At 47.7% G+C, this 69,399-nt stretch overlaps 1 protein-coding gene across 1 annotated transcript; it reads right to left on the bottom strand.

The window, feature by feature from the left end:
* Window positions 1–12,701: 12,701 nt before the first annotated feature.
* LOC142588624 (neprilysin-1-like) lies at window positions 12,702–50,000 on the bottom strand. Its single transcript, XM_075700457.1, has 5 exons — window positions 49,762–50,000; window positions 49,442–49,609; window positions 46,056–46,145; window positions 39,127–39,222; window positions 12,702–14,762 (listed from the first exon to the last, which is right to left on the bottom strand). Exons 1-5 carry the CDS (start codon window positions 49,903–49,905, stop codon window positions 12,702–12,704), a joined length of 2,559 nt encoding a protein of 852 aa, XP_075556572.1. The 5' UTR covers window positions 49,906–50,000.
* Window positions 50,001–69,399: the final 19,399 nt, after the last annotated feature.

A 69,399-nucleotide genomic window follows, 5' to 3' on the forward strand; every position in this document is an offset into this window, starting at 1 on the left:
GAGCGTCGCGTCGCGGAGTGACGCGGTCGCGTATTCCTCTCCGACGCCATTCCAGCATTGCTAAAGGAGTGTCGCATCATTCACCGCACTACCCCGGCATATCATCCTCAAACTAATGGGATGACAGAACGTTTCAACCGCACCCTTGGCGACATGTTGGCCATGTATATTTCATCTAACCACTCGAATTGGGATCGCATTCTGCCTTTCGTTACCTACGCTTACAATACCGCCACGCAAAGCATCACTGGGTTCTCCCCTTTTTTCTCCTTTACGGACACGAACCTTCATGTACTATAGACACGATCTTACCTTACCAGTCGGATGCTTCGGAGTGGACGACTGTTTCATGAGCGGCAACTTACGCCGAAGAATGTCGCCAGGTCGCTGGTTCGTTCACATGCCAGTACCAATGGCACCAAAAGTATCGCCAAGATTCATGTACTACGGCTACGTGCTTTGCTCTTGGCTTGCAGGTCTGGTTGTGGGTGCTCTCTACCCCTCCAGGCCTTTCCTTCAAGCTTCTCTCCAAGTACCACGGAACTTATTGGGTACTGAAACAAACATCCGCGGTCAACTACCTCATCGAGACAATGGAAGCGCCTTCCTACCAGCGTCGTCGCAGCCAGGAAATTGTCCACGTCTCCCGGCTCAAGCAGTGCCATGAACCCCCTGTGTTCTCCTGACCTTAGGTCGCCAGGATGGCTACTCTTTCGGTGGGGAGTGATTGTACTGAAGGCAATGGGCAGTGGGCATAGTGCTTTCTAATGCTATTGAGTCCACTTGTTTTTGATTATCAATTATTTGGGATAAGCCATGCGTTAATTCAAGTAATTGGGTTATGGTTTAAAGTCCCCGCCGGAAACCATGTTGGATAGGCGATAATATTCGTGCTTGCTCTAGATAGCTCGTGATATGCTTTATTATGATATGCTCTAATAATTTTCCTACTAGGGACGTTAGCAATATTGGTCTGTAATTACCGACATCACTTTTTCTTCCTGCTTTATGAACGGGGATTACTTCCGCTATTTTCCATTCTTTTGCAAGGCTACATTCCTTTGGCAAGGCGCGTCGCGTTCCGTGTCGGCGGACACCATCGCAAAGCACTTTAGAGTCGCGGGGATTTCAAACGCAATGGACGGCAGAGAGGACAGCCAGCTTTGGGAGCGCACTGAGGAGGAGAACTCGTCGGCAGTGGTGAGAGTGCCGATGAGCTGAACTCGTCCGAGGGTGATTAGCTTGAAAGCGGCGATAAATGGTGAAATAAAATGTTGATGTTGATTATCTGACACATTGGTGGCAGTGGCACTACAATGTGTTATGTTTAGCTATATGCCTGATTCGTGTATAACCCGCACCTGAGAAAATTTGATGAAAGAAAGTGCGGCTTGCACACCACTATATACAGTAGTATAATGTTGTCATTTTATCACTTCTCTCGAACCCTTGAAGTCGTGAAAATGATATATCCTCCATGTTTGAATAAATCCACAGTTATTCCATCTTCTCCAGCCGCTTCCCCCGGTTCGTGTCTTCCAAGGCCTAACTTCATCGCTAGTTATAGGAGGAGTCTATGTATCCTGTTCATTACTTGTTCGAATGGACGTAGCATGGCTGTTCTGGGTACTGCACAAGTCAGTATAGCATTCTTCCACTACTTCTAATAAATCTTCTAAGCTGCTGATGATATTACCCTGCTTATCCTTCAATGCACACATCTTGGATTGTAGTATGCCAAGATTTGTTCTCACAGATTTCATGCTGCGTCCATTTTTTACTACTTCTTCAGTCTTTCTCACGTTATAACTTCAGATATCCCTTGATTTCTGCTTGTTGATTAGTTTCGACAGTTCCGCGAATTCTATGTGACCTCTTCAGTTGGACATTTCCATTCTTTGTCGTTTCTTTTTAGTTCCTTTGTTACTTTGGGGAGCTTACCTACTGGTTGCCTTGGTGCCTTACCTCCCACTTCAATTGTTGCTTCAGAAGCCAGCCTACGTCTTCATGCAGTACCTCTATGTCACCACCACTTTTCTGTTCTAAGGCTGCATATTTGTTTGCCAGTACCAGCCTCAACTGGTCTTCTTTTACCCTTACTGCGTCTAGGTTGGCCTGTTCTTCTTGGGTACGGAACCAAAGTCCTTGTTCTGCGGTTATTCAAAGTTGTGCGACTTCTGGATATCAGGAGCTTCCCCGAAGACGTAGTCCTCCAGAATGGGGGACGGAGGACCTCCGCGCCCTCCTGACAAGGCGAGTCACACGGCTGTAGCCCTGTCCGTGAGAAACCGCGACATCACAGACAATGGGCTTCCCGATTCATGTAACAGCTCAACAGCGGCAGAGATGGAATCGGACAGTGATTGCACGCTAGTTAAATCGCGCCACTTGAAGCGCAAGCTTCGCCAGACGTCAGGCAGTGACTCTACTCATAAAAGCATATGTGACGAATGGATCTTCTCCCAACTACGGCAGGAACGAACTTGAATTCGTTGAACAGACAATCAGTGACCAAATACTTCGATCGAATAGCCGCAGGACATGTGAGAGAGATCCCCAATAATGCTCGGAAGAACATTCTGACGGTTAACGTGAGTGCCCAGGCAGTATTGGAGGCTTTAAAAGCCATTCAAGCGGTTGGCAGCATCCCAGTTCACTCATTCCTAGCCTACGGCGACCATACTGCACTGGTGTTGTATCAGATGTGGACATTGACATCAAGGATGAAGACCTGCGATCTCTTCTATCGTCGACTGTGTGAATCCTCGACATCCACCGATTCGGCCGCCCCCAGTGCATCAAGTTGGTCTTCGAGTCAAACTATTTGGCAGCATCGATCAAAGTAGGTTATGTGTGGCACCCGGTGCGTCCATATGGGCCACGACCGTTGCAGTGTCACAAGTCTTTCAAACTGGGCCACGTGAGTGCTGTGTGTAAGGACTATGTTGTGCCGAAGATGTGGTGGTGCTCATCAGGTGGACTCCTGTGAGACTGACGCCATGAAATGTGCAAATTGCTCCGGAGCTCATGAAGCGACATCCATGGACTGCCCCAAAATGGCAGAGGACAGACAAATTCTGAGAAAAATGGTGAGAGAGAACTCCACACAGAAAAAGGCTGCTCATTCCGTCCGCAAGCAAAGGCGCGGGTATGGTTACGCCGGCAAGTCCCGGGGGAAAGAGGCACTTCCCTTGAGTACTTGGAAGCAAAACGTGCCACAGAGAGAGAGCAAGGCCGGCCGGCACACAAAAGATGCGCCTCCCGCAGTACTTCCGCGCCCGTCAAGGAGTGAAGCGTCATCCAACGTGCGTCCAACCTTTACGGCTGTGGCTCTCGCTACCACAAAGGGCTTCAGGTGGAGATACTCCTTCAGCGCTACCCAAGAGCCGGGAAGGTAATGAAAGGCTTGGAAATCAAAAGGTGATAGACATGCTTATCATCATCATCAGCCTGGTTACGCCCACTGCAGGGCAAAGGCCTCTCCCATACTTCTCCAACAACCCCGGTCATGTACTAATTGTGGCCATGCCGTCCCTGCAAACTTCTTAATCTCATCCGCCCACCTAACTTTCTGCCGCCCCCTGCTACGCTTCCCTTCCCTTGGGATCCAGTCCGTAACCCTTAATGACCATCGGTTATCTTCCCTCCTCATTACATGTCCTGCCCATGCCCATTTCTTTTTCTTGATTTCAACTAAGATGTCATTAACTCGCGTTTGTTCCCTCACCCAATCTGCTCTTTTCTTATCCCTTAACGTTACACCTATCATTCTTCTTTCCATAGCTCGCTGTGTCGTCCTCAATTTGAGTAGAACCCTTTTCGTAAGCCTCCACGTTTCTGCCCCGTAGGTGAGTACTGGTAAGACACAGCTATTATATACTTTTCTCTTGAGGGATAACGGCAACCTGCTGTTCATGATTTGGGAATGCCTGCCAAACGCACTCCAGCCCATTCTTATTCTTCTGATTATTTCCGTCTCATGATCCGAATCCGCCGTCACTACCTGCCCTAAGTAGATGTATTCCCTTACGACTTCCAGTGCCTCGCTGCCTATTGTAAATTGCTGTTCTCTCCCGAGACTGTTAAGCATTACTTTAGTTTTCTGCATATTAATTTTTAGATCCACTCTTCTGCTTTGCCTCTCCAGGCCAGTGAGCATGCATTGCCATTGGTCCCCTGAGTTACTAAGCAAGGCAATATCATCAGCAAATCGAAAGTTACTAAGGTATTCTCCATTAACTTTTATCCCCAATTCTTCCCAATCCAGGTCTCTGAATACCTGCTGTAAACACGCTGTGAATAGCATTGGAGATATCGTATCTCCCTGCCTGACGCCTTTCTTTATTGAGATTTTGTTGCTTGCTTTATGGAGGACTACGGTGGCTGTGGAGCCGCTACGGATATCTTCCAGTATTTTTACATATGGCTCATCTACACCCTGATTCCGTAATGCCTCCATGACTGCTGAGGTTTCGACTGACTCAAACGCTTTCTCGTAATCAATGAAAGCTATATATAAGGGTTGGTTATATTCTGCACATTTCTCTATCACTTGATTGATAGTGTGAATATGGTCTATTGTTGAGTAGCTTTTACGGAATCCTGCCTGGTCCTTTGGTTGACAGAAGTCTAAGGTGTTCCTGATTCTATTTGCAATTACCTTAGTAAATACTTTGTAGGCAACGGACAGTAAGCTGATCGGTCTATAATTTTTCAAGTCTTTGGCGTCCCCTTTCTTATCGATTAGGATTATATTAGCGTTCTTCCAAGATTCCGGTACGCTCGAGGTCATGAGGCATTGCGTGTACAGGGTGGCCAGTTTCTCTAGAACAATCTGTCCGCCATCCTTCAACAAATCTGCTGTTACCTGATCCTCCCCAGCTGCCTTCCCCCTTTGCATATCTCCTAAAGCTTTCTGTACTTCTTCCGGCGTTACCATCGGGATTTCGAATTCCTCTAGACTATTTTCTCTTCCATTATCGTCGTGGGTGCCACTGGTACTGTATAAATCTCTATAGAACTCCTCAGCCACTTGAACTATCTCATCCATATTAGTAATGATATTGCCGGCTTTGTCTCTTAACGCATACATCTGATTCTTGCCAATTCCTAGCTTCTTCTTCACTGTTTTTAGGCTTCCTCCGCTCCTGAGAGCATGTTCAATTCTATCCATATTATACTTCCTTATGTCAGCTGTCTTACGCTTGTTGATTAACTTCGAAAGTTCTGCCAGTTCTATTCTAGCTGTAGGGTTAGATGCTTTCATACATTGGCGTTGCTTGATCAGATCTTTCGTCTCCTTCGATAGTTTGCTGGTATCCTGCCTAACGGAGTTACCACCGACTTCCATTGCACACTTCTTAATGATGCCCACAAGATTGTCGTTCATTGCTTCAACACTAAGGTCCTCTTCCTCAGTTAAAGCTGAATACCTGTTCTGTAGCTTGATCTGGAATTCCTCTATTTTCCCTCTTACCGCTAACTCATTGATCGGTGTCTTATGTACCAGTTTCTTCCGTTCCCTCCTTCCGTTCCGTTCCTAAACAGCTAGTAAACACTATGCGTATGTTGCTCTCCGTCTTGGCAAAGCCAACTGCATTATCTGCCGTGAAGGCGTTAGATGCTATGGAGCCGCTATTAGCGGCTCTAAAATAAGGGTGGCAATCATGGCTCTCACGATAAAACACTGGACATTGGAATGGAAGAAATACTTCTGAAATACCGCTCCCAGTGATCGTGATATGCCAGCCAAATCTCACGTCGGCATTTCGCCTTTCCGGTTATGTTAAGATCTGGTCACGTGAAGATGAACGCAAGAGGAAAGTGTTAATGTGTATACGCAGTGACATGACGTTTGTTCGGCACACGATCATTCCACATGACAGCAATGAATATGTTTGTGTGTGACACTAAAACATAAACTACATGTGTTTTTGATCATCGGCGCCTACATACCTCCTAGACAAATACTTGACCTCTCCTACATATCCACTGTGTTACAAGGTTCCCCAGGCCCTCATGTTGTTATTGGAGACTTCAATGCTCATCATCCTTACTGGGGAAGTGCCGCAATGAACTGTCGGGGTAGGAACTTGATGAACTTCATAGACACTGAAGGTCTGACTGTCATCAACCATGGGTCTCCAACTTACATCCGCGGCACTACCTACGGAAGTTGGCTAGACCTCACTATCATATCTCAGAGACTCCTGCCCTATGTGAGCTAGTGCTTGGACATAGAAGCACATGGGAGCGATCATATACCAACATATGGGCAGATGAAGTGGCTTCTGCAATCAACTGCATCTGCTGTACGCTGCACTGATTGGTCCACATCCTCTACATGTGACAAAGAGTATTGCGGAGACATCACTTCACCACCTAATATTGAAGACAGTGCAGAATACAACTAAGTTGACCAGTGCACCTACATTCAGAACGGCGACTGATATTGAATATGAACGGCTCCGCGCGATTCGTCGTAGAGCGGAAAGTAAGGTTAGCCGAACTCAATCATCATTAGACCTTGTCCAATGTCGACGAGCTCATCGAAAAATACGGCGTCACCTTCGAAAAATTGTAAAACAACGGTGGAGCCTGTACAGTCCGGAAGCAGTGTAAAACCAGCCGTTTGGTGGCCCTCCTAAAGCCAGGAAAATCGCCTTACGAAATGTCATCTTCCCGGCCAGTAGCTTTAGCTAGCTGTGTCGGTAAGGTGATGGAACGGATGGTGCTCACTAGATTAGAATGGTTCATGGAAAACAATGAGCTTTATCCTGAAATGACGACAGGATTTAGGCGTGGACGGTCTGCAATAGATTCCACGAGTCCAGGATGTCGTGTCCACGATCGAACACAAAAAGAGCCGACGCCGACTTGTAGAAAGTTTTCTTAGACATAAAAGGAGCCTATGACAATGTACTGCTCGAAGCCATTCTTGATGCCCTCAGTAATTTGCGCATCGGCGGCCGCCTCTTCATGCGGATTGAAAATTACCTACATGGTCGCACAGTCTTCATGTCCACGAATGATGGCGAAACGAGAAGACACGTTGTGGTCCGTGGAGTGCCTCAAGGAGCGCTCAGCCCGACTCTTTTCAGTGTTGCCCTTATTGGCCTTGTGGAAATATTTCCTGATACAGTACGCATCAGTACCTACGCAGACGACATATGCATATAGGTGTCCGCGGTCACGCGACCGAATATTCGTGCAAGATTGCAGCGAGCTGTTTCTTTACCGTGTCAGTACCTGCAGTTCCAAGGACTGCAACTGGCCCCAGATAAGTGCGCTGCGATAGCGTTCACACGGAAGATTATGTGTTGGTATCCAATTATGAATTATGGCAATGTCATCCCATATGTGACTCACCACAGATACCTCAGCGTTGTCATTGACCGCGGTGTTTGATGGTCGAAGCATGTGGCAATGTTAAAGAAAAAATTAACTGGGCTTGCTCAAGTTTTTCGCTTTCTCGCCGGAATGAAGGGGGGTCCATCTGTGAATTCGCTACTCCGGCTGTACCAGGCTCTCTACGTCGGCTACATTCGGTATAGCCTGCCAGTTTTATCAAATATGAGCCGCTGATGTTTGCATACGCTGGAAAGTACCCAGGCACAGATGCTAAAAACATGTCTCGGTGTTCCACGTTGCACCTCAACCTACGGAACTATTGAGGAGGCTCACGTCACCCCTTTACCTGTCTATCTACGATGCGAACATCGAGGATTCCTGAGAGTGTTATGCCGTCATGGACGCCACCCCTTATCGACACTTCCCGACATACGGCCGCAGTCCACTTTTTGAAGTGCTACTAAACGCCAAGAATTTGTCATACCATCATAATTTGCCCCAGCTGACCTTCCACGTATGTCCCCAGAGGTAATGTCCAAAATACGAGTACGTCTAACTATTCCCGCAATTTCTAGAAAATCGCGAATACCTACCGTTGGCCTCAGACATTTAACGCTTGAATATATGTAGAAAGAATATGACTCCACGGTGAATGCGTATACAGACGGATCAGTATCGTCTTATGCGCCTGGTGCGGCTTTCGTCGTGCCTGCGGATCAAGTCATTCGACGGTTTTGTCTGTGTAACAAGACGACTACAACATCTACGGAACTAGTGGCAATCAGAGAGGCCGTTCAATATATTTCATGGGAGCTTCCTCAAGTATGCACAGTTTTCAGTGACGCAAAATTGGTTCCGCAACTACTTAGAGTGGTGTTGAAATAAAGCGCTTACAGAGTGTTGGCTCTTCAAACTTCCAAGCTCTACACCTCAGCACAAGGAAACGGCCACCACATCACAGTTCAGTGGATTCCCAGTCGCCGTGGTATACACAGCAACGAACTGGCCGATGCCGAAGCGAAGAAAGCACTCGAAGAACCAGGGTTACTGCTTGAAATTGCTTTTTCAAGAGCGGACGCCAACTGCCTCCTATCCAGTGTCATCCGAAAATCGACAGAAAAGCACTGGGACAATCCGGATAATAGCCACAGACGACTCCAGAGATTGGACCCTACCATGAATTTTAGGCTACCACCGAAAAAAATTTAACGCAGCTGTGCCAGTCTTCTGCACAGACTAAGACTGGGGGTTGCGTTTACGCGCAGATACGTGCACCTCATGTGACGCACTGAGTCTCCTGACTGTGAGTTGTGCAATATTAATGAGACTATAGGTCATGTGCTTTGTGACTGCCCTAAGTACGTGGAAGAGCGTCAAAAGTTTAACAATGACATTACGCGTCTGAACAGCCCACCGTTGTCGGAGGACGTCATTTTAGGCCCTTGGCCAGACGCTCAATCAAGTTTAAAGGCCATCCAGGCGTTACTGAACTTACCAGGCCCGTACTTTTTAAAAAGTACGGGCCTGGAATGTAGGCTTTGAGGATGCCAAACTGCTTGCCACATGTCTTACATCCTCCTCCTTCCGTCATCGTCTCCCATCGTGTGCCTCATTCTTCCCTCTTTCTTTCCCTCTTCCCCTTCCCCCATCGCAGAGTAGCTGCCTAAAGGAATATGCCTCAGGCCAACCTCTCTACATTTGGTCTCATTAAATTTCTCTCTCTGTTCCTTCTGGACTAATTTTACTTTCTTTCTTCATACAGTGAACTCTCACGTGAGTGAACTTCAAGGGACCGAAGGAAATAGTTCACTTAACTGAAAGTTCATTAAACTGAATATTCACTAGGCCAACATAAGATATGGCATACAGAGTCAAAAGTTTGAAGTGCAATTCATGGAGCAAGAGACATGGCATCTATAGTTAGAAATGTGTGAAATGGAATTTGTATATATCAATAAAAAACACAGCACGTGGGTCGTTTGTGTGCACACGTGGAACCGACGAAACTGGAAAGAAAGAGACGACGACCATGCCACGAATAGCCGGTTGGAAAACAACACACACCACGTGTTTTGTGGTCTGAAAGATCGCCGCTTTGCTCTGGCGGCGTTGTAAGCGCCAGCGATGTTAATTTGTTCATGGCATCTGAGATTACATGCTTGCTTGCTGTGCGCAGGCCAACTCGGAGGCCATGCCTCGTTGCCATTCGTTTTCCGCGCCGCCGCTTGGTCCCAGGGGCGCTGCAGCGCCAGCGACGTTACATTGCCGCTGGAGCGGCGGTTTGATGAGGGCGGGCATCGGTTGCGCTTGCAGTGCAGTGCAGTGCAAGCTTTGGTCCTCTGTGCGAGTTCGTCAAACTGAAATATTGACTGCTCCGAAATTCGTTTAAGTGAAACATTTTTGCCTAGAATCTATAAGAAAACTGCCGGGGATTTTTAAAAAGTTCGTTATTCTGAAATATCGATAAACCAACGTTCGTACAACTGAGAGTTCACTGTATTGGGGTAAATCCTAGACCTCACTAACCTATGATCACTGCATTTTACCCTACCTAACACTTCTACATCGTTCACCATGTTGGTATCGCCAGAAAGTATCAACTTTATTTCATTTCTTGCTTCTCCATTAGGGATTTTTCAGGTCCACTTTTTGTTGCTACGCTTCTTGAAGGTGTTCATTATTCCCAGCTTATTCCTTTCTGCGAATTCTACCAACATCTCTCCTCTAGTGTATCTCGAATCATCACCGTTGTTGCCAATTGCTTGTTCACCAGCCTGCTTGTTCCCCACTTTTGGGTTGAAATCGCCCATTACTACAGCATACAGAGTTTGCACTTTTCATATCTACATCTTAATAAAACTGATTTACTCCGTCATCGTTACGACTGCAGGTTGTAGCGTAGGCTTTATTCTATACCTCCTATTTAGCTTTATTACTACTACTGCTACCCTTTCATTAATGAAGTAAAATTCGTCAATGTTTCCTTTTATACTTATGGATTAGAGGTCCTACCCCGTATTCGTTCTTATCTGGGAGTCCTCCATAGCGAAGCATTTGGCCGTTAGTCGGCACTGTACAAGGCTCACTTGTACAGTGCTTCAGACCTCACTAAGGCCAATGATATCCCACAGAATGCATGATAGCTCCTCAAAGAGTCCTGCTAAGCTAGCTTCACTCTGGAGGGCTCGTGTATTGAACGTTGCCAGGTTCAACTTCCAGTGGCGGCCTGTCTGTGTCCATAGGTCCCTAGCACCCTCTGCTGGGTTGCAGGTCTGACGACCGCCTTGATCAGGTGCGCCACAGCATCTGGGTACTGAGGGCCATGGTTTAACTGTAGGAGTCATGAGGGAGGCAGTGGCCGAATACTTCACCAGGGAGGCCAATTCCTGTTCTGGTGAGGGAGTGTCTTTTGTTGAAGCTTAGTCGGGCTTTCTAATTTCGTTGCACCCGGACTAGTAAAGACCCACTGGATCTCCGCATTTTTTTGCCGGCGTCAGGCGCCACTCCAAGCCTGGAGATGTAGTGTACTGGATTGGCTTTCACGACCTTCAGATGTGTTCTGCTTCTGCTCCACGCCCCCACCTCAGTCACATAGCTAAAAATGGAACATTTCTAATAGGACACTTAGAAAAACGAAGGTTTGAACTTCTGACCATAGCAATCAAGCAACCGAGATAACTCAGATAATCCTGTATGCGGCGAGGCCAGGTTATGGCGGAAACGACCAGCCCGTGGGATCTTACATGTTTAAAAACTCAGTTCAATTATCCGCACCAGTCAGACATGATGAACACACTTCGCGCAAAGTACAACGAATGGTTACCTGAACAAGGCATGTGTCACATCTAGGGCCGAGCCTGTCAAATGATCAATTACAGACGCTACATGTACACTTCGCGGATGTGGACAGCAATAGTGGACAACCAAAGTGATTACACGAACGAGTTAAATCTAGGACAGATCAATCGATCGGGAGTAAGGACAAAACTGATTAACTTAATTATGCTATGAAGAAGTAGAAAGCTATCGGAGGGCTCCTCACCGCAATAGGTAGGTGGATATTCTCAATCATTCCATTGTCTGTGGCCGCGTCGAGAGGCGCGAGTGAAATGTAACCGTAATGTTTACCGGGAAACACTGGCAGCGAACGCTATGCACGAAGGCGAGCTTTCTGCTATAACGCGATCTCTTGCGTGGGCCGACCTTTCATTGTTGCGCACGTTCCATATTTCAGTCTGAGAAGATTTAGCATAAAAGGCATGCGTAATCGGTGTTTTGTTTCATTACAATTGTTTGGCTATAGGCTGTTATTCTCAAAATTCCGAGGAATAACATTGTAAAGAATTCAAGACAAGGTATGAGCAACATTAGTGATAGAACTTCACTGTCGTATTCAGAAAACGCAACTTCAGGAGTGACGCCAAGCGTTTCCTCCGGCGCGTTCACGATTTAAGTAAGCATGGGCTTCAGCTTAAGTTGCGTTCTTCAATACGGGAGCTAATGCCGCCTGGAATATTTTTCGCTCGCGCGATGCCAGCGCCGGCTGTGACGCAGACAGCGTACTTTCTACGACACTAAAATACCAGAGAGTTTCATACAATAATTGATAGAGGGATCTGTGGAGCTAGTGTGTACGGGAGCTGCAATGAGAACGATTGTACCACCATGGGAATTATGGGAATCACATGGATTTGCCTAAACTTCGTCCTTTTTGCTTGAAATGGCCCTGCGACTTGATAACGCGTCATTCTCAACAATGTACTGCGTAATAAATTGCTAATAAACATCATGAAAATTGTCTGACAGCAGAATTCAAACACAGGAACTCTAGCACAGAAGCCTGATATTGAAACTATTAAGCCAGGGACGCCTTTATCGACAAGTGAATGAAACGCCCTTATGAAGTTATCGTGGACATGCCAGTACCTTGAGACGCTTGGCGCATTTTGATTTGACCGCCTGGACAAGCTCAATCCTTGCAATTAATAGCAATTCTGCGTGTTCGCGGCGTCTTCTGCATTTCGAAGAGTATATATTGCACTGAAATTTACTAAAGAATGGCGTAATCTACCAAGCCACAAGAGCGTCGGAATCCACAAGCACGAAGATAAGACAAATTCATGTACTTCCCATCATTCCCATGGTGGTACAATGACTGCAGGGCCGGAGTTCCCTCAAGTAATTATTGTATGGAATTGTATGTAAAATACCACAGCGCCATTCAATTTTAAGGCGCGCAGCTTCCGCGATGCTACGACGTCATTCATATTAAACTTGCATCGCTGTGCCGTTGTTCTCCGGCGTGGGTGGCGTTCGCTCGTTAAAAAAGTTACAACTGCCGCAATTGTTCATTAGTAAAAAAAAGTACATTTGTCTGGCGGATTCATGGGGGCGTTCGCGGGACAGCGGAACACTTCTGCGAAAATGGGCGAGTTCATGGCCGGAACGTTGCACTCATCGCGCATGGTCTGCGGCCGCTTTGCGCACACTGCGTAACAGTACGCCAGGAAGAAGATCTGTAAGTCTGTGAACGCTTCCAGGTGAAGTATCTTGAAGTCGATCAGATCTCGATAGCCACCCGCCACGGCCGCCGAGAAGGCCTCGTAAGCAATCTCCAGCCCGGGCACGACGGGCAGTGCGCGCATCGGGCGCCACAGCGAGCTGTCCGAGCCGGAGTGGACGTTGCAGTTAGCCTTGATATCGTGCACTGCTGCCGCCTCGGCTCCGAGCCACGTTCGGTGCTTGCCCAAGTCGTCCACCTTTACGCCGATATCGTCGAATGCCCTGGCCATCTGTCGAGCCGCGAAGGTGCCTAGGCCACCGTAGATCACCGCCAGCGTCACGTACTGGTAGTAGTACGTCGGTGGGCTCAGGTTCACTAACGCGAGCGTCATCAAGTTTGGCAGGTAGAGGTAACGCTCGCGACCGAACCGGGGAAACATGCGAACGCTGTACACGTCCGCGAAGTATTTGTGCTTGCGTAGCGCCCGGTAGATCTCGGATGTCTTCACTAGATTCGTCATGAAGGTTTCGCCGCGCATTTCGGGAAAGACGGCGTACAGACTATCGCGTTTCTTAGCGTCGAAGAAGTTGTCCCCTGGCAGTATGGTGCGGGTCATCTTGTCCAGCTTCGAGAAGGCTATCTGCTTGCTATCGTGGTCCATCCAGCTGAGCTTGTTTACTAGGCGCTTCGCCTGCACGTTGATTCGATACAGGAAACTGGCGATGTGCAGTCGGTTCTCCATCGTGCGGAAGCGCTCGGTTAGCGTCGTTGCCCAGCCTAGCAGTCCTAGACGAGATTCGACGTATTCCATGCAGCCGCGCTCCTGCATCTGTGTCAGGTTCTTGTAGATGCCGCCGAATCTTATCGAAGGTGCCCCGTAGACAGCCCAGAGGTGCGTCTGAATGAATATCCACGAGAGCCCGATGATCAGCTTGCCGTGGTCCATGCCCTTCAGCAGCTTGTCGATGCTCTTCAATATGTTGCTATCCTCGACGATCGCGGTGTCCTTGCCGGTCCATACGAACTGTCTGTCGTGCTTCCTCAGAAGAGCGAGCCACGAGCCCACCGGAACAGATGGCGTCTTGTAGTCTAGGGCGGCCACTTCCAACCATTCTTGCTGAGGAGCGTCGTATAGGAACTCGAGCTTCGCGTTGACAAAGGCCGTCTCGATGCCGAGGAGGTCAGCTGCTCCCACGCCAGATTGCGCATTGTTGATGTTGAGGACTTGGTAGTAAGCTTTCACGTAATCCTCGTACGTTTCGATCGTCCTGACACCGCGCAACTTCTCCTCCCACACGGCATCCAGGCGACCGCGGGAGACGAGCAGCGCGGTAGAATTCCTTACGGCAACGGTGCCGAGGTCAAAAAGGAAGTTCATTTCCCAGTTCAGCGCCAGGTTCACCATGATGTCGAGCGGGTGCGTTGCGCCGCTGGGCTTTCGCTCGGGCCAGGGCAGGCCCAAGGAGTGCCGGAGATCCGCGAATTCTTTCAGGTTATCCTGCGCCCGCTTACCGGCCATGGTGCAGCTCTCGAAGAACTGCGTCGCCTTGCTGCGATACGTCAGGTCGGCTTTAGCTTCCCCGATCGCCAGATCCAAGGCGGCAGCCACCATGCGCGACTCGGTCGTCTCTCGTCGCTTGGGGTCGCTCCATCCGCCGCACACGAACGCGTGGAAGTCTTGACACGGGTCGAACGACCAGTTGACGGCCGCGCGTAGCTCTCGGCCAAAGGCAGCGCAGCCGTCGCTCCTGCACGTGTCCACGCGCTCTCGGGGTTTTTCCAGGGTGGTTATGTAGATGAAAGCCGCGATCGCGGCTATCAAGAGGGCCAGCGCTGGGACGACCACCAGCATTTTCACCTTGCCGCGGCACATGGCCTTTTCTTGAGCTTTCTCATTCGTTTCGACGTGCTGCGAGAGAGGTTGACATATTTAAACCATGGCTATATGTATGTAAAACGTCAGACGCCAAGCGCCACAGTAATTTGAGAGTCTCTTTGGCTTGGCATTAGCGCGTGGTGGGACAAAGTCCTCAAACAACGTCACATCCATAGGCCGTTACGAAAAACAAACAATGAGCGTTGCATTTGAACGTCGTTAATGTTACCCACTCTATTCAGCGAGAACAAGGGATACAGGGTGGACTTTTGGCAAAATAAGCCTCCAAAGGCAGCGTTGCAAGAGGAAAGCCCTGTGCGACGCTGCACAGTCGAGCTCCAGTGAAGCAGTTCGCTCAAATATAAAAGGCCTCTGCACCCAGCGTGCGCTCCTCGTTCTTTACTCGAAACGCTTTTCCACCAAAGATGTATTTCCGGCTCTTGTAGAACTTCTTCGAAACTGTTCTAAAGCTTTCTCACAAGCTGTAAGCCCAACCCCAACAGCTTTTGCGCATGCTCCGTTGAATGTGAGACAGTGTGCAAGAAAAGCCCCCGCGGTAACAAGTGCGCACTTAGAGACACTTCAAAACTTAGATTCAAGATAAGAGGGTATCCCATATACGTATGCGAAGCGTCAACGAGAAAAACAAAACCGCTCATTGAGAGTAAGAATTCCCACAAGTGACGTAATGGCTCCGACGTCAGCATGCGTATTACCGTGCTCCCAATTCACTTCAAGCTTTGAATTTTAACCCAGTCCCATATTTTGTCATGCGAAAGCATGAAATTGCCCATTGAGACAAAAGCCGGTGTCTCTCGTCTGGACAAGCGATAAATAGCACCTATATTCCCATTTGCTGCGACGCCAGGTCACGAGCACGCCTGGACGGAGCAGAGCGAGCGAAAGGGAACACCTGCTGCTGCCATAGCACGCCAGGTGTTGCGAGAGGGGAGAGGGCATTGTTGTGACGCCACGTCATGCTCGCTTTCGGAAGCCTGTGTCATCCGCGCGTTCATTGCCAGCGTAAGCTCTCATCTGCGTTCTAACTGCGCCTCGGTAAGGCCAAATCAAAACGTGCCAAGGCTCCTTATAGCGGGACTCTAGACTCTGCTTTATGACGTCATGCTAACTGGACCAAAATTTCTATTGCCAAGCCCGGCGTGCTGAAAGCGGCGACGTCAAAATCACCGCGGCTTACTCCGGAACATCCCGAGTAGATTCTATGGCCGTCAGGCACGGACCGAAGTGCACCGGCCTTGTGCCATCTAGGAAGCGTTGGCCAAGCGTCTCAACACGCTCGCTTGCCTGCGAGCTGTTCATAACTCGAAGGACCTCTCAGCTGCGTTCAACTGGATAATGCTTTCGCATGCACATCTCATAAGAAGTGCGTAGGCGTCCTGGGTTATTTTTCTACAAACCCAATATTTCAGCGAAGCTTTGTCTGCATAAAGCGATTAGTCATTAAACGACAAATGTTTTATTTCCCCGGAACGCATTAAGAAGAAATCAAATTAGCACTTGTTTGACAACTTTGTGCGTTGTCTACGGAGAACGCCTTGAAATACGCTGCTAAGGAGCTTTTACGTAAGGACAGAAAGCGGTTTATTATCTGGCGCAAGGAGAGGTTTGTCCGACTTGTTCTTGCTCCCCTGGATCCCCACACGAACAATGCAAAAACACGGGGAAATTATTACTGCAGAGCTCAAAACATTCTGAAGCTGTTCCAAATATTCTTAATCCGGAGCATTCTTTGCGTCATTCTTGGCGCTTTGCGATAGGTAGGTTTTTTTCTGACCTCGTTTTAATAAAAGGAAAATAATGTGTGACAGATGGTGGGATTTAACTTCTGCCGTGGAGCATAGCAGCCAAGTGCTCGAAGCACTATCCAGTGATCACTTTCTTTCTTTTTTTTATTTATTGCCTGTTTCTGCAACGTCACAAACAAAAAATAAATATATTTGCATTGTCCGCGTTAAAAGAACACCAGCTCATCTGGGGCCAGTGCGTACATTCTAGAAGAGTTGTATGTGTAAGAGGAGTTTTGCATTGGCTAACCAGTCTGGAACACTTCTCTTTTTTATTTTTTTCAACAAAACGCGTCACACTCTCAAGTATTGACGCGCCGAACGGGCATCCACATCGGCTTGCACAACTGCCATCCTGCACCTCCATATGCTATGGAGTACAATCAGCATGATTGGATCAACTGGTGGCCCGTCCTTACTTCCTACATGGAGGTACCGAATGCCTGGGGGATCCGAGAGTAATATTTTTTACAGGTACACCGCAGAAGGTACCGTAGAGGCACGGCGTCCCTGCACCCGAGAACACATGATCTGTCGTTTCCTCTTTTCTACATATTATGCAGTGCGTTCCCCATGACACGTATATGACCTTTTCTGCCAGCCAAGGTTTGACAGCAAGCGTACATGTATGTAGTTGGGGAAAAAATGTTTTCATTCTTGCAGGTACCATCATTTTATTTACCCTCTTTAGTACATCTTTCTCTCGTCCTACAGGGTACTTTGACCTATTCAAAGGTACAAGAAGTATAACATCACACAGGGCCTTGTACAACCTCTTTCATGTCACAGCAGCGAAATATTCAAGCGGAAAACCGAGCAGACAGGCTAGAAGTACTTCTTTTAGAAATTCATGCACGCTTCCTGCCAAATTATTCGCGGATACCACAATGTACGGCGGTTGTTTGCTCAGACGAAGCTGGCACATTGTGCGTAGGAAAGGGTCTTTTGCAGGGTCAAGCTTTTACGTAAGGACAGAAAGCGGTTTATTATCTGGCGCAAGGAGAGGTTTGTCCGACTTGTTCTTGCTCCCCTGGATCCCCACACGAACAATGCAAAAACACGGGGAAATTTCTGGATATTAAGCCTCGAGCATTGAAGAGCCTGCAGCACGTACCAAGTTTCACTGACCGGAAACAAGTTACCGGCACTTGCTCTGGAAAACATTGACCATTTACAACCATTGAATTCTCTTGTCCTACTGTGTGATTCGGTCCACTGTTCTTGCCAGTACGGTTCGTTGTCCTTGTAGTATTGCAAGGGTGCCCCTAGATATTACACCGGTGTGTTAGCAAAATTGATGTCAGCGCAAATATCTGGCATCCCAAGCCAGTCACCATGCCAGAACCCCAGGCATTTTCCCCAATTCACCGCATTTCCGCTTACGGAACAATGTTTTTTAACCTTTTCCACAGCATGCACAATGCTGTCATACCCTGGACAAATGACATTGCTATCTTTCTACGCGCTATATCACGATCGCACAAATAATTCTCTAGTTCCAAAGGCGGCCAGCTTTCTGAAACACTCAGCGCGTTCGCCACGTGCCACTTCCTCGCCTTCTTGTGACAACTCGCGCTTTCAGGGCCGCGTTAGGCTGCAGTATATCCCAGACCGAGGCGCTTTCCTCTGCACTTCCTTGGTAGCCGTTTGCGCTATTTTAGAAACTGCAGTGTTGTGCCAACCTCAAGTTCGCCCAAGCTTTTCATGTTTTAACCCTTGTTCGCCGGAGTACAAATGCCATTGTCATTTTAACATACGCCACATGACATGGCCATAGGTACGTACCAGCGTGCGTCACGTAGCTGCTTATGACGTCTCAAACCATACTTATCTCGCTTACGCTCGTCCGCTACCCACGCATAACCCAAGCAATCGCCATGTCGTAAGATCACGCCGTACATCCTGCACAGATAGGCCTTCGCTGCTGTACGACGGTCTTCGACCTTGCCGACGCCGCGCTGCTGGCGTCACACACACGTGCACCCGAGCCCCACAACACGCAACTCCTCAGTTTTCACAAACACAACTCGTTGGTTCATCTGGTAACGCTGTGCGGAATCCCAAACAATGCGTGATAGTCGGGTACGTACAAAATGCTTCGCATAACATGGACTCCCACAGTGCGCGCAAATTCGTCCTGGTCCGGGATCCGAACCAGGACGAATTTTTCTTCAACTGCGAGGCTTTCTCTCTGAGAAACCTGTAAGGGTCTCCTTTGTAACTTCATGCTACGATTCGGGGGAGGGGGGGGGGCAACTTTTCTCTTTACATGACTTAAATTTCCTCTACTTTGCGGGCTTCCTCAGAACTTATTTGTCATATCGTGCAAGGGACAGTGGTCTGCTGCAGGCCACGTTCAGTTGCAATTTGCTCTATGGAGAAACAAGACGTGTGTCGAGTGAGCTCCTGAATTGCCCCTTGCAGTTTAGTGAATTTGGTTAGAATCATGGATCCAGGAACTAAAACAGATGCGACGTAATGCAAAGGAATTTGTCTCGCGTTCACCATTAAATCACTACTGAATTTAATAGATTCATTGTTGCCTACTTGCACTTCCAATTACAATATACTTGGTTTTCAGCTTTAGCTTGACCTCTTCTTCCGTACTCTGTCCAGCGAAAGAGAGAAAACGTTATTTAATAATGTGACTAGGTATTCAGAGGCCCTCAGTCCATAGCCTTGCTGCTGGGTTGACAACTTTAAAGCACATATATTCTTGCGGTCTATCTACCCACTTTGTGTCATCCACGTTGCTGAGCCATTACATCCCTAATTAAATGAAATAATTTTTGCTCTGGGCTTCTCTCTACGTTGATAACAAGCGCAGCACCAGTGCGCTTTCAGCACCTGGGCGCGAAAGCGCCGCCGACGGCGCGCTAATAATCTCTAAAGCAATGCGCTGGGAACCGCATCAGGTTCGCTAACGACTAGGTGCACGTGTGGTGTGCTGTGGTTATTTAAAGACTGTTAATGAAATGCAACACAGATAATTACCAGTCCAGCATCTTTCCCAAGGCTGCTTCCCTATAGTATACGCTACTCATTTGTAACTTCTTCAGCCAAAGCCATATTGTGCTCGACTTTAAGCAATGTGGAGCATGCGTTCGCTAGGGCCGCATGTGGATGACAAGTGACCTCCAGGTCACCCGCCTCGATGAGCGCCACAAAAACGTACCTGTCCCTTCATGCTAATGGTTCTCCCCGGCGCCACCTGCGATGATGTGCCACTGGAGGACAATTTAATTAAACTGAAAAAGGCACGTATGGTGTTCGAGATCTGCAAAGTAGGAATTAAATCAAAGCACAGCTTATTCAGCGAGAACAGATCAAAGTTTAGAGGTACCACACGAGTCGAAACGGTGTGACGACGTCTATGGCCCGTGTGGCATCTTTGTTTTAAGCAGTACAGGTTGTGACACATATAAGTCCTACAAAAGGTGGCGAGGGGGGGAGGCGGACATCATATGCAAGCACAACCCCACGCAAATAAAAAGAAACGGCATTGATCAATTCGAGGAAACAAAAAGATACGATTGAAGTGCCTTGCTGTTTGCGGAAAAACTGGCCTTCCACGCAGATTGCTGATCTATAGAGCATCTCGGCTGCGCTCACTCCGAGGTCATCCTTGATTGTTGGTAGCCTTTCCACTTAGTGATGTTGGTCGAGCGTGGCGGCGAATGACGCCTTCAGTTGTCGGCGGAGACGCTCGACCATGCCGTTGGTCTGCGTGTGGTAAGCCGCGGTGTTATGCAGGCGCGTGCCGAGCAGTCTCACCAGGGCAGAAAAAAGCGAGCTTTGAAATTTTCGGCCTCGGTCAGTAGTAATTCGCAAAGGGAATCTGTACCGCGATACCCACGTAGCAACAAATGCTTTCGCAACTGTTTCGGCCGTGATATCTCGTAGTGGCGTCACCTCAGACCACCTTGAGTACCGGTCGACAAACGTGAGAAGGTACCTGAAACCTTGGCAAGGTGGAAGAAGTTGCACCAAGTCTAAATGCATGTTATCGAAACGGCTCTCTGGTAGTCGAAACGGCTGCACCTCTGAACGCTTGTGCCAAGTCACTTTCACGATTTGAGAAGCTTGGCAGATTCTTGCGCAGCTTCGAACATCTTTGCTGATCCCTACTCAGACGAAGCGGTGTATGATAAGCCTCTGTGTCGCTCTGATGTAGGGTTGGCTCAGCCCGTGCAGTGAATCGAATACTGGCTGCCGAAACTAATAGGGGGCGAACGGGCGAGGAGCTGCCTGCGATGTGCCGCACGTGAGCAATGTTGTTGTACAGGGAAGCGGCACCTCCGCAAACTGGAGCGACGAGTCTTTTTCCCGCAATTGGCGCAGCCCGCGGGGTCGTTTTGCTGGCCGCAGGCTAGAGCTTGGAAAGCCACAGAGCCGCGACAGTGCGTCACCTGCCTGGTTTTTGGTCCCAGAGATATGGAGGATGTCTGTAGAAAATTCGAAGATAAAGGAAAGTTACCGAAGGCCATGTTCTAAGTACGAGAAACTGTTTTTCTTGAAAACGAAGTTTAACGGCTTGTGGTCGGTCAGAGTGTAAAAGCTATAACCTTTAACGAAAAAAAAACGAAAATGTTTGACAGCGCAATAGATGGCCAACATCTTCCTCTCGAAGTTGCTGTAGCGAGCTTCTGTGAACTTGAGGCGCTTTGAGAAGAAACCCAGCGGCCTCCAGTTTGTGCCATCGTGCTGCTGTAGTACTGCACCCGCTGCATTGGTCGACGCGTTTACCATAAGGTGAGTTGGTGCGTCGGGCAGCTAATTAAGCAGCAACACTGCAGTAGCCAACCGCATTTTTGTTTCCTGGAAGCAGCGTTCGTGCCCCGAGCACCAGTGGAAGGTAGGCCGTAAGTAGCCGTACTGCTGCGTCGGGACTCCGTCGCGACGCAGCAGTACGGTATGCGGCTGAAGAACTTGCAGACAAGATGCTATGAAGTGGCTGTGAAAATTTATGAGCCCCAGAAACTCGTGCGCATTTCTGAAGGAGGTTGGAGAGGGGAAGTCCTCGATTGCCCGCACCCGGGATTCCAGTGGCTTGATGCCTTGGGGTGAAATGCAATGGTAGAGAAAGTTCAGGTCTTGAATTGCGAAAATGCACTTCTGGGGCTTTAGCACTAGGCCGTGTCCATCCAGTCGCTCAAATACAAGGCGAATGTGCTCTCTGTGGGGTTCTTCTGTGCGGCTTGCAATGAGAATGTCATTAACGTAGACAAAGATGAACGGAAGTCCGCGCGTAACTCGCCCATGAACCTTTGAAAAGTTTGCCACGCATTCTTCAAACCGTAAAGCATACGAAGAACCTCGAACAGCCCAAATGGAGTAGTGATTGCTGTCTTCGGGATGTCGCTGGGTTAACAGGAATTTGGTGGTATGCGCTCATCAAATACATCTTGCTGTACAATTTGGTTCCTGCGAGACGAGCGCCGAAGTCATGTATGTGGGGAGTGGCATTCTTCAAACCGTAAAGCATACGAAGAACCTCGAGCAGCCCAAATGGAGTAGTGATTGCTGTCTTCGGGATGTCGCTGGGTTAACAGGAATTTGGTGGTATGCGCTCATCAAATACATCTTGCTGTACAATTTGGTTCCTGCGAGACGAGCGCCGAAGTCATGTATGTGGGGAAGGGGATACTGATCCACAGTAGTAACGGCATTCAAAGCTTGGCAATCACAGTAAGGCCGTCAGTCGCCACTGTCCAGCTTAAGGACAAATAAGGACAAATAAAGCCGAGCTTAAGCATGTTTTCGAAATCACGGCGGGTGACTTCCCATCTTCGTGCAGCGCGCCTCCGTGGCCGCGCGGTGACAGGTGGGCCGGCGGTGGTGGCATGATGCGTAACCTTGTGTTTCCCAGGCAAGGCATCATTTCGGGGCTTCGTGAGTTGCGGATACTCAGCAAGTATAGCTTATCTTGCGTTGAGACCGGCCGAAACGTGCGGATGCCAGATGAGGTGAGGTTGTACTGCAGGCCAAGTACAGTGAGGAATGTGACGTTATCCTTTAGGCGTCGGTCGTGAACGCTCAAATCTTGGTTTAAATGGCTAAGAAAGTTCGCTCCCAGTATGGCAAAGCTGACGTCGGTAATCACAAAACACCCATCCACGCAAGCGCCGGAATCCAATGTCTATCCTTATTGACGGGAGCCCATACGACGCGATGGCAGTGTTGTTCACCGCGTGGATCGTGGGTGTGGACTTGCCACGTTGGCGATCTGCGGCAGTGGCGGGAACGTTAGACAGCTCGGCTCCGGTGTCGACGAGGACGCGGGTGCCGGTGATGCGGTCGACTACGAAGAATAGGCGGTTTGCGCGAGGGCCGATGTCACATGTCGCCGTTAGCGAATGGCCCGTGCGTTTCCTATCCACGAACAGGGCTGGGTGCAGCGACTTGCTTGTTGCCGAAAGCGATGGTGGTACCAGCACAACTGGCGCTCGGCGCGTCCCTGCGAGACTGTGAAAGTGAATGATTGCGCCGAAGTTGGTCGCCAATGTTGCCACCCATCGTCAGCTTATCCAGTGCACTGTTAAGGCAGTCGAATGTTTCCTCCAGGCGCGAGTCGGTCTCCTGGCTTTGAGACTCTCGCAGCGGGGACAGATAGCTGTGACGCCGAGGAGTAGTCGCATATGCGCTGAGCGAACGCAGGTAGCCGATCGAGACTCATCTCGCCGGAACCCGCGAGCACCGTGAGTGCGGACTGTGGGAGGCGCTGCAAGAACAGCTCGCGCAAAATTGTAGCTTGCTCTCGTCTGCGGAGTGGCCATCCAGCAGCTGAAGCAACCGGTGCAGGAGTTCTGACGGTCGTTGGTCGCCGAGTGCCTCGGACAGCAGCCCTTGAAGCCTACTCTGTTGCCATGGCTCGAGACGCTGCAGGACCGTGCGTTTTCAATCGTCGTATGCTGTGGCCGAAGGCATACCCGCTAGCAAGTCGTCTATAGCATCGGCGATGTCAGAGGGTAGCGCGGCGACGACGTACAGGTACCTTGCTGTCTGTGAGGTAATGCGCCGAAGTTGAAGACTTGCCTCTACTTGTATAAACCAAGCTCGAGGATTCTTGTGCCATAAGCTGGGAAGCTGAAGCTCTGCGGCGATGACAGGAGACGTAATCGTTGCGTCTTCTATGTCAGCAGGAGTACGAGCAGCGTCGTCTGTGGCAGTGTTCGAAAAAAACGTAAATGTCCTGGGGCACCATTTATTGGGATCTCGGTTTAGCGGAGGCAAGTAAACACGTTGTGACAGGTTGATAACGAATGTAGACTGGCTTTATTCCACAGTAAAACAGGTTAGACGAGTGACAGTGGTGGTGCCTCTGTCGGGCAGTCATCTCACATCCCAAGCAAGAGCAGGGGGCAATGACCCCCACGTGGATGACAAGCGAGGAACTTAATTTCACTGAAACGGGAGACAAATGAGCGACAGACAGTCACTACAAAATGAAGCGCAGGGCGGCTAGAGAACGAGGCGATTCGGTGGCTTTATGCGTCTGCCACTGCGTGTGCGATAGCTGTCGGTCGCATCAGGCAGTGCAGCCTCTGTCGTTTTGGAATTCGCTGCCGTGGTATGAGCCGCTTCTCTGCGGGTCCCAGGCGAAGGGCTGCAGGTAGCTGTCTCGCGTTGGTCGGTTTCCATGTATGCCGGTTTTACTCTATCCAAGTCTAACGTTCCGTGGCGGCCACGTATTTCGATGGTAAGCGCTTTACGACCATGGCGGAGAAGCTTAATGTGCCCATCGTATGGTGCTTGCAGTAGTCGTACTGCACTGTTTCCCAGAAATGCGTGACAACAGGACAAGTTCGCCACTCACATGTGTTTGCCATTGTGTGAGCTGTAGCGGAGGTGTAGGTCGAAGCTCATTCATGATGTCACAGAGGCGAGACGCATAGCCGTCGGCAGGAATGTGGGCTTGGTGTTGGCCCAAGGCGCTCCCCTACTTTTTGCAAGGCGGCACAGAGTTCCGTACAGCACCGCCAAACTTGTGGTGGTACCAGCACTTCCGTCACTGTGGCGGTGTGCCGCGCTGCCGCGTGAGCTGATTGCAGCGTGATTGAAGCGCCGCGACGATGTCGGCGAGGCGAGAAATTTATTTTCTCATCTCGAGCAGGACGCGAGTGGGCGAAGGTTCGGCGTGCAACGACGCGACTGTGGGCGTTGCGACAGCCATGAGTTTATCAGTGGGCTCGGCTATCTTGGGCAGGTTCGTTTCCCCGGACGCGGTGATGCCCATTAGCACGTTGGCGGGAAGTCTTTGTAGAAAAATTGGAGGACGCTTAAGCTTCGCCTTCAAGAGTGGAACGCGACAGCGTTCCCGTCGACCCGCCAAGGGGTGTAAGACAATGGGATACGGCGCAGCGACTACGCGCCCCGCATCGGACGCGGTGAGCAACGCAGCGTTCGGCGCGACAATGAAATGTGCGCCTGAGCAAGCGACGCACGCCTGAGCCTTAGAAACAGCTCGTTTCTAAGGCAACACCGCGTTCACTAGAGGCGCTTTTGTACCGCTTTGAAGCATCGAACTCGTGGCTCAGTGGTAACGTCTCCGTCTCACACTCCGGAGACCCTGATTCGATTCCCACCCAGCCCATCTTGCAAGTTGTTTTTATTCATGAAGTGCCTGCTGGGATTTATCGCTCACGACCAACGCCGCCGACACCGACGCCGACGACACCGGCTTTTCTGCGACACGAGCTCCTTAACGCTGTCGCGTTAAAAAGTTCCCGCACCAGGCGACTGTCGACACTTGCTGTGCAACCAGTCAGTTGCTGCATGTGGCGCCAAAGCTCGCTAGGTCGGCGGTCACCCAGTTCGGGCTCGCGTAGCAGCTGCTGGAGACGCTCCAGCTCTGACGGGGTGAAGCGTCGAATAAGCGTCTCCTTGAGCGTCTGGCAGGCGTTTCTTGCGGGTGGTGCCAACAGCAGGTCCCGCACCTCGTTGGCTGTCACGGCCGAAATGGTGCCAACCACGCGATGATGTTGTCGGCGGTGATGCAGCGTGCGGCGAACTGTGACTCGACTCGCACCAACTAAGTTCCGGCTCGCCGGTCCGAAAGGGAGGCACAGTTTGATGTCTAGCACGGATACCGTGGGGCTGGCGACATTGTCGTTTTGCTCCATGTCCGGGTCAACAATTGTAGGTACGTACGTGCGAGGAATGAAGAGACACGCCTTCGTCGCCGGTATCTCAATGTTAACTTTCTTTCTGCTGGCGCCTTCTCGCGACGCTGGTTTTCCTTTTCCTCGATCGTCACGCTTGCAGCGCCACGGCTGACTCATGGTGCATTTAGAGTTTGCGCCATTCTAAACGTCTCTTGTTTGTCTGGACCGCTAACCACCAGTCAACGCTCGCTCCACTTTTGAGCCCCATCACTACGGGTTCAACACAGGCGCTCACTGCGGTTGTAGATGGGCGAACATCTTGGCATTCCGTGTCAGTGCTTAGTCCTCTCGGGGCTCTCGCTGCAGCAGGCCTCAGCTGTTGAGAATATTTGCTCCTTCATGTTTTGTCCTCAGGCAGCCAGCTCTGCCCTCGAATAGTAATTACTTTTTTCTGCTGTGCTGTAGTGACAATTTTGCCTCCAAGTTTCACGCTTGCCGCCATTGTAAATTTTCATTGTTCTTTTTCCACGTTTCCATCCTTTGCGTCCAATATAATGTGTCATGTTCTTATTTTTAGTTTTTTTTTTGGCGACTCCTGGCAGCCTACTTACGTTCTCAATTACACTCTACTTGGCTGTCAACTTTCTTGACCACTTCCTCCAATCCGTGTCCCGGCCATTGAGGTGCAGATGTTTCTGCACTTCAGGCGCTTATTTCTGCTCATCCCTGTACCTTAGCCTTTCTACAAAAATAATTGTGCTTTGCTCTTCTCTGAACTCAAAATACACCCAACCCATGACACCCTGCACTGCATCAATTGTAATGTCACCACGGACCCCCAAGGCCAGCCTTCCATGGAACTTTCGTTAACTTTCCACCCCGAAAGGACCCCCCCTCTCTTAAGCACGGCATCGTATTTGCAAACATCATCCCTGGCACAATCACTCCTTTACGAATTTCTCGCACCCCTACATATCTGTGGCACCCCAAAGTGATCTATCTTTTATAGTAGATTTATTCCACTTCCCCTTCACCCTGAGACTAGTTGTACCTTTGAGTAGGCCTTTCCTTCGTTTAAGCAGACATACATGTATTCGTATTGCACGACTTTCGGTACGACTTGCTCGTCGGCTATACCAATGCGCTACTTGTCCGCTCACAAAAGCCCACAATTGCCACTTTAACTGGAGTGCTATACAATCAAGGCAGAGATATGTCGCTTCCTCGTCACGCGTATTCTCAAGCCTCTGCGAATCCCCTGCGTTGTCCGCTATATCAGTATATTGTCCACACACTTTTTGCCCTCTGTATTGCACGCACCAGCAGCTCGCTACGGGTATGAGATAAAGCGAACGGTAGTGTACTTCTTTCGAGTCCTTTTTTGTCTATTCCTTCAAGGAAAAACGTGAACAGCAATGGAGATAGAAGGCTCTCATTAATTAATCCTAAGTGAACTTCCACTAGTTCAGTGCACGTGCTTGGCCTTCCTAGGCCAGATGTGCTCGCTTCTCCGTATATATCTCCCTGAGCAGATCTGCTAAGTCGACGTCTATGCCACCATGCTTGAGAATATCCCTCAGCAATTTCATGTCTACGTTGTCGTAAGCTCCCTTGATATCTGAACGCTATCCATACCGGTATACACTGAGCCATTGACTTCTCTCTATGCACTGGGTTAGTATAACGATATTATCCTCTAAGCGTCAGCTTGGCCTGAATTAATTCTGTAGTTCCCCTAATATTTTATTTTCTTCACCTAATTGGACACCTATAGATGTTTATGGGTTGCATTGCCATTCTATATATTGCCGAAGTTATTGCAAGGGATCTGTACGACGTCGTATTATGCGTACAGCTGTCTTCTTTGGCTTTAAGGGTTATATTCATGCGCCTGCCACGCCACACAAGCGGCATTTTCCTTGTTAGAGTGACTTGCTCTTGGGATTCAGTTGTTTTGAAGACAAGCTCTTCTTTTCCGCGCTCGCACGCGTTTGGCGTACGTGTAATCCGGGTATCTCTCCTGGTAAAGAAAACTGCCCTTTCGAGCTTCCAGAACGTCGTAGCGAGTCGCAAAGAGATATCAAAATAAAAATTTCAGCGAGGCAAGAAGCGTGAAATATACGCAGATTAGGTAAAATTTGTTGAAGAGGCATAATCAGCGCCAATACAGTAAAAAATTTACCATATTGCACCATAGATTTTGCTATTTCCGGGATGGGCACATCTGGCCTCTTGGTCAAAAAAATAGAAATGAAATACGGCTGGGTCAATCAAAATCGGCACGAAAGAAGACAACGTAGACGTGCATCCCTATTGCAAAAACCAGCGTCTTCCAGTGCCTTCCAGTGTGAATCCAGCGCGTTTTTCGGCACTGAATTGCACTGGGTACGCTAGCGCTCGCTGGGATTCTCTGGGACACCATTGAGAACGCTGGATAAGAGCTGGGTCACACTGGAAGAGACGCTGGTTTCACTGCCAAGGCGCTGGGGCGCACTGGTTAGTGCTGTACAGGCGCTGGTTCTCGCTGCAGTTCGCTGGTTTGCATTGGAAACTGCGCTCGCTGTGTTTGTGCCGCGCTGGTTCCAGTATGCAAGGACGAGTGCTGCTGAATAATAAATGCTTTATACAATTTCATCGCTTGATACTGGTGTCTTGTCCTAAATAACGCTATATCTTGGTGTCATAAAACTATTTCGTGTCGCAGCATGGAATAAGGTTGCGTGAGCTGCCCTGTTTATTCATGCACATTTTTTGACAATGAAGATCAATTTCGTTTTTTGCATTTTCCCTTTTGACTGGGCGGATAGCTAAATTCCTGAACGCAAACACAGAGGACGTCACGTTTCTCAGTAGTTCGCACGCAACATATGACTGGGAGTTGTCGCCGTTGTCGCAGTGTTGTGGAGTGGACATGAAATCCAGAAGTCGTTCAGACGCGCTCGAACGGACCCCGAGTTCGAAGCCTACCGCTGACTGATATTATCGCACCCATAACAAAGCTGAGCTGATTCGCGCGCTTCCACTTTCCCTATTGCACAAAAAAAAGTTCTGAGGCTCAAATACACACATTTTAGATTTTGCAAGCTACCCGCGCCGACATCGGACCCCACCGAAGCGTAGGCCTAGCGTATCCACCGAGTCCGTCTGCACGCTATCGACGCACCGAGGCTCAAGAATCAAGAAGTCTAACAAGGATAAATCACTCTATATTTCAGCTTTCGCATCGGTGTTCTTAAATAAACAGTTTTTCATGTCTACAGTGCCAACAGAAGAAGCGATGACCGCCGATGTGACGCGTCATAAACACACGTATATGTGCTGTCGCCGAAGGCTCCCAGCATTAGCCTGCGCTTCTGTGACTAAGATACATGACTAGACAGACGAGTTGACTGAAAGGCATCACTAAACTAAGAAAACGTTGCATATCCCTCGTGTGAAGAACAAGAAACGGCTATCGAAATTGGCAGTAAGAGCCCATACAGCGTCCCGGGTCGACGGTTCATTTAGCACTTTTTCGAAGTTAAAATACCAATCGCAAGTGCAAATCGATGTTGTCGCACTTCCGAGCATGCTACTGAATACGGACAGCAAATTTTTCTTTGAAGTACAGGCGTGAGCTTTAGTTGCTGGGCGATAGCGCATCTACCATGCCTGTGCGAGACGTCTCTCTCAAACTAAAACTGCTTCTCGATTATGACATGGCAAATTATCCGCTCAGGTACATCTGTTTCTTTTGCCAAGCCGCTAATAAATAAAAAGAAAAGAACGTTGGTGTGGCGTAGCGGTAAAGTACCGGGCTTCGGATTTGTAGGTCGGACGATCGAATCCGGGTCGGAGCGCTTTGATTTTTATGTTTTTTTTTATTGCAATAAAACGCTCTCTGTTCCTTTCTGTATAAAAAAAATATATATGCGGTGTCCAGGCACCGCGTACTTGACGCGCTAGAGCTGTTTTTCGCACCAGTAGGCAGCGCCTCCCAGTACGCCGCACCTGCCCAGCGCCCCAGTATCCATCGCGCGGCACTGGACCCATAATCCGGCGCACTGGATACTGAGTTTTGCAACAGGGATGGGCGTAAGAAAAAAAAAAGCGAATGAAAACACTTGACAACGATAAACGAAAGGTCCGTAGAGTGCAAGGTCTGACAATGGAACTAAAAAGTAATACACAAATAATGCAAAAATCTGCCTCTGTTCACGCTCTTGTATAGCTTGCATGCTTTCCTTGTTCCATCACTTTCGTGCTTTCCAAATTTAAATCCAGCCGTTCTTGATGCACAGTATATCTACCAGCTCCTCGTAATCACAGACCATTGTGGAAAGGTTATTTACTTTCCGTTCTATGTTTTTTTTGTTGTAATCTCCGATTTACTTATTGGTCATTTTGTTGTCTCCCGTCTTACATCATTTGGTAACGCCACCTGGTGGCTGAGAGCTGCTGGTGTAAAGTGTTGGCATAAACGTAATCCCCAATATGCTCGTTCTTTTTTTCCTTTTGACAAGGACAACCATGTAACCCAAAACGTTCGCAACGCCTTGTCTACGGAAAACGTGTCACAACGTGTCGCTACCAGCGTTTTCATTGTAAGGGCACTTACAGTTTCTTCCAAAAATTCGCAGACGGCTTAAGGCATGACAATGGTAACATCTTCGAAGGAAACGATGCGCTGCAGTATATAACATACGTCATTAGGATAGCTTCGGCAAAAAAGAGAGCGTAGCTTGGACTCAGACAGATCCTGCAACAGAGAAGCCTGAGAGATCAAAAGTTAACGTAGGAAATCTTTATTTAAAAAAAAGCAGAAGAAAATGTTCCTAATAACAGGGCCGCAGGACCCGATTAATTCCCAGTACACCTAATGAAACAGCTGGGCCCAAATACCAAGGCACTTCTGGCTAATGCTATAGAGCAAGTGATTGAAGCAAAGCAAATTCCATTTGGGTACACCAAGACGGTAAGTTGGGCCACTTGGTTAGGGTTCATCGTAAGGCTCGTAACAGCGCAACACAAGACACTGACAAAAGGAAGGTAAAAAACAACGCGGCGCCGCTGATATTGAAAAAAACGTCTAATACCATATATATGCCAGGTCATAAAAGCATGACATGCGCGAGACGCAGAAATATATCAAGACGGCTGTGACGTGCTTAACAGAAAACAACACAGCACAGCGCGGCGCGTTGTCGTTGTTTACCCTCGTTTTGTCCGTGTCTTGCGTTGCGCTGTTACGAACCTTTCGATGAATTCATCTGGGTGGCGTGAAAGCAGGGTGAACCTGCGGGGGTATTCTGTAACAGTCCAGCTAGTGGACTGTCCATTTCGGCCGTTGCTGGTTGACTAGGGCCGCTCATCTCCTCCTCGATCATCCTGCTGCATCTAATCAGCAGCGGCCGAGATGGACAGCCCACTAGGCGGACTCCTGCAGAATACGCCCCCTCCCCCATCTACGAATGCAGACGTGATAAGGATATAAGGGGAGCTCGTACATGCCGGTTACGGAAACGTCGGTGGCGTATAGAATGTGAATGCAAACCATAGGATTAGGGCAGTAGAAGTAGGTGGAGGAAAACGACATACAGGAATAACTACAGAATGGGTTCACACAACGCAAGTGCTTAGAGAATTGTTTCTTTGAACTAACCTAGTGCATAGCGATTTGGACAGTTAAGAATAAACCTCCGTGGACAGCATTTTTAGATAATAAGGGAGCGTGAAGACCTCTTTTTCACGAGCACCGCCATATAGTCAGCCTCAGAGATCGGTGGTGTATTTCACAAAATTCGTTTCATGAATGTGACCTTACTGTGGAATTTTCATTGTAGTTATAAGCTGTGCTTCAGCAGCAATAAGTAGGTTCCTCTTATACTAACCGCAATAACCGTTCCGCTGCGGAATAACTTGTACGCTTTACTTTTGCATGCGTTCAGATTGTTACCTGAACATACATTGCATGACTACATCGTTTGTTGGACGATGTTCCAGCTCACGAGTGTAATAGTCTTGGCTAGGTAATAACAGCATACCCCACAGTGTGAATCACACTTGTCGAGTGCTCGAGCCACCGGCTCCAGACTTCGCAAGCAGTGATAGATATTGGGTTACCGATCTGTTTGTACTGCACACCGCATCATCGAATTGGTAATCATGATAGGTGTCATTGCGGCATTGCGGCGTTAGCCAGTGTTTTCTTTCTCTCTCTCTCTGTGCGTGCGTGCGTGTGCGTGTGTGCGTGTGCGTGTGCGTGTGCGTGTGCGTGTGCGTGTGTGTGTGTGTGTGTGTGCGTGCGCGCGCGCGTGCGTGCGTGCGTGCGTGCGTGCGTGCGTGTGTGTGTGTGTGCGTGTGTGTGTGTGTGTGTTAAATAACCGTTAAATTCCTTTTATGCAATCCCCTTTGTATATTAGTGCTTTGCATGGCCAAAACAGAGCTTGGTTATCTGACGTCTACTAGGCTTGAAATCCACGAGAACGGTGCCGGTGGCTGCCGCAAATATTTTATAACGATTGGCGATTAGATGTTTCGGGGTTGCATTAGGCTGGCCGCACACGAGCAGTGATGTTTTAATTCTTGCACCAAGCGATCAGATAGTGAGAAGCTTATTTTTATTTTTTAATTCATGCAGGAAACTGAGATAGGCCACTGGTTTTCATTGAATAAAAACCGATAGAGCCAAAATAGTTCACAACACGCACACACACCGCTGATGATGACGCGCGTCGCATGTTTCAGCACCGAAGAGAAATTTCCGAATACTGTAGTTACGGCGCACTGCACCGAAAGGCGACATAGTGGCTCCCCGACGACTTCGTATGAACTGACATCACGTAAATTTCGCGGAGAAAGATCTAAAACATCTCGAAATTGTTCCGCAATACGCGACGTCAACACATTCAAACAGCGCTACGCCGTTCGCACAAGCCAGAGGAGGAGGAAAGACTTGCCGCACGCCCTTTCCTCCTGATGAAATGGTCTGCACAGCAACGTAGGCACGAATTTGTTATGGCATATTCTCAAGCATAAAGGCACAGATGAACAGCTCGTAGTGCTGCTGAAGGACAACCGCGAACAATTTGTACGCAAAGGCCGGGAATACAATGCAGTGGTCAATTTCAGCTAAGTCTGAAGCAAGGATGCCCTTTGTCTCCATTGTTGTTCACGGTTTATATGACGGGCATAAAAATGCGACTAAAAATGGATATTTTGATCTATCCTTACATCCCTAATGGGCAAAAGCTGCAACAAAAGAGGCCATATAACGTAAAACTGTTCCACTCTGTTTTTATTCCAATTTCCTGTCGCCAATATTACGTAACCACCGATGCGAGCATTGGGCGGTTACCTGCAGCGTTGTACGAATAACTTAATCGAACGCTATGCTCGTTAATAGGATGTCACTTTTGTTTGCTTTCAAAACGAATAAAATTGCAGCCGTTTTTCGAATCTGATTGGCTGCCAGGAGGCGAGGAGCACGATCAAGTGGAGAGGGTTTCGATGGGGCCGAGGGAGTGCACTGAATTTGGAGAACCGGATCAGGAATATGGTGCAGGCGTCTGCGATCAGCCTGCTTCGCATTAGCTTGCGGTGGCTGGTGACTTGCAACGGAAGGTTAAGGATGCCGACAAAACGGGTCCTCGGCAGAGAAGAGTTGACAGATGGATGTCGTATATGTGGCAAAGTGCTCGATAACGTTATGCGGCCACGCAAAAAGTTTTGTTGTACGCAAATAAAGCTATGCTATCCAGAAGATGCGAATGGCCAGTGCCTGAGCGACTGGTGAGCATCCATTTTATATTCCTTTCGGAACAGGGCAGTCTCCGGCTATTCGAGAAAAAAAATCAGTTTTGTTCGCCATCTTTAACGCGTACATATCACGTTGACGCGGTAAGTTCTCGCGGTTTTGTGACGTCGCATGACAGAAAGGCGGAGTGGGCGCGGCCTGGAAGCTTTTGACCAATAGCAGAGGGCTAATGGCGAACAAGTGCCGAATCAGAAATAATTATTTTTCTTTTATTTGGTCTATTCACGCATAATCAGCATGTACATGTCATATCAGATGGGGACCTATCGTGGTCTCCCTGACGTCGCGTGACAGAGGCAAAGTGAAGGCGGCCAGAACATTGTGACCAATCGTGGATGGCCGATTGCAGAATTGGAATCAAAAAGTTCGGAATAGCTTTAGGCTATGTGGCCCGAGGTTCCTGTGCCGATGTATACGAAAAGCATAGTGCGACTAGCATACAATGACAATGCAAGATATTTACAGAGACTTGCTAATATATGTGGCAATGCAGCAATGAATGCAGACCTGAGCGCACCACATTATGATCATTAATGAAGAGACGAGTAATGACGCATTATCAATTAGAGAGGAAGCCATATGAATAGTGAAGGAATATGAATACCTCTGTGTGCACATAAAATAAAGAAAGTAAGACCGCGCTACTCAAACATTCACCAATCTAAGAATGAAGGGGAAACGGAATTCGGCAATGATACAACATAGAGCACTTTAAGGCTATAATAAATATGAGGTGGTGTGATGACTCTGGAAGGAGTAATGCTACCAGCCATAACGCTCGCAAATGCCATTTCGTGCTTAAAATCGAACATTGTGTCGGGGTCCGAAGTCAACCAAATGTCGGTAGGCGACTTGGCTTTGGGAGCCAACGGTAAAACCACAAATTACGCAGTGCAGGGTGACATGGGTTGCGCCGCTTTTGAAGTGGGAGAAGCACAGAGCGAAATTAGTTTCGGAGAAATCCTCAACACGGATTAAAATAAATAGGCGGCTAAAGTGCACATATATCTGAACTTCAAAATAATGGACACGGAATGTAGGAAGAGGTCGGGAAAATTGGCAACCAAATAGAGCAAAATAAAGGTTAAATGAAAGTGTAGACAACCGGGATTAATAAAGTAGCATTTGAGTGAGAAAAACAGACGTGGTAAAGCGGACGCAAAGAACGGAAACTAACAGAATTATGCGTGGCTCTGCTATCACAAACACCAGAGACCAGCGGAGATGGGGGAAGGCCAGTAAAGTAGTGCCAAACCGCACACAAGACACACGGGTGCCGGCAACTCGTCCCTATGGCGTCCGCCAAAGGCGTCTACAACGGCGTCCGCGATTCGCGTGTACAACGCCGTAGTAGATGCCGCGGTTGTCTCCACTCTGTGCGGAGCGGCGGGCGAGGAGGACACCGAGGCACCCTAGCAGCCGCCGAAGGAGAAAGACCCTCCTCCCTCGCCTGATCCCCCTGCCTCGCGAGCCACAGGAGAGGGCACGCATCCGGGCAAAACCCTCTATAAAAGCTTAGCCGGAAGCTTTAGCTCGGGTGCACCTGTCTGAATTCTTGTAAAAGGAGAATTAGTTTTTCTCGGCAACCACTGCACCAAACTTGGCTAGGTTTGTTGCATTTAAAGGAAAACCTTAAGATCTAGTGACTGTTGGTTTTCGATTTTTGATTTAGGTTGTCAATTTTTATTAAAAATTGTCAGAACATCATAAGAAAACGAAATATCAAATTTACAACTCTAACTCGGCAGTTAAATATGATAACACAGTGTTGTGATCTGCACCTAATAGCACATCTAAAGCGAACAGAATTGATGTTACACATGAATCTAACGAAAAATTTGTAATATGGAGATGCCTTGCAGAACCCTCTTGAAGAACGTCACACATTCACGTAAGATATAAAATCACATCTCAAATTTCTCGGCTTTGAATGATCTAATGGATGCCGTTTACAGAATCGTGATATGTGTTTCCGATGCAAAATTATTAATCTATAAACTTTGAGCGTCTACTTTTTCAAACTTGCGAATTCTTTAAATTTCTTTAAGCAATATTCATGCCATAAATCAAATTTCCGCTTCCAACGGTCGCTAGAATTAAACTTTCTCTCTCAAATGCAATGAATTTCATTAATATCAATCCAGGGGTGATCTCAGAAAAGCGTGTTTGCGTTTTACATGTATTTCAATAGGCCGCGTCGGAGTTGGGCCCGAGCTCCTTAGTTAAGAGGCTTTAAGAGGAACCGCTGGACCAATTTTAATGAAATTTGTTGCATTTGAGAGAGAAAGTGAAATTCTAGTGACTGTTAGAAGCGGACTTTCGATTTAAGGCCTCAGTTTCATTCAAAGAATTTTCAAGTATTCGAAAGTTGGAAAAAGATAGAAGCACGACGTTTAAAAATTAATGACTCTCCGTCAAAAAAAGATGTCACTGTTCTGTAAACGGCTTCCATTAGATAGTCAAAGCGTACAAATTCTATATGTCAATTTATATCTTTCGTGAACTGGTTACGTTGTGTACAAGGTTTTGCAAAAGCTGTACTTACACATTACTAAATTTCAGATTCATGTGTAACATATCTATTTTGTCCACTTTAGATGTACTATTAGGTGCAGTTCACATAATTTTGAAGCCATTTTTCATTGCTGAGTTGTGGAGTTGTAAACTTCACAGTTTCGTTCACTGAAAATTTGCAATTTTCCCCAATTTTTAGTAAGCGATTTACGACATAAATAAATAATTCGGAATCAACAGTCACTAGATTTTAACGTTTTCTTTGAAATTCTACAGACCTCGTTAAGTTTGGTGCAGTCGTTACCGATAAAAAACATTTCTCCTTTTACATGTATTTACATAGTATATACACCTATTTACATAACACGCGAGCTAAAGCTTCCTGTTAAAGAGCCTCTTACCAAGTATGGCCATTTTGAGCTGACATGCGCCGAGCATACATTGCACGATAACGATCGTGTCTGCAAAGTATTACATCGCTATACGCGCAGAAAGATCTCAAATTTCAAACCGAACGCCGTTTTTCCTTCTCGCGGCTGCAGCGCTCCGAGCCGGTGTATGACGTACTCGTGTAGCGGCGCCAACGTAGTCGTGTCCGCAGTGTGACGTCGCTCGTGGTGAAACGTGACTTCGACAAGTATTCCAGACGACATCTGATATCTGTGTGGTCTGTTGCTCGAAGTGACGAATTGAAGTTTAGAGAAATAACCGCACGTTCCCACTGTCGTGCGGTCACGTGCGCAGGTATTGAAACTATGCCATTTTCTACCGTGTTCCAGTGCGTGATCATGCTCTGCGATCCAATTGTTCTGCCTCAGTATTCGTGTAGCACTGAATTATGCCGCTAGTCATGCGTCCTTGTGCACAGCGCGCAAAATCCTGCACTGCGCGAAACGATAACAGCTGGCCCGCAACGTCGCCAGCGGAAGCGCTAATCGAAAAAAAGAAAAAAAAAAGCGAGGAGAAAGAAAGTCTGGGCGAGGCTCCTGAGGTATGTGTCGCACGATCCTCGAGGTCCGGCATGAGAGAACGCAGGGAAGTAATTTCGCTTGCGGAGGCTAGATGGGGCGAGTGGAGAGAGTGTCTCGCTATGCAGTGGAGCTCGCCTAGTGAAATCACAGGTTTGCGGCACTGAACTATTTCTGTCTCGGCTATTATAGAGCCGATATGAAAAATTTTTGCGGCAGAACGCTCCATAGAGGACGCGTAACATCTTCCAACCTATAACCACAAAGGGCCTGGTGAGGAGCCCTCTAAGGCGAAAGCTTGAATTATTAACGAAATTATTAAAGCTTCCGACGCTACAGGACGAGGGAGCCCAACTCTCCTTTCACCGACTAAACTAGCCAAGCCGTCGTCAGAGACGCTGGCTGTGGTTAAGGGCACTGCGCGCGTTCGGCGTGAATGTGGAGAAACGCGGATGAACACGGATGGCGTCAGCGGTAGCTCTGTCCCATGTTTCGGTGCATTGCCTCGTTGGCACAGATACAAAATAATGCTATACCGAAAAATAAGCTTACCCTAGAATTCTCGGCGGTGACCAAGAACTTTTCCCGCGGCACAGCGCGTAGTCAAGCGTTACTCAGTGTTTCCTCCCTCGGAAACTTAACACGCGAACATTCGTATCCCCAGTGTAGTTGCCGTGGCATCGCGGTACACAGCATTTGCACGGCATTTCAGCGTCCTTCCTTTGACATTTCTTAAGCTCGCAGACACGGAAAAACTCACAGCAACACGCAAAACACGAGCGACCGAACAGCGAAGACATGCACGTCGACAAAGACGCGCCGGGAAATGCCGATTCCCCGGGACAGTAGGGGGACTCTTCAGCCGGACACGCGATACTGCGACCTCGCGGTCACTGGCCGAACTCTTTTGCCGCGTCATGCGGCCGCCCCATCTGTTGACCTAGTGCTAGCGGAAAGAGCGTAAACAAAAGGCTTGTCCCTTTCCAGTTGGAGTTGGCTATTGGTGTTGATCCGGGCCACGTTCCTCGATCGCGTGCGCGCCGCTCCTTCTCCCCCGCTAGGCTCCACCCACCCTCGCCGCGTCACCTTATACTGTGCTTTCTCTCTCTCTCAGTTCTCACTGCCCCAGCTCGGTGAAGCTGCGCACGTCAAGAGAAACCCAGCGAAGTTCTAATAGCTGCTAGACTCCACCCACCCTCGCCACGTCGCTATGCCGTGCGAAGCTATTTTTATACTCTGCTTTCACTCTCTCTCAGCTCTCCCTCCCCCAGCTAGGCGAAGCTGCGCACGTCAATAGAAACCCAGCGAGGTTCTAATAGCTCCACTTTAATATACAACAGAGATTTAGAAGACTGCTAAGAAAGAAATCAGAAGGGAAAATCTGTAATATAACACAAAGAGAAGTGCCTTGCTATATGAGGCTCGAGCTGGTTCCTTAAAGCAAACACACAGCGGAGCAACCCCTCTTAGCAAGTTGAGACGTGTGTACTGCAAAGAAAGCCCGGAAATGACTCGCCTCATTGTGGTAGAATGCCAATATATTCACCCAGCGAGACCCGCAGGAATCTAGTGTGCACCTTCCAGAGGCGATGGAATACAAAAAGGGTGGAAGATTAACTGGTCAGCAGTCGAGATCAGAAACGATTAGTGCTGTGTTGGAATAAAGGGCACCGTAGATATTCATATTGTTACGAGGTGCTGTAGGAGTGAACGATAATGAGAGGAATGACGAAGACGACGATCGCCGATAGTCGTTCGCACGGGCTCCATCTTGTATGCCTGTCTTCTGCCGGTTGTATATATCTTGTAAATATATTGTCAAGCGTCTTCTCTCCCCGTAACATTTTGGTGGAGAGTGCGCGTTTTTAAGGTTTCAAGATGAATCTAAGCAGCGGACGCCCCTTCACGGCAATAAATAAACAATATAAAGGGAGACCTGGCAAGCGTAGGTAATGGTGCGATATAGTGACAGCGGTTTTAAATAGTAAAGTTAAGATCGACATCAGAGGGGCAAGAAGGCTAGATGGCGATAAATGTAGTGAATCAAGCGGGCTAGGTGACAGTCTGCGCCCCGCGTAAGAGGGGATGCCAATAAGTACCATCGTCATCTGCCGTTCACGTCACCTCGGTAACCCGGTATTTTGTAAGGAGCCCAATTAAATAAGCTAAAACATTATTTGATCGCGTTCACCGTGTGTGGTGGTGTCGCACCTTTTCTTTGGACGCTACCATCCTTGAAGCATCCATTGAAGGGTGCTGGCCTTGGGGCGCATTCGGCGGTGGTGGTGGTTCCTGTGGGAGAGTAGCCTGAAAAGCGAGAAATAAACAACGCCCGTTCGTTACAGTGCAATGGAAAATAACGTTGCGACAAACGTTTCACGGTGGGTGCCTTGCCACACTTGGACGGGTCATGCATGCTCGAAAAATGCAGACTTAAAAAGTACCGGCGAAATAGTTAAGGGTGGTAAATTATTCTGTCAAAATCCCATTTTTCATTCATTTGGCGACAGAGATTTGATTAGTACAGAGATCTGAATAATAGGGAAGAAAATTCAGAAAAAGGACATTCTTGTTTAATAAAATTCCCCTACAAAGCTCAGCGCCGGCAGAGTGGAAGCTACATAACAGCTCCAGCAAATCAAAATTGGGCGAGAGTATGAGTGCCTTGGCAGCTTATGTGCTACCCTAAGAGCTTCGCCAGATCAGACGTGGAAAAGAAAGTAAAAATTGTGAGGTTCTACCCGCCAAAAGCACGATCTGCTTACGAAACACACCACACATGGTGCGAGACTGCGGAACGATTCCGACCACTTTTGGTTATTTATCGTGCACCTAAATCGAAGTACACGGGCGTTTTTTTCCCCCCACGAGCGTTTTTTTCAAAAAAAAAAAGTTTCTTGCACTAAAAAAGCGCACAACATGACTGTCACAGCATCTGGACCCATAGCCGATATGGCTGCTTGGGGATTTATCACAAAGCCTGAGTAAGTACTGCATCAATTATCAAATGCAATGTTAATGTGACAATTACAGCATGAATGAGAGATGTACAAAATATCAACAGTAATTCACGAGTTTTAGAGCTCTCCGACATAGTGAGTCTCTTAAGCCACGGTGCAATATTTGGTCGACATTTATTGAAGCTAGCCATATTTTACCAAATTTTTTCGCCAACAAAGGACATTGTTCGACGGCCATAAACATTGCGCACTATCGGCACATTAAGGTTTTTGTTCCGCCCGGCGACTGTTACACCTTGGTGAGAGATCGGCATCCAGACGTCTGCAGGCATGAGTGAGCTCTGACTAGAATCTGACGACTTGTTACTACATGTAAATAGCGTAAAATAAACACCTTTTTCTTTCGATCCTACTCCCGGACGTTCTCATCCATATGGGACAAAGGATTCCTTGCCTAAACGCTACCCCGAGTCTCAACAATGCTAACCACAGAACAATGTGAAGCATACGCGTATCACTGTACTTCCGCGGAATATGTTGGGCAATACGCTCAGTTTTCCTTGTATTTAGCACAGATTTTTTTTTCGTCTAAACAATTCAAAAGTGTACTGTAGTTTGTTAACTGTAGAGCTATAACTAAGGCAGTGTCGTCTGCACACAGAGCAGTTAGCGTGCGGGTCAAGGAGATAGGATAATCATTGACCAAGAGGACAAACAAGCTTGCTCCAAGTACTGAACCTTGCGGAACACCCATTTAAAAGAGTTTCCTGTCTTTTGTTGTCGCATACTTGAACAAACTGAGTCCGCCAATCTAAATGGCCGCGAAAAAGTTTTGAAGCAATCCTCCTAAATCCCGACCGTAGGAGCTTCTGCAGCCACGTATTGTGCTTCACTGCGTTGAAGGCCTTTTTGTATCTAGGACGATATCAATGATGATTTGATTACCGTTTAAAGCCGGGCTTACTTTGTCTGCCACACAATATACTTAAGTAGCCATACAGTATTCCCTTCTAAAGTCATGTCGATTGGGAGTTACTGTGCTGTATTTTGTAATAAAGTCTATCATTCTGTGGCTACTAGTTACCTTCTAGAATCCGTGATTTGCACGATACTTACTAAGATGGTACTTTGTATGCCTCCAGTATTACATTGAAGTAGTTGTTAGATAAGGGTTTTCAAATGCGCGTTTTTATTTTTCAATTATCAGTTCAAGGAAGGGAGGGGGGTGGCTTATGTAGACAGCTAGTTTCTTATGAATAAATTAGCCTTACCCTAAATGGCAATAAATGCCGCACAATTTCTTGTTTTCTGTCAATCCAAATAAAATTTCGAGACAATAACAGGCGTCAGGTATCATATTACTGAATGTGCAACGTGCCGTCTAGCGCTAAAGTGCCTACGCACTTGCAAGATTTCTTACCGTCGATAGCAGCCTTCAAGAATATGGCAAAATATAAGCAGTTCATGTGCGTGCGCATGGCTGTTAAAATAACTTGTTCTTCATTTGCGAAAACGTGCGCATTTAGAAATGTTGCCGCAGTTATAGTGTTCACGGTTGGGCACTATCTGGGCTTATACGTGACGCTTTCATCGTGCCCCAAGTATCCGTTATGGGGTCCCACCTTTTCTTTTGAGTCAGTCGCCTTCGGGGGTTCCTTTGAAGCGTCAGGCCCGGCATGAGCTTCCAGCAGAGGCGCTTTCGCTGCATCCGGGACCAGCGCTATCTACAAGCATACAGCGCCGCTCGTTTGTTCCAATGGTTCACGTGGTCAGCGATGACATTTGCATGATTTTTGTCTGAAAATGTTTGCCGCGGCAGTCGCAGCGAGCTGATAAACTTGTTCGCTAGTGCGTGTAATGGGACAGCCTGATAATGGCACAACCTCCGTAGTCGATTCAAATCGACCACCTAAACGTAAGAAAATTCGTATATTGATCGCGTTTGACACGTGGAGGATCTGCTCAAGCAGAATACTGCACGTTTGCTGCCTGGATCGCAAACATGCAAGCGCCGATATCACAAAATCTTGTATCTTGCATTGGCTAGACTCCTTCGCTATTAATAGGTCCAGCAGCAGAGTTGATTGAAGTTTGCTCTTAGGAACAATGCTAGCGCGAGTGTAAATCCAAGCCTAATTTCGCACTGTGTTCTGGGTTTTTGTTAGCGTACAATTTCTCCATGAATAGTACATGTTCCCAGACAAAGCAGCCAGAATACTGTTTGCTTAGTAACATCTTTATATACAAGCGACATGATCTACGATTCTCAGACCGCAAGTCCTCTGGAGCCGTGCGGATGTTGTAACGATGCATTTCACTTTCTAGTCATCTTTTCTTATCATTCGGAGCACCGAGCCACATAATCCGGCGATAACTGCATTGCCGCAGCGTGCAAGCCAGTGATTAAAGGCGAAAGAAAAATGGAAAAAAATATATCCGTACAAAGTGCGCCTTCTCTGCGACTTCCCGCACCATGCTGTCACATCGGCAGCGAACAGCGGTCAGTATCGCTTTTCTCACTTGGTTGCTGCATGGCCTCCGTGATCGGATGGTCTTCCGATTTCGAAGTCCATGGTTGCCGGTTATCGAATACATCATGCCCCGTGGCGTTGAGCGGCTATCGCATCTACTGTTTGACCTCCAGAAAGGAAGGCCAGGACAAGCACGAGGGGAGGTAATAGGTTTCAAGTGATGGATTAAAAGGGCAGAGGATATGCGCAACTTTGGTAAATCACAATAACAACGTACCACGAAAAATAATAAGGTATATTTATTCTTATTCATTGGTCACAAAGCGATAAAGGGAGGCAAAAGGCGGCACACCACTTACGTAAGGCCTGTCCTTTGCCCAGCGAAACGAAAAACAAATCATGGCAAATGAACGTGTGGTCGAAATAGGGGTTCTGTCGTCTCGGTGTCCAATGTTCAGAATTTTTCTGGTTGAGCTTTATAAAGAATTAACGGTCTTCTTTTCGATAGACGCATTCTACTTAAACAAGCTAAAACAGACGAACATGTCAATGCATATGAGGCTGTTTGAAAATTAGTCTACGAACCGATTTCTAAAAATCCTCGTTGTCACGCGTTAATATCAGCTGTGTCTTAAGGTAACCATATTTACAAAAACAATGATATTGCTACGGAACAGCCGCCACAGTGTGGCTGCGCTGACGAGGAAGAAGAAGACGACGTGGGCGGGCTTGATATAGCGTCGTCATTTTGGCCTTGCGTTAGCTTCCCTGTAAATAAATTCTATATAGCATTGGGCTTAAGCTTCACGTAACATTAATTTGGTAGAGGTGGACGTCCCCTTACCCGTCTTCGATCTTCGCAGCGGTCGCAACGGCGACAGTGCAACTTCGACTCCTGCTGGCGGCACCTCATCTACACAACCGTCTCCGCCTGCAGCCCCGACCTACGTCGCCGTTCCCCCCCCCCCCTCGGGATCCTGGTGTTTTCAACGGAGTCGGCAGTCCTGATGTTGGCGACTGGCTCCGCCTATACGAACGTGTCAGCACCAGTCACAGGTGGGATCCGACTATTATGCTTGCGAACGCTCTTATCTACCTCGACGGAGCTCCACTCACGGAGACACGGATTTGGCGAGTCGTTTTTTGCACTGTTCTCTCCACTTTAATTACACAAAGGACGTGCAAGAATTAGTCCACAGAGGCATTCCCCTCAGCAGGTGCGAAGGTGTGATGCTTTCCCAATATTACAAGCGTTTGTTGACATAGAGGTATGCATTGGGAGTATTTCCATTTCCATCCTAGTCATGACAGACGATTTGTCCTTGTATGCTCTTGTCCTGTTTGGCTGGGTCCCTATACGTGCACTTGCGACAAAATAAATGGTATACCGCTAGACAAAAAATTACAGGGTCTCTTAAAATCTCTCAAGAGCTGAGCGGCGAAAGCCTACTATTCGTCGTTTTAACATTCGCCTTTTCAGTCATTATTAGTCACTACTGCTCCCTACTAAGCATTTTAGACACTTGTAATCAATTGTGGTCATTACAAGCCGCTGTGAGACTTGTTGGTCATTTCATAGTCGTTAGTAGTCATTAGTAGTCATTTCAGTCATTATTAGTCATTACTGGTCATTATTAAGCATTTTTAGCCATTTATAATTCATTTTACTCGTTGCAAGTTGTCGTTAGAGATATTTGTCTCTTCCTAGTCAATATTATTCATTACAAGTCATTTCAGTCATTATTAGTCATTACTGCTCACTACTAAGCATTTTTAGTCATTTCTATTCAATTGTAGTCGTTACAATTTGTCGCTAGACATATTGGTCATTTCGTAGTCATTATTAGCCATTACTGCTCACTAGTAAGCATTTTAGTCATTTGTAATTACTTGTGGTCATTACAAGCCATCGTTAGACATACAGGTCATCTCATACTCATTAGTACGAATTACAAGTCATCTGCAGTCATTTTAGTCATTACTACTAATTACTGTACATTTCTAGTCATTTCTAATCAGTTGTGGTCATTACAAGCCGTCGTTAGACATTGGTCATTTAGGAGTCACTTGTAGTAATTGCAAGTCATTAGTAGTCATTATTAGTCACTACTAGTCATTAACCTCTAACAATCTCTATTATACCGTTATCATTCACTAACTGTCACTATCAATCATTTTTCATTCTATAATTTGTCTTTAATTTGTCTTCATTTGGCCTGATGACGCTTCGGTGGACACTCCGGAAGACAGGTCTGCTGGCACAAACTTCACCATGAGCCTAGAAAGGCTTTCGCCTTAATAAGTCGCTCTTTTTTGAAGGTGGAGTGGTTATGTAAACATCGCCTCAACGTCACAGCTAGCATTCACGATGCAAAGCAACGTCAGCTCTGCGTTATTTTGATTCATAGCGTATTACCGCTGTTTCCCTTGTGCGACGTGCAGGAAATGCGATGCAATGCACCAGTGCCGTATTCGTTTAAACGCGGCTATTAAAAAAAGTAACAAACTTTCGTTCACTGAAGGCCGCGGCACGAGCTGAATACAGTATACCTTTATGCAGGGTGTCCCAGGTAATTCTAGCCACAGTTTAAAAATATGCAAATGCCACCTAGCGCGTCATAACCAAGGTAATCTTGTTTGCCGTCACTTGGAGATACTCAATTTATTTTTCATTCCGCCCACTTAGATAATTAGTCTTGATTATTGAACTTCTCGAATATTACCCGCCGTGGTTGCTCAGTGGCTATGGTGTTGGGCTGCTGAGCACGAGGTCGCGGGATCGAATCCCGGCCACGGCGGCCACATTTCGATGGGGGCGAAATGCGAAAACACCCGTGTACTTAGATTTAGATGCACGTTAAAGAACCCCAGGTGGTCAAAATTTCCGGAGTCCTCCACTACGGCGTGCCTCATAATCAGAAAGTGGTTTAGGCACGTAAAACCCTATAAAATATTATTATTATTATTCTCGAATATTATAATTAGATCAAAAGTGTCCATGAGAAAATTGTAGAGCGACATGAACATCTCCCGACGCAGCTTCCTGTTGCTCAATACGTGCTACATAAGTGTTTTTCCCAGTGGGAAAGCCCGCGAATACACGCAAAATTGGCGCGCGACTAGCCGCTCGAGGCACTCTTGAGTGTAGTGGGGCACTTCTTTCACGTCCGAAAAAAGACTTTTATGTAGCTGGTATCCAGCAACAGAAAGCTATAGTGGGAGTTTTTCATGTTGCTCTACAATTTGCTCATTCACACATTTCATCTAATTCTAATATTTGATAAGTTGATTAATTAAAAATGACTAATTATCTAATTAAGTGGGATGGAAACATAATCAGAGTATCTCCAAGCGACGGCAAACATTAGCTTGGTTATGTCCAGCTACGTGGCATGGGCATATTCTTAAACCATGGCTAAAGTTAGCTGGGACACCCGTATATGCCAGCGCATCAAGTGTCAAGCCAGAACGAAGCGTATACCATATTCATATATTAATAATAATACTAATACGTCGTTACCACCAGTTCACAATAAGATGAGCACCTTTCATACCTTTAAAACGACTCCATTTAATATTTTTCTTTAGACTATAAGGAATCGGGGGTTTAACCTGATGTTCATAAAAGCAAAAAGAAGAACTCTATATGTATATTATGTGGTTCCGTAAATTTCTTACTGCGCCCTTATATTCCGCAGAGGAGTCGTACCTTTTCTTTTGGTTTGGTAGCCTTTGAATCTGCAGGTCCGGCAGGAACTTCTGCAAGAGGCGCTTTCGGTGCAGCCGGAACAACTGAAGTCTGCGAATGAAGTGTAGTGCGGACCTTAAGTTTCTAAGCTACACATCGTCAGCGATCACGTGGGCTCTATTTTTCTTTTAAAACTTTTTGCTGCGACATTATGTGATCAGCTCAGAAACGAGTAAGTAGACAAGCCAGGGCTGTTAACAGTGCTGCCACCTCAGGAGATTCCAAATGAATCGGCTGATGTAGCTTCGTAAATTGATTGCATGTAACGACGTAAGTCATTTCATGCTACAAATACCTCTGTATCGCGCGGTCAATTGCTAAACAATCGCAATACTATGCCCCCTGGGTTGAGCGTGATCTTTAAGATTTTGTGCTTCAATTTGTGTTTGCTTCTTGGCCTTTCAGATGTCCATTAATGCTAGTATACGTGCTCCCAGAATATGCAGTACATGGCGACATGCATTTAGCTATGCTGCGACCGCAGTGCTTCGAAGCGGGCCTGCAAGTGCAGTGTATTTCAACGCAACATTCCGATGAACAACGCTAACTGAAAACAACAGGCACACGAACAACCCAGGCGTCCTTGTGTATTGTATTTAACGCAGCCTGGCCACGACACTGTACTTCCGTAATGTAATTTCTGATCGATTAACGAAGGTTAAGGGCACAAGTCCTGCCGTGCCGAATCCGGTGACTTTTTTTATCATTCCATCTCTCCCCACCTTTGAGAATCTTACGTGTAGAAGAAGCAAGTGTCACGTCGTTTTTTAAACTGCGGAGCTGTTCTAAGTCGAGCCTTTGCCATCCGTTGTCTGGTGTCACGCCGAGAAGCAGGGTGCGGAGAGGGGTATAGGAGCAGGTGCTTCGCCGGCGCGCGCCCTTTCGCCCCATGAATTCCGCTCGACGCGAGCGGCAGCGCCCACGTCGCGCAAATCCCCAGCTTCGAGAGCGAGAAGCGCAAAAAAAAGCGTCAGCGGAGGGAAGTCGCTACCGCCGAGGATCGATGACGGGAAGGGCGAGCGAAGCACCGGTGGAGGCAAGCCAAACCCCACTTTCCAGAGAAGCGACACCAGCCAAGCACCAGCAGAAGGCAGCCAACTCCCAACTTTTAAAGTACAGGAGGCCGAGCAGAGACGTCGACGCGCAAAAATTCCTCCCACGGAGGGTGCCGATGGACGGTTCAAGAGAGAATTCCTCGACCGTGAGTGCGGCCACAGCTGCAAGGTGTGCGGTAGACTGTGGTTTGGTCAAAACCTCGCGCAACTGAAGTGCGTGCGCCATCCGGAACCGAAGCTCGAATCTATCAAAACGTCGAAAACGAGACAAAAGACTGATGAAAATCGCACTAAACACAAGTTCAAAATTGAGAAAACGACCGCCAGCTTCACTGAGTTGACAGTTTTCACTGTGTGGAACTGGTTTTCTTTTCTTTTTTTTTGAAAGCCGCCGCAAGTCAGCCGCCGTGTTACAAGGGGGTCGTGTGCCACACGCGCGTCATCGAGCTGATGCGATGAGACTGCGCCCCGTCTCGCATAACCCAAACTTCATTTCTTGCCTTAAAAGTACGTTCATTCCGTTGAAGTAATACACATACGAACCCGATATTGAGGAAACAAGAGACAGGGATATGGCGTCGATTCCATCTTTCTTTTTTCCTGCTTCGTCGGTCATCCGAGCAACGCACTCAAGCTAAATCCCGACCGCCGCTCCCGACCGCCTTGTAGTATTTCATATTCCATGTTGCATATGAAATATCATGCATTGATAGTTTACGCCATTCTTTCCTAAAACTTACACTGACACACGTTAGCTTCGAGACAAAAAGAAACTAGAATGTAGTCGGCTTGGCAGGACACTTCTTAGCAAAATGGCGTACTGAGGAAGACAGTATGGTTCTTTTTTAAGCATTTACAAATGAGAATGGTGCTGTGCTATTAAAGTTACGCTGGGCTCTAATGGTTTAAGTGTCGTGAATGCTCTTTTTGCAAGCGGCGGTTACTGTTTTGTACTGTTTCAGTGGTTACTGCGTGGTGGTCACAGTAGTCACGTTTATCGTCGTGGGAGCTAGGGCAGGCGACTTGAAAGTTCGATTGGTTCATATTTCGAACGGCCTTTCTCGGATTGGTGAGAAAGGAAACAGCATGCCTCCGCCAGAACGCGCTGGTCCCAACAAGTGTGGTAGGGCAACACTGTCGATAAAGATTGCGTTTGGTACCGCGCTAACAAGGGCCACAGAGCAGCGAAGAAGACAGGGCAAGCACTGCACCGTCTATTTTGTGTTTTCGCGTTATTCCAGCCTTCTTCGCTGCGGTGTTTGCCCCATTAAAGCGATGAAGGTGTAATGTATGAACCAACAAGCGAAGAAGTACGCGGTATTAGGCCCCTAAATAAATGGGCCGACGATTACGATACTTGGCAATACGATCTTTGAGCACAGCTTCTGCCTTACTTACACAGGCAACCGCATACAGAACACACAGTTCCGAACGGAGGCGGTTGTGCGTTTCGGATTGGGCAGCACACACCGCGATCCGCCGCTATCGAGCTGGCGCTCCGGCGACGCACCATCGCGCGATCTTATAGTGGGTCAACTCCGCGAAGACGGGAGGGGCGATTAGCAATTATTATTTACTGTTTGTTCTGAGGTGGGATGAAGAAACGGGTGGAGAACAGGGCTATTGAGTGGAGGCCACATACTCATTCATTCACAGACAGGTCTCAATGTGGCCACACAAGTTAGGGGTGAGAAGTAGAAGCAAGGGGACGTAACGCTATAACAGTTTTTCGAGTAACCGCAATGGCACTGCGCCAGGTAAGAGGAGGTATAAGGCAACAGTGGAGGCTGGAGAAGGACAGCCAGGCGCAAGCACTGCCAGAGGCGACAAATGCCACTGAGGAACGCGCCTTGTAAACGGGGAAGCGAGACGCGGCTGAGAGACGTAGAGATACGCGACGCGGGGACGGAGGAGCGGAGAGCCGTCACGCGCGAGGCGGCTAGGAGCGCTCGCCACCGGCACCGCAGCAGTGCCGCGACAGTGGGATAACGGAACGGCGAGGGCGCATTACGCGGTAGCGGCGAGAATCACCGCAACGGGGCTGCGTGGAGGAAGAGGGCGAGAGGATAGGCGAGAACACATGATCCGGCTTTGGAGGAGCGAAGGGAGCAAGGCTCGCGCCATGCGCGAGAGATAGTGCTAGGAGCACGCGCAGCTAGAGCAGCGCGCTAGCCCCGGCTATGGAGCTGGTTACGGCGAGGCACGACGGTGAGGCTTACCGCCACGCGAAACGTGGGAACGGCTGCCCAAGAGCAGCGCTCTAAAGCGGGCTGCAGTCGTCATCGCACTCACCTTTCTGCTGCTTTCGGCGATCGAAGGCCGCGATTGCTTGCGTTTCGTACGATTGGTGCTGTCCTTCCCCAAAGAGGCCGACCTTCTGGACAAAGAAGACTTCGAGGCTGTACTGGACGTGCTGGCCTTCCTCGCGTCGGCCGTGCCTTGAGGGGGGGAGACGCTGGGCTGAAAGGGTGGAGGCTCGTACGTTTGTATAGCTTCTCTCGCTACGGCGTTTCCATCGTTAACGCGATAGTGCAATGCAGAAACCAACAAGCCCAGAAGTACGTGGTATTACGCCGCCTAAAAAGACGGTCTCCAGCCGCCATCGCACTCACCTTTCCGCTGGTTTCGGTGGTCGAAGCCCGCGACTGCTTGCGTTTCGCTCGCTTGCTGCTGTCCTTACCCGAAGAGCTCGACTTTCCGCTCGAAGAAGACTTGGAGGCTGCACTGGACACGCTGTCCTTCCTCACGTCGGCCATGCCTCGATGAAGGTAGTAGCTGAGAGCTTAGAAGGTCGAGACTCGAGGTCCGTGAGAAGGAGCGACGTCTCGAATCAGCGAACCGTCGGGCTTCTTCTGCGTTATCTTCTGAGCGCGTGATTCTCGTGCAGCACGCGCTGCGCCAGTGACGATGATGACCCCGGACAATGGCACATGCCCACAACAAGGGATTGGCCAGGAAGCGAGCGGTTTAGGAATAAAGAAAACAAGCAGACAATTAGTGCCCTTGGTCGTCACTGCGTCATCATTGCCTTCTGTTGACTTTAAATTCTGAACGTGACAGGTTACACACTTAGGAGGAGAACAACGAAAACAGTTTTAAGTAGTAAAGAAAGCACAAGAAAATTTGTTTTAAAAGCGCAGCACCAAGGTCATTTGGCTTTAAGACGCAATTACCATTAGTCAGGTTCAAGAAAGTTCGCCTAAGCAGCCTTTTTGAGATTCCTTCATATTTGTTCAGTTCCCTACCCGTGCCACAAAACAAATTACACATTAACAAACAAAAGGAAGGAGAGCGGTTTATTTCTCGTTGAATGCAATCCTTAGCAAAATAATATAAAAGAAGATGAAAGGAAAACAAACAGATCCCACGCAATGTTCCGATATAAGTGGCGAAAAGCTAGGTTGAGTTCTCCAGATAGCAGCCGTGACGGACGACTGGCTAACTTCAGCTGTTAGCCCTAACTTCTACAAGAACAAATACGAGGTATGACGCATGTTTGCGGAATATTCGTAACGAGAGGTACATGCACAGTTAGGTACGGATAAATATAGGTGGGTTACAGTCACTCAGAAAGGTACTGAAATAAACTGGGAGCAAGCGAATACACGAATATCACCGAATCGAATAGAATAGTCAACGTTCGAATAATTCGATTCCAGAATAAAATCGTCACAGTTTAACCCTAAAGGCGAAGAATATTACCTACGATAGCAAATCATTAGACAGTTATCCGCAGTAAAGTAACTAGTTTTAGCAGCCGTAAAACTGCTGCAAGCATTCGCTTACTATATAAGTTAGCAAGCACGGTGTCACATGCGCACAGACAAATATTGACACGCCACTCGATGACCGCTGACACTCGCTGTCCGAACGCTGGCGTGACGAAGAGCGGCAGCAGCCAGGGAGTGAATTCCCACTTCGTGCAGCTTCGAAGCCATCAGCTATCTGGAGTCGGTTAGCCTTCGAACACGGACCAGATCACCTCCAAGGCAGGAGGTGGGCGGCCGCTCTCAGCCGTGCAATGCTCAGCCATGACCGGAATAGGAGCGGAGATGCGCGCTACGTAGCTACCGTGCACCTCTTCTATCCCCCACCTCTCCCTGCTTCTCCTCACCTCCCTGCTTCCCCCTCTTTGCGCGCACTCTCCCCGCCGTCCGCGTTTACGCACTCGAGAAGACGCCGCCGCGCTAAGCCAGCTTCCTTCTCGGCTCACCCTCGCATGCTTTCCCTCCCACCTACAGCATGCGGGGCGCGGCGGCGATATTATCGCACCTTTAATTTAGGCGGAACATCACTTATTTGTTTGGAGTGTGTCGATGTAATACCTATCGCAATAATGTCCAACATTCGATTTTTCGTATATTCGATATATTCTGTGTAAAGCTCCGCGCAGTGTCACGTACTCCGCGGAGCCCCACGTGCTCGATGCCACCCTATCGAGCGTTTTGCGTCGTTTTCGGTGCAAATGGAGTGCCCAATGCGCCGGGAACGCACCCTAGGTAGCGGACTTTGTCGCTGGTAAAATGGCGCCGCGTCGTCTGGGTCGGCCTCTGCCGGTAGAAGGTTCGTCCGGGTCGACAGGACGGATCGAAGTGAGAACGCGCTCCATACAAAGGGAACGGTTACAAAATCACCGCCTATTTCGTAAAGGGCGAAGCCATGGGTGAAGATCTGGCGCACTAGTCGCTGATAGGCACGCAGATCGTGCTGGATACGAGGCGACGAACTTAACGCCACTTCCACAACTATCAATATAACCCGCACGCGTGATCTCCGGACAGATTAGTGACGAGTCACCCGTACGAACTTACTACCATAGAGAAAGAGATTCAACGAGAGCGGACACTCACACAGAACCCAGAGGCCGAATAAGCGGTCGAATTGACTATAGCGCACAAAGCGGATTCTATTAACACCTTCCGGTTTCAGTTTTGGGCGCGCGCGTTTAGAACGCCAGCCGGTACACGCCGCGCCGGCTCCACTGATCGGCGCGGTATTTATTTTTTTCGCTTCTACTGCTGAATCACGCGCGGCCTTGGCGCGGAATCGTTTTATTATTTAGTAAAAATGAGTGCGAACGATCTTTACAAGCCTCCACCGAATCCGTGTCAAGTGCAATTTCGTAAATAAAATGCAAGACGTCTTCTCAAATGATGAAATGTTTATTTTGTTTTATATAAATACTCGTCGCAGTTTTTTTGTGCATTCATCCAAAGTTGTGGCCCCAGGTAAGCCGCAATAATTGCTGTACGAAGCTCCACCAGATGCCATCAGCTGAAAAAAAGTAAATTATAAGCATGTATCATTTTGGTATATTGACCAATACAGGAATATTGCGTGTAGAGGCGAAACGTGCATTAGTGGTGAATGAGCGGCATTACAGATAAATTCACTTTTAGATACATTTCGTAGGAAATAGACTCCTCCCAAACAATGCCATAATATCTGAAGAAAACATCCGATTTTCAAGCATCCCTCCCTTCCCAGGTATTATTTCCTGCACTTTAAGAGCACAAATACACGGGTGACTGCGCGTTTCCAAAACAACTTGGCCTCAGTCGACGTGATGGTACGCCAAGTACACAGAGGTGGCTGCAACACAGGCTCTCAGCCAGACCATGTTACATTCTCGCAGAATGCCTTCTAGTCGCACTCAAGACAAATTTGCGGGTGCGAAGCCTGTTTTCAGTCGCTCAGAAGACAGAAATGTCAAGTTATTGAGCTCCTCGGCGTTATCTTTTACGCGTCCTGCCGGCGCAAGCAACACTCTCGTGTTATCAGTCTCGGCAATCGCTCGTCGCGTTTTCGACAAGCGTGAGTACCGAAATAAGGTACAGGCGCCTACAAAAGTGGTGTACTCCACGCAGTCCACGCAGCGGGAGCCGGAGCAACGGCAAACTGCATCGCAACGCCATCTACAGGCAGCATCTGGGATCATGTCTCCCGATAATGAAGGGCACCCATTGGCAGACAGGGCATTACATTACATCCGAAAAATAACAGCCGGATCTTTCCAAGGCAGTGACGATGTTTTATTTGAGGAGAAAAGAACATGAAACAAAACCAGACGGAAAAGGAGGTGGTGCTGATAAGTTACAACTGAAAGAAAACCTAAGAGAAAATGCCTAAGCGCACAGCCACAGAGCTAGACGAGGTTCCTGTTAGGCTGATTAAGAACTAGGACCTATAAGTACGGAAGTTGTGTTGAAAGCAGTCGGAAAACTTCAAAAGATAGATGAATACAGGACAGTTGGCGACAAATTACAATGAATTTAATTGATAAAAGTAAAGGGGTGAAACAAACAATTCACTTGCATAGACCGTTGACCATCACGTGGTAATATCATCATCATCATCATCATCATCATCATCATCAGCCTGGCTACGCCCACTGCAGGGCAAAGGCATCTCACATACTACTCCAACTACCCCGGTCATGTGCTAATTGTGGTCATGTTGTCCCTGCAAACTTCTTAATATCACTCGCCCACCTGACTTTCAGCCGCCCCCTGCTACGCTCGCCTCCTCTTGGAATCCAGTCCGTAACCCTTAATGACCATCGGTTATCTTCCCTCCACATGACATGCCCTGCCTATTTCTTTTTCTTGATTTCAACTAAGATGTCATTAACTCGCGTTTGTTCCCTCACCTAGTCTGCTCTCTTCTTATCCCTTAACATTACACCTATCATTCGTCTTTCCATCGCTCGTTGCGTTGTCCTCAATTTAAGTAGAACGCCTTTCGTAAGCCGCCAGGTTTCTGCCCCGTAGGTGAGTACTGGTAAGACACAGCTGTTATACACTTTTCTCTTGAGGGATAATGGCAACCTGCTGTTCATGATCTGAGAATGCCTGCCAAACGCGCCCCCGCCCATTCTAATTCTTCTGATTATTTCAGTCTCATGATCCGGATCCGCAGTCACTACCTGTCCTAAGTAGATGTATTCCCTTACCACTTCCAGTGCCTCACCACCTATCGTAAACTACTGTTCTCTTCCGAGACTGTTAAACATTACTTTAGTTTTCTGCAAATTAATTTTTAGACCCACCCTTCTGCTTTGCCTCTCCAGGTTAGTGAGCATGCATTGCAGCTGGTCCCCTGAGTTACTAAGCAAGGCAATATCATCAGCGAATCGCAAGTTACTAAGGTATTCTCCATTAACTCTTATTCCCAATTCTTCCCAATCAAGGTCTCTGAATACCTCCAGTAAACATGCTGTGAATAGCATTGGAGAGATCGTATTTCCCTGCCTTACGCCTTTCTTTATTGGGATTTTGTTGCTTTCTTTATGGAGGACTACGGTGGCTGTGGAGCCGCTATGTACATCTTTCAGTATTTTTACATACGGCTCGTCTACACCCTGATTCCGCAATGCCTCCGTGACAGCTGAGGTTTCGACTGAATCAAACGCTTTCTCGTAATCAATGAAAGCTATATATAAAGCTTGGCTATATTCCGCACATTTTTCTATCACCTGATTGATAGTGTGAATATGATCTATTGTTGAGTAGCCTTTATGGAATCCTGCCTGGTCCTTTGGTTGACGGAAGTCTAAGGTGTTCCTGATTCTATTTGCAATTACCTTAGTAAATATTTTGTAGGCAACAGACAGTAAGCTGACCGGTCTATAGTTTTTCAAGTCTTTGGCGCCCCCTTTCTTATGGATTAGAATTATGTTAGCGTTTTTCCAAGGTTCCGATACGCTAGAAGTCATGAGGCATTGCGTATACAGGGTGGCCAGTTTCTCTAGAACAATCTGCCCACCATCCTTCAACAAATCTGCTGTTACCTGATCCTCCCCAGCTGCCTTCCCCCATTGCATAGCTCCCAAGGCTTTCTTTGCTTCTTCCGGCGTTACTTGTGGGATTTCGAATTCCTCTAGACCATTCTCTCTTCCTATATTGTCGTGGGTGCCACTGGTACTGTATAAATCTCTATAGAACTCCTCAGCCACTTGAACTATCACACCCATATTAGTAATGATATTGCCGGCTTTGTCTCTTAATGCATACATCTGATTCTTGCCGATTCCGAGGTTTTTCTTCTCTGCTTTTAGGCTTCCTCCGTCCCTGAGAGCATGTTCAATTCTATCCATATTATACTTCCTTATGTCAGCTGTCTTACTCTTGTTGATTAACTTCGAAAGTTCTGCCAGTTCTATTCTAGCTGTAGGGTTAGAGGCTTTCATACATTGGCGTTTCTTGATCAGATCTTTCGTCTCCTGCGATAGCTTACTGGTATACTGTCTAACGCAGTTACCACGGACTTCTATTGCACACTCCTTAATGATTCCCACAAGATCGTGGGAATCATTAACACCCTCCTGCACGCGAGGCGGGTGTTCTACGCCACCGCTGCACTTCTACTTCTTCATAGCATAAATTAATCACAGGTTAGTCCTTACTGCCGATCGACAGATTTGTCCTAGTTTAACTCATCCTTGTAATTTCGTCTGTTGTCCACTATTTTTGTCCACATTCGCGAAGTGTACATGTTGCGTCTGTAATTGATCATTTGACAGGCTCGGCCATAGATGTGGCGCATGCCTCGTTCAGGCAACCATTCATTGCACTTTGCGTGAAGTGTATACACTATGTCTGACTGGTCGCGGATAATTCAAGTGTGTTTTTAGACATGTAGGCTCCCGTGGGCCGGTCTTTTCCGCCATAACCTGGCCTCGCCACCAACAGGGTGATCTGACTGAGTTATCTCGGTTGCTTGATTGCTATGGTCAGAAGTTCAAATCCTCGTTTTTCTAAGTGTCCTATTAGAAATGTTCCATTTGTAGCTATGTGACTGAGGTGGGGGCAAGGAGCAGAAGCAGAACATCGGACTTCTAATCTGAAGATCATGAGCGCGAATCCTCCTCCAGTACACCAGATCTCCAGGCTTGGAGTGGCGCCTGACACTGGCAAAAAATGCAGAGATCGAGTGGCTCTTTACTAGTACAGGTGCAACCAGATTAGAAGTCCCCACAAAGCTTCAACATGACACTCCCTCACCAGAACATGAATTGGCCACCCTGGTGCAGTATTCGGCCACTGCCTCCATCATGACTACCACAGTTAAACTATGGCCCTCAGTCCCCAGCTATTGCGGAGCTCCTGGCCAAGGCGGTGGTCAGACCTGCAACGCAGTAGAGGGTGCTAAGAACCTCTGGACACGGACAGGCCGCCACTGGAAGTCGAACCTGGCAACGCTCAATGCACGAACCCTCCCGAGTGAAGCTAGCTTAGCAGGACTGTGAGGAACTATCAGGCATTGCCCGGGCTATCATTGGTCTTAGTGAGGTTTGAGGAACTGGTGAGCCTTGTACAGTACAGTACAGTACAGTACAGATCCTTGTACAGGCCACATGCTTTGTATAGAGGACTCCCAGATAAGAACGAATACGGGGTAGAACCTCTAATCCATAAGTATAAAGGGAAACATTGACGAATTCTACTGCATTAATGAAAGGGTAGCAGTAGTCGTAATAAAGCTAAATAGGAGATATAGAATAAACCCTACGCTTCAACCTGCAGTCGTAACGATGACGGAGTAAATCAGTTATATGAAGATTTAGATATGAAAAGGGCAAACTCTGTATGCGGTAGTAATGGGCGATTTCAACCCAAAAGTGGGGAACAAGCAGGCTGGTGAACAAGCAATTCGTAACGACGGCGTCGATCCTAGAAACACTAGAGATGTTGGTAGAATTCGCGGAAAGGAATAAGCTGGGAATAATGAACACCTTCTTCAGGAAGCGTAGAAAAAAAAAGTGGACCTGGAAAAGCCCTAATGTAGAAGCAAGAAATGAAATAGATTTTATACTTTCTTCCTATACCAACATGGTGCAGGATGTAGAAGTGTAAGGCAGGGTAAAATGCAGTGATCATAGGTTAGTGAGGTCTAGGATTTACTCCAATATGAAGAAAGTAAAATTAGTCACGAAGGAACAGAAAGAGAGAGAGACAGAAGTTTAATGGTACGAAATGCAGAGAGGTCGGCCTGAGGTATATTCCTCTAGCCAGCTACTCGGCGTTGGGGCAAGAGGGAAAGAAATATTGAAGAAAGAGCCACATTATGGGTGACGATGACTAGAGAAAGGGGATGTAAAACATATGACAAGCAATTTGGCATGCTCAAAGCCTACAGTCCAGGGCCGTATTTTTTAAAAATTCAGTAACGCTTGAATGGCCTTGAAACTCGATTGAGCGTCTGGCCAAGGGCCCAAAATAGCGTCCTCCGACAATAGTGGGCTGTCGAGACGCGCAAGGTCATTTTTCAACTTTTGACGCTCTTCCACGTACTTAGGGCAGTCACAAAGCACATTACCTATAGTCTCATTAATATTGCACAACTCACAGTCAGGAGACTCAGTGCGTCACATGAGGTGCACGTATCTGCGCGTAAACGCAACCCCCAGTCTTAGTCTGTGCAGAAGACTGGCACAGCTGCGTTGAATTTTTTTCGGTGGTAGCCTAAAATTCATGGTAGGGTCCAATCTCTGGAGTCGTCTGTGGCTATTATCCGGATTTTCCCAGTGCTTTTCTGTCCATTTTCGGATGACACTGGAGAGGAGGCAGTTGGCGTCCGCTCTTGAAAAAGCAATTGCAAGCAGTAACCCTGGTTCTTCGAGTGCTTTCTTCGCTTCGGCATCGGCCAGTTCATTGCCGTGTATACCACTGTGACTGGGAATCCACTGAAATTTGATGTGGTGGCCGTTTTCTTGCGCTAAAGTGTAGAGCTCGGCAGTTTGAAGAGCCAACACTCTGCAAGCGCTTTCTTTCAACACCACTATAAGTAGTTGCAGAGCCGATTTCGCGTCACTGAAAACTGTCCATACTTGAGGAGGCGTTCGCGAAATATATGGAATGGCCTCTCTGATTGCCACTAGTTCCGTATATATTGCAGTCGTCTTGCTGCACAGACGAAACCGTCGAATGAATTGATGCGCAGGCTCAACGAAAGCCGCACCAGACGCATACGACGAGATTGACCCGTCTGTATACACATTCACCGAGGAGTCATATTCTTTCGACATATATTCAAGTGTTAAATGTCTGAGGCCGACGTTAGCTATTCGATATTTTTTTGAAATTCCGGGAATATATAGACGTACCTGTATTTTGGACATTACCCATGGGGGCATACGTGGAAGGTTAGCAGGGGCAAAGTATGATGGCATGGCAGATTCTTGGCATTTAATGACACTTGAAAAAGTGGAGTCCGGCCGTATGTCGGGAAATGTCGATAAGGGGTGGCGTCCATGACGGCACAGCACTCTGAAGAATACTCGAAGAGGTTCGCATCGTAGATAGACAGGTAAAGGAGTGACGCGAGCCTCCTAATTTGTTCCGTAGGTTTAGGTGCCACGTGGAATACCGATACATGTTTTCAGCATCTCTGCCTCGGTACTTTCCAGCGTACGCAACCATCAGCGGCTCATATTTGATAAAACTGGCAGGCTGTACCGAGCCGGAGTAACGAATTCTCAGATGGACCCACCTTCATACCGGCTAGAAAGCGAAAAACTTGAGCAAGCCCAGTTAATTTTTTCTTAAACATTGCCACATGCTTTGACCATGAAACACCACGGTCAATGACAACGCCGAGATATCTGTGGTGGGTCACATATGGGACGACATTGCCACTAACCATAATTGGATACCAACACAAGAAGAAACTAGGAATTGGCAGGAATTAGATGTATGCGTTAAGAGACAAAGCCTGCAATATCGTTACTAATATGGATGAGATAGTTCAAGTCGCTGAGGAGTTCTATAGAGATTTATACAGTACGAGTGGCACCCACGACAATATAGGAAGAGAGAATGGTCTAGAGGAATTCGAAATCCCACAAGTAACGCCGGAAGAAGTAAGGAAAGCCTTGGCAGCTATGCAAAGGGGGAAGGCAGCTGGGGAGGACCAGGTAACAGCAGATTTGTTGAAGGACGGTGGGCAGATTGTTCTAGAAAAAGTGGCCACCCTCTATACACTATGCCTCATGACCTCGAGCTTACCGGAATTTTGGAAGAACGCTAGCATAATCCTAATCCATAAGAAAGGGGAAGCCAAGACTTGAAAAATTATAGACGGATCAGCTTACTACCCGTTGCCTACAAAATATTTACTAAGGTAATTGCAAATAGAATCAGGAACACCTTAGACATTCGTCAACCAAAGGACCAGGCAGGATTCCGTAAAGGCTACTCAACAATAGACCATATTTACACTATCAATCAGGTGATGGAAAAATGTGCAGAATATAACCAACCTTTATATATAGCTTTCATTGATTACGAGAAAGCGTTTGATTCAGTCGAAACCTCAGCAGTCATGGAGGCATTGCGGAATCAGGGTGTAGACGAGCCGTATGTAATAATACTGAAAGATGTATATAGCGGCTCCACAGCCACCGTAGTCCTCCATAAAGAAAGCAACAAAATCCCAATAAAGAAAGGCGTCTGGCAGGGAGATACGATCTCTCCAATGCTATTCACCGCATGTTTACAGGAGGTATTCAGAGACCTTGATTGGGAAGAATTGGGGATAAGGGTTAATGGAGAATACCTTAGTAACTTGCGCTTCGCTAATGATATTGCCTTGCTTAGCAACTAAGGGGACCAACTGCAATGCATGTTCACTGACCTGGAGAGGCAAAGCAGAAGGGCGGGACTAATAATCAATCTGCAGAAAACTAAAGTAATGTTTAACAGTCTCGGAAGGGAACAGCAGTTTACGATAGGTAGCGAGGCACTGGAAGTGGTAAGGGAATACATCTACTTAGGACAGGTAGTGACTGGTGATCCGGATCATGAGAGTGAAATAATCAGAAGAATAAGAATGGGCTGGGGTGCGTTTGGCAGGCATTCTCAGATCATGAACAGCAGGTTGCCATTATCCGTCAAGAGAAAAGTGTATAACAGCTGTTTCTTACCAGTACTCACGTACGGGGCAGAAACCTGGGGTGCGATCGGAGATGGTTGTTCGGCGCGTTCGTTCGGTTACCGGCGCGCGCGATTGGCCTACTCCGCGCCGACGTTGCCAGCCGCGGGGCGCGGCCACGTTTTTGGTGACGTCAAAATGACGACACGCTCCTGTCAATCATCCTCCCACCGAGCATTTCGTCTGCTAGGCGCCGAACCCGACGGGAGCTGGGAAGTTTGGAGCGATCATACGGCTTCGCATGGCGCGTCTGGTGGATTGGATTGGATCCAACAGGCGGCCTTTTCGGCTGACGAATGGCACGTTTGAATCCAATCCATAGTTTAATTCGAGAAAATAGCGCTTCCTTTGGGAACTGAGGTTTTTGCGCTCGCGTTTCTAGAGGAAGGAGGAGAGCGGGTGGCGGTGCGAAACGCGTTTGAAGAAATGGCAGAAAGTGAATTCCGGCGTCGTTTTTGTTTCTCGAAACAAATAATTCGTTAGTTGTACAGAGAAATCGAACCTATCTTCGGTGCCAGCGAGCTACTGGAATGTTGTCTCTGCCTCTTGAAAAGTGCGCCACTCTTCCCGTCGTTTTCTTTTTCTTTTTTCTTCTCGCTGTGCGTGACAGCACCTACGGACGACGCAAAGAAGCTAATAGTTATAAATTGCAGTAGTCACACGTACTACTATTTGAAAACGTGCTTGGGCTTCAGAAGAAAAAATACATTTTTTAGATAAAGATTTCATCCATTTGGAAGACGAGAAACATTTCGTTTTGTTGTATACTGTCTGCAAGCAGACGACACACGACGGAAGTAAACTTCCGGGGAGGTCACCGCTTCCTGATTGGCTGCTCTCTCCACCCCGCTGTCACAAATTTTGCATACTGCAACTATGTGACGTTGCAGCAACTGAACAGAACGCGTATCGAACAAAATATCTCCGATTGCGCCTCTGGGGGCTTACGAAAAGGGCTGTACTTAAACTGAGGGCGACACAACGAGCTACGGAAAGAAGAATGATAGGTGTGACGTTGAGGGATAAGAAAAGAGCAGATTGGGTGAGGATCTTAGTTGAAATCAAGAAAAAGAAATGGGAGGCATGGGCTGGACATGTAATGAGGAGGGAAGATAACCGATGGTCATTAAGGGTTACGGACTGGATTCCAAGGGAAGGGAAGCGTAGCAGGAGGCGACAGAATGTTAGGTGGGCAGATGAGATTAGGAAGTTTGGATGGACAACATGGCCACAATTAGTACATGACCGGGGTAGTTGGAGAAGTATGGCAGAGGCCTTTGCCCTGCAGTGGGCGTAACCAGGCTGATGATGATGAGGATGATGATGATGATGATGATGATGATGATGACTTCCTGTCTATTAATTTTACGTCGTTTCAAAATATTGTAGGCGTGGCCTTTTTCTCACGTATTTCTGACAAACAAAGTTCAGTTTCACATTTTATCTTTGTCTGCACCAGTATTTGAACGATAGATTTTTTCTCCCGGTATATTTCCCATAGACATGCAGCGCGGCGCTGGCCGCGGGAAGCGAACGCACGTGCTGGGAACTGGAACTGGAACAAAGATCTGCCCGATTTCTTTCTGTCGCGCATGCGCAGTGGGCACCTATGTCGAACCCAGCGGCTAACGTTAGACGGCGCTGCCTCGCTCCACGGAGCCCCGGCAGCGCGTTTAGACAAGGCTGCTCTACTCTACACTTAAACACTGCAACAAGAAATTGTCAGTTTGCAATATGTGAACCGTGTGCAATGCATACGAAATGTGGATCATTCAAGATCTACGCATGCAGCTACGTGCACGAGCATTGCTTCGATGCCTGCTTGAGAAGCAGCACGTACTGAGTCAATGAAACTGTAATTGGCTTTTGATCGCTTTTTTTTACAGCGAAGCTGTGTACTTGACAGACCTGTATGAATGAGCCGTATGTGTGGTATCGTAAGGGGGGGGGGGGTGTATCTGGGCTGGCAAACGTCTGTAAAATGAACAAGATGGCGATGCTGCGTGGTCTAGTAAGGGGGCTGTTATCTTGGCTGGCTAACGTCCGTAAAGGGAACAAAAAAGATGGTGGCGCGAGCGCCGAATCGGGAAGAAGAAAGAAATTGCATGTGATTGCACTGTGGAGGAGTGCACTCGTGCTAGACGCCGTTGCTGCCGGCTGCGTCTGCCGTCGTCTGCCTTTAGTACTACGGCGTGGCAGTTGCGACAGGAAAACACGGGGATGTGCGCCGCTGTAGCCGCTGTGATAAGAACGTGATGGTGCATTGCAGAGGTAGACTGCTGCAACAGTTGTAACTCCAACAAAAATTGTATGCATGGGATGGCAACGCACTGTGCGCACGGCCGAAAAACAAACTGAGTACGAGGACAGCCATCGACAGCAAAGACACGTCTATAACCAACGCCAACGCGCACGAGCGAAAGCGGACAAAGCGGCGAGTGACTTTGCCTCCGAAGAACGACAGCGAGAGCAGATGCGAGAGTATCATCGTCGGCGTCGAGAGTAAGCTACAGCTGAAGATAGCGCACTGGAGGCCGCTCCTAAGCGCCATGCTAGGTCGTTCAAGTATGCGTCCAAACGGCAGAAGCTTCGCTGGTTAACTCACCACCATATGAACCGTTCGGCCCGAAATTCTATTTCTTTATGGAAAGAGCAGATGCTCGCAATGAGCAGGAGCTTGCAGAATAACGTTGCATTGTCACAAGTGAACGCTACTTCAGGTTTCTATACGGTATACTATATTCTGTATACTGTATTCTGTATAGTATTCTATTCTGTACTGTATTCTATACTATATAACATTCGATACTGAGAGCTAGTCTTGGTTTGTGAAGAATTTGCAATGCCTATTCTTTCCTTTATGTGCCCAAAATGAGGTTTTATGTGTCTGTTTTAGGCGTCTTAAAAATCCTTCCTCTATTAATTACATACTATTGCATGTCGGGGGTTTCGAACTACGTGCATCGACGGACCTCCAACACTTCCCATGTCTGAAGATATGGTCACGTTGGAGTGACCATGAAGAACACAGTAGCAACACTGTGAATGACGAAACTAACTTTTATTGTACGAAGTGGTGGCCACAAATGCAACTGACAATCAAACCACAACGAAAGGGGCGAACACAGTCGGCGTTCGTCGAAATCTGATCTTGACGGTCAAGCGCGTCGGCTTTGATAGATGACTCATCGAAGGTGCCAGAGTAATCGATCGTGCTTGCGTGTCTTCCAGAAAGTATTGCACAATTCGTGTCGCGCATACATTCAGGTTACGCAAGGTTTGGTGACAAAATCAACGGTGACAAAATCAATAATTGTTGCAAATAATCTTGGTGCGTCATGTTTATTTCTTTAATTTTGTCTATTGTCAATGAGAGGTGGCATTGCGGACAGCGTAACGAGTCTCGAGAACTAGTGTGAATAGTGACATTTTTTTTTTCTTCATCGTTCAGTAAAACAACGCCCAATCTCTTAACTATCCGATATGACTGTTGAATGACATTTGAAATTATCTTCGAATCCGAAGTGCCCTTACAACAGTGTACAAATTTCGTTTTAGCGGAAATCACTATTCAGGGCCGCAGGTGAGGAAACAGTTGCTGTATCAAAGGCTTTTTGCTTTTCAAGGTCCCACCTGGATAATAATCATGAAGCGAGTCCTTCTATTACAATTGAAGTCGCGAACGGAATTACACAGTCCCACCTACTAGATTTGAGGACTTCATTTTCCCTGTACATTTGCAGAGCTATGATTTCCCTGTGACCTAGTGTGGAAACGACCTGTTATTGTCGCTGCGACGTTGTTGTTGGCATTGAAGTTGTTGATGCTTTCGACATTGTTTTCCACTAACGGCCTTCAGCGTATCACCTATTGTGTATGCATGTTGTATGTGTCATGTTTGAGGTTTATCATCATCATTGTCATGTACGCCTCCTGTCTGCCGCCTACGCTGTTTTCACGAGCGTTACCAAAAAGAACTGTACGCATAGAGACCGCCATCTTTTCAATAACATTTTCTAAGCGATACTCCCACGCTGTAATCCTCGTCCGCTACAGTATTGCTGGTTCTTGCCTCCGAAATGCATGCAATGACGTCGCTTTTATCAGGGCATGCTGTGGAGCGCAAAGCCTTGCATTAAGTGCCCGGCATGGTTCTTGCGCGGTAACTCAGTTATTAGCGTGCTCCACTTCGAGATGCACATTGTTTCAGTGGCATAGGCTCAAATCCCAGTAGAGGCGGTCGTGGAGAAGCTCTACTTTGCATACATACCCGGGCTTCACATGACTGTCTGACTGCTGAGTTGCTATCTCGCCTATTTATTTGTGTAGATTGACACTTTTCGCGGAGCAGTATGCTCTGGAGGAACAAGAAGGCGCTTTCGGCCGCAGCGCTCGTTGCCTCAGCGAATGCGCGCGAATACGAAACCATTACCGATTCTGCCCTGCTACTGTGCGATGAGCTGTCGGAAATGCAACTGGGTGTTCGCTAACGCACTGAGCTCCATTCATGCAGCAAAACGTGGAACAGTTGAGTGAAGGTGTGCGCAGTGGTTGGCTGCAAAAGTGGTGAATGTCACATCAAGGGATGGAATGAATCTGTGGGACCAAGCCAACGGGCTGCGGCGGCATAAGGACTGCGTCTGTTGCCGGCCACCCTTCATGATGCACGGCTTTCCTCGAGGATGAAGAAACTCACTCTTCCGCCAGAGTTGTATCGTTAACCTCCAAAGAAAGCACCTCTGCCCTGGAACGATGACAAGACTGTGTACAACTCGCTAAACAGAGGCGTAAGGAATAGCACCACCTCCTGGCAAAGTAAGTTGCTCGCACTTTATCCAAATATATCCACCCCAACTCACACGCAAACTTACGCACACTATATCGCCCACCTGTTAGGAATAAGTGAATGGGCTCACTCTTAAATCAATGCGCCGAAGCATGGGTGACGGCGACTACACCTGTGTAGTCACACACGAATGCTTGAAGCTGAACGCTTCGTGACAGTTCACAAAGTGAACGAGTGACAAGCGATAGTACATCTTTGCTACAAGGTATATTAGAAAATAGAGACCATCTACATTCCAAGCCTTGTGCGCACCAAGAAAAAAATCTGCCGAACTGAGCACACCCGCGAGCGATTAGGCAGAAGATAAACAATCAGACAGTGACCGCTCCAAGAAACTTTACGGAGTCAGAAACATGACAAGCCATTGATTACATGCAATTGCCAAATAAATAAGGAAGAAACAAACTGACCGACCCTGATTTATTTCATAAGCGGAAAGTTTGGAGAGCTTGGAATGCATTAAAAAAAATTATGGGGTTTTACGTGCCAAAACCACTTTCTGATTATGAGGCACGCCGTTGTGGACTCCGGAAATTTCGACCACCTGGGGTTCTTTATCGTGCACCTAAATCTAAGAACACGGGTGTTTTCGCATTTCGCCCCCATCGAAATGCGGACGCCGTGTCCGGGATTCGATCCAGCGACCTCGTGCTCAGCAGCCCAGGAATGCATTTTTAGCCCCGCTTTTAGTACAAGCACCGTATACGCCGCTCGTGCTTTTCGGACAACGCGTGATGAGGACGCAAAATCCTTAGATTCCCATTGAACCAGTGACCAAAGTTTCGCGTCGTCGACCCAGCCGTCGTCTACAACGTAATCCGCAAGAGAGGTTTGCTAAGCCACACCGGGCGTCAGGCACGTTCACTGTAAACACGAAGGTAACAGAGGCAGCTCAGGCAATCAATGGACGCGTCACCGCGTAATCAAACAAGGCGGCGCCCAGCGAGGCCACCGAGAAAAGGGTAAATATATACGAAGATTATATGAATAAGCAGATAATAATTATCCTATTTGTATAATGACTTGCAACAGAATACCTTAGCATATAATGTAATCTTACAGGCATCTAGAAAGCACACCGATCTGTTAAGCGGAAGGCTTAGCTCGGGGGCTCCTATCTAAATACGTGGGAAAGGAGAAATAATTTTTCTCGGCAACCGTTCCACCAACTTTGATGAGGTTGTTAGATTTAAAAGAAAAAGTTGAAATCCACTGACTGTTCGTAGCGAATTCTCGATTGAGGCCGTCAATGTTTTAATAGAAAGTCGCAGTACCGCCTGAAAGGCGAAGCATCAATTGCGATAGCAAAATTGTAGGCTGCTATACGTAGTAAGGATAGTATTTTATGGACCGTATAAACTTGTAAACATAGGCTTACTAACTAAATTGACAAGCATGGTGTCACGCACATAAGAAAACATGAACACATCGCAGCCATTGACCACGGAAATTCGTTGTCAGAACGCTGGAGTGAGGAAACGCAGCAGCGCCAGGGAGCGAATTAACCTTCGCGCTGCCTCTCGCACCAACGTGAAGGCAAAAACACCGCGCGGGGCGGACTCTCTCTCCGTCGCAGATGGCTTTTAAGACAGCGCGGCCAGGGCTGGTGCGCGTGGCTACGCAGGAGCCGTTGGAGTGTAAAATGCGCCCCCCCCTCCCCTCCCTCCGCAGCCGTTTGCTCGACGGAAGAGGACACGCTTCCTCCCCACTTCCCTCCCTTGCGTGCGGGAGATTGAGCCGCCATCGCCGGCTCACCTTGCACGATTTCACTCGCACGTACAGCATACGCCGCGCGGCGACGATTTTATCGCTATTGGACTTTATACGGAACCTTACGGTGACGGCGACGGCAAAAATGCGCGTGGAATGTCCATATATTGCCATCACAATAGAAATCGGGAAAGATCGCAAATTCTCAGCAAACGATACTATCAAGCTTACAACTATGTAATTCAGCAATGAAAAGTGGTATCAGAATTCTGTAAATTGCATGTAATAGTACATCTAGAGGAAAAAAAATTGATGTAATATACATGGCTCTCAGATGGACCACCAATATGTAGTAAGGCTTCTGCAATACACTTGTAGTTTATGTAACAAATTCGCGTAAAATATAAATCGTTAGTAAATTTATCCGCTTTGAATACTCTAACGGATGTAATTTACAGAACTGCGATATGATCTGTTCTTAGTGCAGAGCTGCAAATTTGTAAGCTTCGTGTTTCTATTTTTTCAAACCTACCAATTTCTGACATATTTCTAATACGCGTTAATGTTCTAAATTGAAATTTCGCTTGAAAAATTCACTAAAATTGAACTTTCTCAAATGCAACAAGCTTCATTAAAATCGGCCCAGTGGTTATCACAGATAACTGTTTGTGCGTTTTAAATATGTTTGAATAGGCGACATCGGAATTGGGCCAGAGCTAAAGCTGACTGTTACTGGAATGGTGAATTTACTTACTGGAATGGTGAATTTAACGGATTATTGCGGTTGCTTTACTTTCTATGATATAGCCATTCCGTACGTTCCATGGGTTCATGCCCATTCTAGGCCAATACTCAAGAATCAGCATGTCCCTCTACGAATCCTACATAAAACCTGTACATATTAGTGTTGGCTCACATTTATCTCAAAAGAACAATGACTTGTTAACAAAGAATGGTGAAATATGTGCTATGTCAAAGCTAGTCTTGCGAGGAGTTGCTCGAAGCTGCAAAATGAGACTGATGTGCGTCAACGAACGGCGTCCTGAACAAGAAAGAGTCCATCGTACGGTGTGTCTCTAAGATGGCGGCCGTGAACAACTTCAGTGCCATCCCGTGCGTTCGCTTTCGTTTGCGAGGCGGTTTGTAGACGGCGTGTGTCGCGCGACTGCTACGAGTACGTCTGCGTCGATTGCGCACCAAACCGTGGCATTAGACGCCGATGAAGCAGTGCCGATGAGGCCTATAATCAGGAGGGGGACACTCCGTATGGCTCCCATTGGCCGTTTTCGAGCAGACGCTCTTTCGACGCTAGCACCAAGGTCCCCTTCAGTTACGGCCCTAACCAATGGGCGACGCAGAAGCAAAATGCCGGCGCACACGATTCTTTACGTTGTCATGGCAACAACAGCAGCAGCCGCGCGGCACCTCCTCTCCCAAACGTTTTTCTGTCATTTTTGTTTTTATTATGCCGACCCGCTCTACTCCCCTTCGCCCTTTCCCCCATGCCGCGCGCGCCGCTCACTTTTTTTTTGTGTTTACCCGTAAGCGGCGCGTTTCTTTTTTTTTTTTATAGCGCGCTTGTTACGGCGCGCTACGCCGTGCATTGGCATTGCTTGCGAGCTGGCGCGTAGTGCGCCGTGGGCTATGCGTTGGCACGCACGCAGTCTTGCCCATACTTATACCAGCATGTGCCGGGACATAAAAAAAATTCCACTTCCAACACAACAGATGTTTAGTCTCGCTGTATTGACTTCGTTTCCTAAAGCAGATTTTTCTTACAACGTGGTGTGATACACGCTCAAAAAATGGGCAATAGTGAAAGGTGCATGACATATACACGAGCACTAAACACAATAGTTCACAGATGGTGAAATAACAAAAGAAAGCGCTAGAAAACGCGAAGGCCATTTCATGTACACACATACAAAAACAAGATTTTTATATAACGTCCTCAAGACCTAAATGTAGACGAGCTCCTGATATGTGCACTAAGATATTGCACAAAATTGGACGACGTGTATGACAGTCATGACAACTATAAAAAGGGAAAACTCACTGGTAATGGCAAAAACAATGACACGCAAAATACCTGAAAGGTAGAATAAAATGCTAACATTGTTTGATTGAGAGCCATACCAAAAGAAAGCTTACTTCTAAATCTGCACGAAAGTGTATGAAATGCGTGACATCTTCATTACTGCTCAACAAATTGAAAAAAAAACATGGCAGAAAAAAATAACATTGTACTAAAACTGAAACACACATTATCACATTATTTTGCACTTGGCCACAATTAGAGTAACGGTGGCAAGGGGAACAGAAGGTAGTGTCGGGAACTCGGCGCTGACGCCCGTTGTTGCACCTGGGTCGCAAGCCCCAAGGGTAGCGTTGGCCTGGCGGCCTGGGGCACAACTGGAAGCATCCGAAGGTCCCGGCAAAGCATGAGTCGACTGGTAACAACAAAACAACTTGTTTATTCTAACATCGCAAAGAGTTGGCGGTCAGGTCGACCGAAGTAGAGAGACGGGAGAGCACGTTACTCAACAGAAGAAATCGGAGCCTCCTTTGGCGTCCGGGGGCAGCTGCTTTTATACTATCGCAGTTGAGGGCAAGAAGGAACCCCTCTATAGACGAGCACGTGACTGTGCCGCTCGGACACAATGGGATGAGAAGGCGGCGCAGCCGTCGTGCCGGCGCCGCTCGGGCACGTTGGGATGAGAAGGTGGCGCATACGTCGTGTCGGCGCCGGTCAGACCTCCTCGCT

The sequence above is a fragment of the Dermacentor variabilis genome, chromosome 7, assembly GCF_050947875.1.
Source record: "Dermacentor variabilis isolate Ectoservices chromosome 7, ASM5094787v1, whole genome shotgun sequence".
In the NCBI taxonomy this organism is placed as follows: Eukaryota; Metazoa; Arthropoda; class Arachnida; order Ixodida; family Ixodidae; genus Dermacentor; species Dermacentor variabilis.

Bases quoted from the DNA above. Each gene is read 5' to 3' on its own strand.
- LOC142588624 (XM_075700457.1), bottom strand. From the start codon at position 49,905: ATGGCCGACGTGAGGAAGGACAGCGTGTCCAGTGCAGCCTCCAAGTCT. The intron at 49,610-49,761 runs GTGAGTGCGATG...CCACCCTTTCAG, and splicing joins CCACCGAAACCAGCGGAAAG to CCCAGCGTCTCCCCCCCTCA. The intron at 39,223-46,055 runs GTACGACTCCTC...CTCGCTTTTCAG, and splicing joins CTACCAAACCAAAAGAAAAG to GCTACTCTCCCACAGGAACC.